A 67051-nucleotide genomic window follows, 5' to 3' on the forward strand; every position below is an offset into this window, starting at 1 on the left:
AGGAGTAACCCTATCACCACGCTGGCTGCGCGTAAATTCCATTATTTGATGAGTATATGCCTTTGTTATTTTCTGTATAGGAACAGCATGACCATTAATAGTAAAGAATATTTGATCAATAGTTTGAGTGCATGGAGAGTATAACCTTTGAAAATTATTTCCTATTATCATATCATGACTAGGCTGATTAGTTGCCCATAAAATAGGAATAACACATTGGACTCCTCCAATGTCTATTTTTAAATCTTCAATTATCTCCGTATGCATCATGACACTATTATTAGCAATTCTAACTTGCATAGGATTTTTAGCCTTTTTCCATAAGAATTCTGGAAATAATGATCTTTTTCCAAAACATGTAGAACAACCACTGTCAATGTGTGCACATAATTTATATTTATTATAATCTTCAACGCATATATCAATTGGTATATAAATACTATTAGGATTAGTACTGGATATTTCATTATAAGCTTCCATTTGCATATTAACTTCATCCTCAATACTGGTTCACTCACAGTTTTGGTCTTATACCCAATTACCTTTGTTTTATCACTACAAGAAAACAGGTCATTTCCGACGGAACCGTTCCGACGGACAAGAAAATCCGTCGGAAAGTACGAAATTTCCGACGGAATTAAATTCCGTCGTAAATTTACGACGGAATTTATCCGTCGGAAACGGGTTATAATCCGTCGCAAATTTCCGACGGAATTAAATTCCGTCGTAAATTTACAATCCGCCTCTCTCCTCTCATCTCTTCCTCTTTTGATCTTCTCCTCCCTTTCTCTCTCCTCACGTTCTCTCTCTCCTCTTCCTCCTCCTTCTCTTCTCACGCTTTCTCTCTCCTCTCCTCCTCCTCCTTACTCTCTTCTCAGCCAAGCTTTACTCTCTTCTCAAGCAAGCTCTCCTCCTTTTATGTTGTTTATGGTGATGTTAGTCAAATTAATGGTTTTTAAGGTCAAATTTGACCATGAAATCCTAGATCTAGGGTTTTCGTGGTCGAATTTGGCCTTGTTAAACCAAGTTCGTGGTTAATTTCGAAGTTTATTTATCTTAAGGTACGTTCTAATTTTTAATTTTGATTTTTTATTTAATTTTTGGATGATTTTCGGTGGTGGTGGATCTAAATTCGGGTGATTTTCGGTGGTGGCTGTGGTCTGGGTCGTATTATGGTGATTTTCGTGGTGGTTATGGTCTGGGTCGTATTATGGTGATTTTCGTGGTGGTTGTAGCTTGGTTAGTGTATTCGGTCAGGGTGGTGTGGGTTTTGGTAGGGTTTTGTTAGGGGTGGGTAGTGTGGGTTCGGTTAGGGGTGGCTGGGTTTTGGGTTGGGGTGGCTGGGTTTTGGGTAATTAGGTGGTGTGGGTTTGGTGGGGTGGCTGGGTTTTGGGTAATTGGGTGGTGTGGGTTTGGTTGGGTGGCTGGTTTTGGGTAATTAGGTGGTGTGGGTTTGGTGGGGTGGCTGGGTTTTGGGTAATTGGGTGGTGTGGGTTTGGTTGGGTGCCTGGGTTTTGGGTTGGGTGGTGTGGGTTTGGTGGGGTTCGGCCAGGGATGGGTGTGGGTATGGTGGGGTTCGGTCAGGGGTGGTTGTGGGTTGGGGTTTTGGTGTGGTGTTTCGGTTAAGGTGGGTAGGCTATGGTGTGGTTGAGAGGGGCGTCTTGGGTGGTTGGAGGTGGTGATACGTCGTTCCGGTGGTGGCACAGCGTATTTTTTTTTAATTTCCTGAAATTATTTTCCGACGGAATTTCCGTCGGCGATTTCCGAACAATTTACCGGAAAATCACTAACGACGGAAAATTCCGTCGGAAAAGTTTTTTCATACGGAATTTTCGTCGGAAAAGGTCATTTTTCCTACAAACACTTTTCCGACGACGACTTCCGACGGAATTAAGGGTGTTTGCGACAGATTTTTTCCGTCTGAAATGGACGAAATTCTAGTAGTGTATCAATAGGATTATTTGGATTTTCATTTAACTCAAAATTAGAACATGATCCCATATCAATGCTATGTCTTGCTTGTTGTTTTAAAGATTTTTTACTTTCATATTTTTCATTTAGTTTCTTTAGTAAAACTAATATTTCTTCTTCATCCTCTTCTGGCTTTTCTTTACCTTGTTTTTTCATTCTTATTTTTGTTGAATTTTGTCTACTTAGGCTTGGTGTTCTAAGACTCAGATTTCTCTGTATTTTAGGTTTTGTATTCATTCCAATATGAAGTAATCCTGATTCATCAATTAACATCTTACTTGATCTATTACTAACTGCAGGGTTCATAAAGAATTCCTCCCAAGTTTTTTCAATTTCAATTTCATTAGGATTTACCTTTATAGGTGTAATTTTCTTCTTAGGACCTCCTCCTTGCTCATATTTATGAGCATCGACTATTTGTTTCGTAAAAGATGAGTCTATAGTGTTTACCAACTTATAAACCACCTTCCATCTTAGTTGTATGGGTCGTGTTCCTTTATGCATTTTCACTCCTTCTGTTAATAACTTAATAGCTAAAAACTTTGACGCAAAGGAATCCTCTAAGCTCACATAATATCTAGGTTCACATATATAGCTTACCGTTCCTTGACTTAAGTTACATGTGATACCACTAATTATTTGATCAAGAAATTCTTTATGTCTAATATCACAAATAAAACTCAAGTATTTAACATCTTTGCCAAAATCTTGCAAAGGAGTTATATATACTTGTACCGCACCAATACAAATATAGCTATAATTTCCTTTTTCTTTATTTTTTTAATACTTTTCCAGTTTATGATATTAATTCGGCTGCCTTTTGTTCACAATCTTCGATTACTATGCTTCCTTCCATTTCCTCACATACATATTTAGTTCTAGTTTTAAAGAAAGAAGTTTTAAATATTTTATCTTTAGTAATCTGGGGAAAATTCCAACTTTCTTTGTTTACTTGATCTAGGTCATTATCTTTAAATGAATACTCAGCTCTTTTTAGTTGACCTATTTTCATTTTGCTTTTATCTTCCTCATTGTCATCTGATTCTGAATTTTCTAATTCTTCCCCTTCCATCATGTTATTCATTTCTTCATAATTTTCATCTTCTAACTCATCACTAAGTTCAGGTTCTTCGTTATATTCAATTTCTTCTTCTATGATTTCTACTATTCCTTTATTATTACTTAAAGCCAATTCTAAAGCCTCGTCTTCTGGTATTTCTATGTAATCCCAACTTCCTAAGGCTTCCATTAATTTATGATTAGCTTTCTTGCATTCATTAGCATAATGTCCTAATTCTCCACAAGACCAACACTTGCACGTTTTCTTTTTCTCAGGACAATATGTTGCCTTTCTGAAAAACCTACTTGGCTTTCTATATTTATGTTTATAATACTTCTTCTTATAGGTTTCTCCTCTTGATCGGTCAAATTTATTTTTCTTATAGCTCTTTCTTTTATTATAGTTTTTTCTCTCACATCCATAGTTATTTGGGAAATCCCAACAAGTGAGAAATTGTCTCTTCATTTGTTGAGTTCCTGCAACCTCTCTACACTTCTTTTAAATCCACTTTCTAAGGAAAGCAATTCTGTTTCCTAGGGCATCCCTAGCTAAAAATCTCTCTCTCCATTCTTGATATTTTCACTAATTTCTTCATTAAGAGAACTGGGTAATTTGTCATAGAACATTCCAAGATTTGTTTCATTTTCACCAATTTTATAATAATATGTTTCAAATTCCATAATATAATCATCAACATATCTCATATTATAGATGGACAAGGTACTTAACTTTCTTTGATATTCCATTCGTTTCTCATTAGGATCGGCTCTAGGACCAATGAACTCTAACTCAATATATTGACATAACTGCCTAAACATTCTAGTATGTGATTTAATAGCTCTTAATGCAGTCTTTACTTCTTCATCTATTCCATCGTACCAGTCTTCTACACAACCGTAAAGACTATGTTCAATATAATTTAAGAAATTTTCTGAAGTCCATTCAATATTTAAATTAAGTACACTACTCATACTCTTTTTCCATTGATCTAAAACATCTTGTCTATCTCTTATACCATCTAATTTAAGTTTATAACCAGTTTGACTTATGGGTTCAAGAGTCACTTCTTCATGTTTAGATATATGAGTAGGCATAACCTTGACACTAAACCGGGTAGTCTTCCCTGGTATGTATCTTGGTCGTGTGCAACTTCCTTCTCCTTGATACCTAGGTCTTTGGATAACGTTGTTTACATTAATATTTTCATTAATAATTTCTTCTCCAACATCATTATTATCCATTACTCTTTTTCCTAGTTTGTTTTCGATTTTTTGTTTAACAACTTCTATGGGTATAAAGTCAAGATCATTTAACTTTATTAATCCCATTTGTTGATATAAATCTTCCTCTAAAGTAGCATAATTATTTTCCTCTATTTCATTATAAGAAGCAATCCCTTTTTTGAAATTAAATTCATGATTTCTTTAAGTTTATTAGGGTCTTCTTCTTTGTCGAATAGGACTTGTAATTCATTTAGCGTTTTCTCCTGAAGATGAGGGCTCATGTTTAGTTTCTTTAGTCTTTTCTTGGTTACTAGTAGGTATCTTAGGGAGTGTTACGGTAAACTTTTTATTTTTATCTAGATTTTGAAAAGGATATTTATATTTATATGGGGTGATTTTCTCTTTATTAGGTGATACTTCTTTTCCAAATTGATGCCTAACTTTGTTTGTTAAAGCAAGTTGAACTTGTTTAACCTGTTCGTTTAGGTCGCTTACTTTTTTTATTAATATCGGTTGTGGTTATTGATATCTTATTTTCTACATTAATACAACGAGCATGTATGTTATCAACTTCCAATCTTAATTCGCCAATTTGATCTACTATGTAATTTAGGACTGGGCCAAAATTACTAGTATTTTCAGGAATATGATAATAATGCTTAAAATCAGGTTTCTTACACTCAGTAGAGGGTCTAGTATTCTCCAGTTTTACTTAATTATGAACAACTTAATTTAGCTTTTAACCGTATGGCTCTGATACCAGAACGTCGCAGCTACTAGATAATAAAGAGAATTTATTGGCTTCAAAAACTATTTACTTAATTAAAATCTACTACTGAACACTGAATTTATATCTTTGGATAGTAATTTTCTATTACTAGAATTATTAAGAATATCACTGAAGATTGAAGTTTTTGAATTATTTTATTACTGAGAAATAGCTTAATATTACTGGATAACTAATTTGTGCAACTAAGGCTTAAATATATATCATTGTGGCCTGTAGTGATATTAGTTTGATTCGTAGTTGGACTCGTTATATATTTTCTTATACATAACAGTTATGCATTAGTACTTCCTCTTTTATATATTAGTATATGGGCTTAGGTGTTTAAGTTATTTTATAATCCTAATAAGATTATGACTTATTTTTTGGCCACAAAATGTTGGGCTCGATAAAAATAGGTTTTATTGACTTAAAATTGGGCTACTATTATTATAACATTATTGTCAAACCATGGATAGTAGATAGAAAGAGGATTTTAATTTAAATTAGACCTTTTTTTTTCTTTTTTTTTTGAAAAGAGGTCTCAAACACCTTAGCTTTCATTTATAGGAAGCTCACTTTCTAAAACAGATACAATGCAACTAGGAAAATCAGAAAACCATACTCTACTACTAGTTCCCCATGGCAAGCAATGTGCTAGTTCATGAGCAACCATATTTGCTTCCCTAAGAACGAAACTCCAAGTAACCAACTCTGAGGAATTACAAACATGATAAATATCATCTAAAATAATGTGAAAGATGTTGCTTCCCTTCTCGTGTGCTGAAATTGTGTTCACAAGCTCCAAACAATCACTCTCCATTACTACTTTTCTATAGCCAAAGTCCACCGCAGTCCTCAAGCCCCAGAAGAGAGCCTTAGCTTCAGTTATCCTCGCATCCTATCTGTCCTCAACCCGCCATGTTGCAGCCAGCAAGGCTACTCCCTCCGCGTCCCGTATAACAGCCCCATCTGATGCTCCCTTCCCCTCAGCAACTCCCCCATCAACATTCACCTTCACGAACCCCTCCCAAGGTGGTTTCCATTTCTTCCCCTACAATAAAATAACTTAATTATGACGGAAAAATTCCGTCGGAAACACCCTCTTTTTCGTCGGAAATCGTGTTTCCGACAGAATTCCATCGGAAAGTGTTGTCGTAAAAGTATTCGTAGGAAAATCGACCTTTTCCGACGGAAATTCCGTCGGATTTTAGCGTCGGAAGAGGTTTTCTGGGTATGGAAAATTCTGTCGAAAATTCCCGACGGAAAATAATTCCGTCGGAAAATCCTTTTTAAAAAACAAAAAAAAAAGCCCGCACCACCCCTCACCACCATCAGCCCCCACCGCTAAACCGCCACCTCCACCGCAACAAATTAAATACAAAAACTCCTCAAATATTCCCCACAACCACCACCGACCGCCCTAAGCGAACCACCACCGACCATCTACACCAAAACTGACCCATCAGATCCACCCAACACCTAAAACCAACCCTCACCCACCCACCCACCTAAAACCGACCAGACACACCCACACCAAATCCACCTTACCCTAACGGCCAAACCCTAACCGAACACTAACCAAAACCCCACCAAACCCATACCCAGATCCACGCACCTAAAACACCCAAACCTTGACCTAGATCTACACCACTGCCACCGACAAGTCCACCGCCACCACCGCAATTCAACCATAATTCACTATAAAATTAAAAAAAAATCTCAAAAAACAAAAATAAGTAAAAAAAAAAAGGTACATACCTTGAATTTCACCCAAAAAAAACCCCAAAATTGGCTCGAATTTGGGTTTTAAAGGTCAAATTCGACCATGAAAACTCTAGATCTAGAGTTTTCATGGTCGAATTTGACATGAAAAACCATTTATTTCTAAAAATTGGCGAGAAATCGACTTGAACACCACCAATCAAACTCACCGGCGTCTTGAACACCACCAAACCAAACTCGTTGGCATCATGAACACCACCTACCAAGAACAAAAGAGAGAAAGAGAAGAGGAGAGGCCGACAATGGAGAAAAAGAGAAGAGAAAGGAGAGAGAAGAAGATCTAGAGGAGAAAGGAAAACGAGAAGGAGAGGAAGCAGAGAGAGAATAAGAGGAGATAGGAAGCAGAGAAGAGGAAGGAGAGAGAAGAAGAGGAGAGCAGCGCATCAGGGAGAAGGAGGAAGGAGAAAGAATGAGGAGAAAAGGATAGGAGGAAAGAGTGTGGAACTGTCTTATTTTAGGTTTTCTCTAAAGGGGTTTTTTAAAGGTTTTTTTTTTTGAAATTAATTTTCGACGGAATTTCCGCCGGAAATTTCTGACGGAATTAAAATCCGTCGGAAATGATACTGTACGACGGAAAATTCCGTCGCAAAAGTCGAAATTTCTACCGGATTTTTATTCCGTCAGAAATTTCTGACGGAGTTCCGACGGAATTTTAGAATTCGTCGGAAATATTCGACGGAATAAAAATCCGTCGGAAATTTTGACTTTTGCGACGGACTTTTATGTCCGCGGAACGATTCCGTCGCTATTTGCCTATTTTCTTGTAGTGTTCCTTCCAGCTCTCCCCTTCTTAACAGTCCCATCCTCCTCTTTTCTTAGCTCATTCATCAATTTCGTGACATACTCCATGGATCTCAATGGGTCGCAAGCTTCGCCCTCAAAGACCTACCTATTTCTAGCTGTCCAAATTGCCCAGCAAGTCAAAACAAACAGCCCATGTTCTTTGCGAGGTAACCTGTCAAAACAAGCCATTGCCCATTCCCCAAAATCACTTCCCCCACCCCTAACATCCTCCCCCAATTCACAAACATCCCAAATCAACGTAGCTATCACGCAATCTCTTAAACAATGAAGCTCCAACTCCTCCCCTACCTCGCAAATACTGCACACCGCGTCTCTATCAGGTATGCGTTTGCTCAACCCCCTCGCAGTTGGAAGAACCCCTCGACAAGCCCTCCAAAAGAAAATTAGACCTTTTGGAACAAGGTATGGAGCGTTAACACCATCCCCCGAATTTAATTAGACCTTTTATTTAATAAGTTCAAATAAATTTTTACATAAAATAATTTATATAATGAAATTGAAATAAAATATTTGTACGAATAATAAAGAAATATATTGTAATTTACTCCAAAATTATGGGGAATCACAAGTTACTTATTCAGTCGGTTAGCGCGTTGTGAGAATAACCCCTAACTGACTAAGGGCTTGTTCACTTTTACTTAATTTCAGTTTAGTTCAGTTCAGTTCAGCTCCAATTAGTTCAGTTCAGCTCCAATCAGTTCAGTTCAGCTCTTAATTTTCCTCTCTCATAAAATATTCATTTTAGCTTAATTCAGTCCAGTTCAGCTCCAATCAGTTCAGTTCAGTTCAGTTTAGCTCATTTCAGTAAATGTGAACAGGCCCTAAGTAACCCTTGAATAACTAACCTCTGAATAAGTAACCCATAAAATTTACCTTTGACCAAATGAGTAACCCTGACCAAACAAGTAACCTTAAATTAATTAACTAACCCCTACAAATCACTCTTGACCGGACAAGTAACCCACTATAAGTAACCTTGACCTCACACGGTGGCTAGCCACATATAAAAATTTGTTAGAGAAAAAAGTGAAAAAAAAAATTATATTAAAAATATCAAAAAAATAAAAACATTTGAGGAGGCTAGGAAAGAAAAATGCGACTTCTGTGTTTTATAAAGAAAAATATTTTCCACCATTAAGAATACTTATATATATAATTTTCCACCATTTGAAAAATTGTTTTCCACCCCTTCACAAACCAAACAAAAGAATTTGCTCTATCTATTCAGACATGGAAATTTAGAGAAATGGTAGAAAGTATTATTTTATAATGGAAATGGAGTTGGTTGAAAACAAAATAATACGGAGTATGAAATTGAATGGCATATTGTTATATACATGACGGTGCACCCATTTTTTGTTTTTCATTTGATGATCAAATGAATAACAATCACAAAATTGAGAACAAAATAATCATGGGTACACTGTACAGAGTCAAGTACGGTGTATAATATAACAATCTCTCAAAATTGAAGAGCTAGAGAAACTAATCTTAGGCACGGGCATGTCACGTGTGACACGCCCATGCCTGGACGAGTATTTATAGTTGGTTTTAATCCAATTTCTTTTCTTATTTTATCCTTTCTTTTAGCTTTATTTATACTCTTTAGCGTTATTATTTCATAATTCATTATATTAGAACAAACTCTAGTCTTCTCTCTAAACTTTATTTTCATTGTAATTTAAGATTATGCACTCAAGATTCTTCATTCGTTTATTTATCTCTCGTAATTCAAGATTCGGTATTTTCTTAATCACTTTAATTCCTTTTATTGTTAATTATGTTTCCTTAATTCTTGTTATTGTTTTTATTATTATTAGTGAATAATTTTCTTATTCTAAGATCTAGCAAAACCCGATTATGATTGATTCGATACATGAATTAATTCTTTAAATTCTCTAATAATAATTGCAGTTGACATGCTTAATCGATTATGCTTATGCCAATACTAAAATAGAGATAATTGGTGTTGTTATTAATCCATTGTTTTTATCACAACGAGAGTTGGATTTTAACATGTTGAATAAATCAATTAAGGGTTTGAAATTCATCACAAGAGTAGTTTAATGAATGATTAAGAAGCTACGTAATGTGTTTAATGTCTCTAATTTGCATGATTCCACGATAGTAGGTATTGATTATAATTAGGGTAGTCAGTGATAACTCAAGAGAGACCTTTGGTAATATCGATCTAGGGATTACTTTTTTCTCTTGTCCATTGAATTATATGTTTGGGGTAGAACGACTACATATTCGTGGTGATACTTGATCTTGGATGCTTTATAAATTCATTACTCTTATTATTTAGATTAATTGTGCTATTTTAATTAATTAGTTTAGAATTCTACATAGTTAATAGTTTAATTAGGTTTATTTTTGAGATTCTTCAAAAAAAAAAAAAAAAAAAAAAAAAAAAAAAAAAAAAACAAGCCTGTCAAAATTAGTACTACATTGGTAGGTTTTCCAACCAAAGTGAGAAACTTAAATAAAAACAAAGGGAGTACTTTTTTTCAATTTTAGTTACAACGTTTTGACTTTCACGCTTACCAATGCATAATTTTAACCCTTTAATTATCTCTAATTATAGATACGAAAAAAATATTAAAAAAAATAATATGGTGAAAATATAAATCGAAATATATTTAACAAGATATCACATGACTATATTTTGTCCATTATATATAAATTTAAGTATAACGTTATTAAACGGACATAAATTTTAACTTCGCTTTCGTACATAACATTGAACACAATTTTTTCTAATGTTTGAGTTGAAGTCAAAATTTCAAACATATACGCAGTATATAGTAGAATGTTCATCTTCAATTTCATGATCACAATCAATGAACGAAAATTCCTTCATTCTACGGTTTCTAGTTTTCTACCAAGAAATATTACAAATAAACACCTCACTTGAAAGTTAGATTAATTGGTGACTTTGAAAGACATGAAATTGTGGGACATATAGCACATGCAACTATACATGCAAAGTATTAATTTGGTAAGGTTCCCACTATAGACCGGCCCTATTGTAAGCCCAACTTCGGTCAATATTATACAATACTTCGTATAAAGTCTTTATAAGTCATTTATCATGTTAAATAATGAGCATTTTTCCCGTAAAATACATTTAATTCATTGAATCTTAATGGATATTTTTAGTCCTTAGAAAATTAATGCTAGTGAAAGCACCTCAACGTTCAAGGCAAGAAACGAAAAGAACCTTAAGTTTGAAGCTATCAAATCATGGAAGTTATTATTTTCAATTTTAGAATGACTTCAAAGATATAGAGAAACTATAATCCGTAGTCTCTGTATAATTCAACCCAATTGGTATTTTGTGAATTACTCACTAAACTTGGTTTAGGAGGAAATTATTTTTCATTTTGTATTATGATGAATTTATGATTATAATGATATAAAATAAATGGTTCAGATTGAATCAGTTTGATTTAGACGATTTCTAATTAAAAAGTCGTGTTTTGGGTCAAACACATATCACTATTATGTCAATTAACTCTTAATTAGATTAGTGTTGGCCTAAAATATGTATTACATCCTTACTTCTATTCCCTTTTATAAATTAAATTAATGTTTTTCAATGTACAGTAATACCCTGTCAAAAAAAAAAAAAGTATAAAAAAAAATGATTCAGTAATACAAGTTGTCATACCTACATAATTTTCTTTAAGCATTCATCGTGTGTAGTTGATCTAGTTACTGCAACTATACCACTCATCGTGCGCAATTTCTATCTTACTCCTATACATGGTACTCCAGGTTTATAAAATTTCTGTTATAATTTATGTTATTTTGATGTGAACATTTTATTGTTTCAATTTATATATATGTTGTTTGAAAATAAGTACATGTTATTTTATACTTCCATGTTTTATTTATATTCAACATCGATTATTTTATTGTATATAAAGTACATGTTATTTTATACTTGTATGCTTTTTATATACATGTTGAAATAAATAAGTACAAATATATTATTTTAACAAAATAACCAAGATTTAAGCAAAATAACATAAAATTCAGACAAAATAACTCATTCATATTGGTATGGAGTACCATTCCAGAAATATATAATACTAATTGTTCATCATGACTTCAATCATCCGCAAGACCCCAAGTGTCAAGCGGGGTTATTCCTTATTGTCAAATGGGAACATAAATTCTTGATATACAATGACACAAGGAAGTAGGAACTTAGGAAGACTTTCATGTCAAAAAAAATAAAAAAAATTAAAAATTAAAAATTAAACTTAGGAAGACTTCATTAATTAACTTATGAATTCGGGAGTAAAGGCATGAACAATAGTTTCTACGGAAAGTTGACTCGTATGAGCAACATTGTCAAATAAGGTTAACGATTCGATTTCTGTTCAGGTTAAAATGGGCTTATTAAGCTGGCGAATCAGTTTGGATTGATTCGATTTGGTTACAATCTATAGTTTCAAATCTGATCAAGGCATATTCAATAAGTTAGGTTGTAATAAATGTTGGTCATGTCTGGTTTCGATTGAAACAACAATAGGTTTGGGTTAATATATGGTTGAGTTGTAATTGGGTTAGGTTATATTTGATTTGGTTGAAATGGGTCGAGTTGGAAACATATTTATTTAGGTTAATTTGGAATCATAATCGTTTGGGATTTTATATGATTTTGTTAATCTTGTAGTGACGAGGGTGCAAAAGTGAGCTTATACCATTTTGAACAACTTGAGAATAAGCTCAAAGTATTCACTAAGTAATCAATCAATCAAAGTCTTAATCCCATAAGTGAGGTTGGCTACATGAACCAAATTTATTTATTCCGTGTAATCATTAAGTATTCACTAAGCAAACTTAAACAAAAGTTTAAGGCTTGTTTACAAAACAAAACAAGCTTTACCCAAATAATTTTGTATTCGGCTCTGCATTTGCGAACATCTCGTTTATTGTTCAACAACGAGTTCATTTATTGATCAAGAAAAGTATGAATTAAACAATACAATCCTAACCCCAAGCCCAAATTCATTTTCCATTTACCAAGTTTATCATGCCCATTAATTGAATAGGCCCATTCAATTTAAAGTTAAATCATTTCAAACTCATTCATGTTCAAAGTCCATTATATTTAGCCTCCTTTATTTGGGTACACATTGCATTGCTAAATCCGGCATTCAATCTTCGGCTCTTACATTTCGGTTGTGATCTTGATAGTTACATTCTCTCGTATGATTCCACGCTATTTTAAGTCAAAGTCCTTGCAATTACAAGAGTCATTCATCCTACATTTAAACCATGTGTTTCATAATCAAATTATTAAAATGGAAAAGTATGTGTTCTAAAGTCTAATATAAAGCATTTGAGGGTTTTTTTTTTTTTTTTTTTTTTTTTTTTTGTTGTGAATTCTAAAAATTGAAAATGTTGCAATTATTGAAGAAGAGAGTAAATGGGTGTCAATTAAATAAAAATTATGTTCTAGTCATCCTTAAAATGACTACCGTTATATTTTTTTTAAATCGCTAAATTTTAATTTATTTTTTATGTCAAAATTAATTATAATTATTTTTCTAAATTTTATAATTTATTTTTCCTTATTTTCATAATTAATTTATGAATAATTTTTAATTTCAATAATAACAAAAAAAAATAATCAAATTCAGCCAATAAAAAATTAGTATAATAATAGTCATTTTAAGGATGACAACCATAAATTCATAGATAAATATATTTTTTTTTAAGTATGTAAGAGGCAAATTCTTAAATAATTTAATTGTGATGAGAAAATGGTGACTACATTTTGGATTTTACTAATTAGGCTATAGTTAGGTTGAGTTCAAGTTGAACTTGGATAATCTTAACTCGTGTTGATTTGGATTACGTGCCCTAAAGGCCTAAAGTGCTCAAACTATTTTAATTTGTCTTGTACGTACTAAGCTAAGTAGCTAACCCAATGGATATTAGTTCATTATTTAGTTTTATTTTATTTCATTTACAAAATGAATATTTATTGTCATTTATGATACTTTTATTCTTTATACTTCGTATATTTCTCAAATTTTCGTTAATAAAACCTATCCAAATAAAACAAGATAAGTGTACAATTTTTTTATTTTTTTTTATTTTTATTTTTATGTGAACAAATTAAGACCCAAAACATATTTATTTGGTTGTTGAAATACCTTTGTTTGTGAATGGTGAAATCTCAAAGTGCTTTAAACAATTAAACTTATGTGTATCACTCAAGTTTAAACACTAACGACAACTAATTATTAAATAATTCTAGTCCCAATGAAGTAAATCACAAACTTGAGAATATTGAAACGAGGATAAAGCTCATAACACTACACAATAGTACAATACACATGAGTACATGACCATATGACTTGACCCACATAGTCGTGTGGTCCAAAGGTCCAACCTCACTAGAGAGTAGAGCACCATCACATGCACCATCATGTTCAAATACATTAAAGACGATGAGCGAATATAGAGTTAAATATGGGTTGGGTAGACACGAAAATTGGCAAGACTTTATATTAACATACGTCAATCGTAAGCCTAACCCGACTTAAGAGATATGATAATGTTGTGTTCCGTTCTTGGTTGTCATTTTTAAAACCTGGCAAAGTATAGATCGTGTATAAGTCTTGTATATGAAATATCGACACAAACTTGATACGACATGATTTCTCCTTGACTAATTATGCACATGTTCGCAAGTATTAATCTAGCTGGATGGATCATCGTGTAAAAACGAACTAGCAAGCAAGAGTAAAAAAAAAATGTACGGCGACATTAGTTAAACGTCAATTTAACTTTAAGAAACAACCGTGTGAAATTATTTCTTATAATGATTGCCAATACAACTTAAAGTTAAACATTTTCATAATGAAGAAGTGTATTAAATTGCCAACTTTTTCCCTTCATAATTACATAAATCTTTGTTTTTTACGTACAATATGCAAACAAACCAAGGAAAAGAGAGAAACCGTGTGTAAAATAAATAACTTTTTGTTTGTTTTTCAAAAAGTGTCCAACTAAGCAATGCCGCGTGGACTTTATAGTGTATTATGTTTGATTAGAAGTTGCTACTTCTCACTCACTCACTCATTCACTCACTTGTACTGTTTTTATGAATGGAAGCCAGAACTGCAAACTATCCTTGTGCATTTTCTAAAGGAGACAAATATGCATGATTCTTTTTACTGTTTTTCTCTAGTGAATATGTCTCTTATTTTGTTGGCAAACAATCTTTATTTAACAACCCAAAATAAGGTTAATAAAGTTATACTTATGTCTTTGGTTGTACATTAATTGATGATACATATGTCTAACTAATTTGAAAGTATCTTGAGCTCTGAAAGTTCTACTTACTTATTAAGTTGATGTATACCCCTTTCTTATGTAGCAATCGATTAAGAACAACAGAAATTTTCAGGAATGCAACCTTGTTTGATGAACTCTTAAACTGTATTTCACTAAATAGCGTTATATTTTAATGTAATTTACTAAATAGCATACTACTTCGCACATTTGTGTGTTGAGAAAGATTTGGTGTCAAGTCATTGCCAATGGATAAAGTTAGACTCAAGTTATTAATTACTCATTTAAAAATACGGTATTAATTTGACAAATAGTTTTACATGCAAATTAAGACTTTCTCTTTAAATATTTGATATAATCAAACTTAGCATACCCACAAAAGGAAATGCATCTGAATCAAAAAAAAAAAAGAAAAAAAAAATCATGCAAGAATGTTTTTAAAAGATCACGTACGTGTCCCAATGTGGCAAGATTAAGATAAAATCTTTTTGACAATCAACATTTTGGTCAGCCAAAATTACAAAATTAGCTTAAAATCAATTTTTGGTGCTTAAATTATGCTGGATTAATTTTCTAAACTTGTGGTACTTTTATGTATTAATTAGGTGGCCCCATAATACTACTAATAAATGCTTGCATGATCACACTAATTAATATTGAGGGTTGGCCTCATAAATTTTGGTAGGATTTCTAATCGTGATGCACGAGTTCCATCTACGTAATATTTTAACAACTCCGTATGTAAAAATGCCGCAATATTTAGATAATGTCTATGACTCTATATATGCCCTAAGAAGTGTTTCAAATTGAGTTAAGCATAAATACGGTCCCTCAACTATTGTATTTGTAGCATTTTGGTCCCTCAACTATTGTATTTGTAGCATTTTGGTCCCTCATCTTTGTAATGAAGTAAATTGGTCTCTCTACCATCCTTACATGATTTTTTCCGGTGAAAAAATGATGAGTCACCATAGTTTAGGGACTATAGTGCCCATGTGGCAAAAGAAAGAAAAAAAAATTAATCAAAGTTTAAGGATCTTGGTATGAGTTGGCATTATTTAATTAATGAAGTGGTAAAGTTTAGTGACCTTCTTCCTCGGTTATCTTTGGTCCATGACCTTGTCTTTGACACTATTATCCCACAATGACACGTTTGACCACTTCCACTTGATCCATTGCTACATCTAGACATTGCCTGTCATCAATAAACATATTAATATTGCTTAAATCTTCTAATTTTGATCAACTCCTAAATCACTTAATTATTAATTTTATTGCAGAGCAGATACCTTGGCAGGAGCTTTGTTCTTCACTGCAGCAATTATTTTTTTTTCTTTTAGAAGAATTTTTGCTTAATAGTCTGATGGTTTTAATGGTTACCAACATCAATATATATAGTCACTTTTGTGTGTAATGGCTAGTTTTTTGAAACTATTTTGGAATTTGGTTATTGTTTGTTGTTACAATCCTTTAGAATCAAATGCAGAGCCTCTAATCTTCAAACTACCAATTTTTTCAACTGAAAATATTCATGTAAGCATGCAGCTCCTTAATCTTTTGGCAAAAGGAAGTGCAGTCCCTAAACTAATGCTGACTCAACGAGAAAAGTCCTTAAACTTTGACTTAGTTGGCAGTAAACATCCCTCAACTTTGCTGACTCAGATTTTCCTCCACCGGAATTGGTGAGCCAAGGGTGGCAGAGGGACTAATTTGCCTCAAGAAAAATGTCTTTTCATAACAATTATTTGGTAGCGATTATACGTTCGCTACAATATGCAAGTATGTTTGTGAAATAATTAAGGAAGTCGTATCATTTTACAATCGCCATGGTTTTCCCATATAAAATCGATACGGAAAACATAATAATACATATCCACACTATTTTTACACATTAATATAATTTTGAGAAATCGTATCATTTACAATCGCCACTAAATCCTAAAAATCGATACGAAAAGCCTTTTCAACACTAGATATATAAATATTGTTCGACAAAGAATACATAAAATATGTCATAGCTTATTGGTGAAACATTTAATATAAGAGTTTGAGGTTCCATGTTCGAATCTTGTAAAGATCATACGTATGTTTTTTGTTTTTTTTTTTTTTTGAAGAAAATGAATTAAACATTTATAGCGATTGTAATCGCTACAACAATCACCACGATTGGATGTAGTTTTTTGTATCGATTATTGAGGCCAACCCCAGCGATATTGAAAACCACTACTAAAGGCTAAGGCCACCGGGGATATTGTATCGAATGACCATTTGTTGGAAAAGCTTTTTATTGCAATTACAATCGATACTAAAGGTTAAAATAATCGCTACAAAAAGGTTATTTTCTTGTAGTGCATTTCAAAGATGAGGGACCAAATGTGCAACTAATGGCATAGTTTAGGGACTGTATTTTAGCTTATCTCGTTTCAAATTAACAAATTAGATGAATTAAGAATGTGTATGAAAGGGTTCTATGAGCTCATAAATAAATTGTTTTGAAATGTGGAGCTCCAAAGTGGAAATATTGTTTGTATGGTAATCCGTAATCCTTATTAGATCTAGAGTAAATACAAAGTCACAGATATAAAGGATAAAGATGATTATATCATCATTAACATTATTAGTTATTGTTTAGAATATGTAAAACAATTGATTTACTCGTTAATTTTGATAGTCAAAGTATATCCCTTAATCCCTTATAATTAGCTAACGTATCTAGTCACATATTGTATCTAGTCATAGTTTTGGTATGTTCAATGTTCTAATCTTGTACTATATATACTCGTGTATATCATCAATATAATTAAGCTTTCCACTACTCATTCTTCATAACTCTATCATGGTATCAGAGCCAGTGTGACATAAAGGTCACGGGTTCGAATCTCATCTACCCCCCACTTTCAAGTAAAATATCTGAAACGGGCTCTCATGTGAGGGGGCGTGATAGAGTATAAAACATACTCTTGGACATCAACCATCAGCTTAAGCTTTTGGTTGAGTTAGTCCATTAACATGGTATCATGAGCTTTTGATCCATCTTTTCTTGTTTTCACTACTACCATGGTTACACTATCAAAACCCTTTGTTAACGCCGACAAATGATGGTGACCATATCAAACTTTCTTCTCGGAAAGCTTCAAACCAAAATCACACTTTTCGCTCAACTCTTTTGGCACCCTGTATTCATATACCAAGAGATGCCATTGATATATTTTTTTCTCCAAACTTCTTACACGGAGAAACAAACCTTTTTCGATATGCCGTAGTTTACCTATCATGTGTTACCATATACGAAATTCTCTCCAAAACCATTATGGAGAAACATGACATTTATTTTCTAAACCACCATCACCACCATTATAATTTTTCAATCTCGCCTTCAATGGTGGTGAAGGAACCTCTATTTTTTTTCCTCCCATTTGTTGCAAGCATACACTAGCAAATTTCTTTATTTTTTATTTTTTAATATTTACAATCAATGGTTCGTGTGTTTAAAAATCATGAAAAATGGCCATTAAACAACTTCTTATTCTCTCTCTATATATACTATCTTTTTACTTCTTCACGCAACTCTTCCATCCAAAAAAAAGCTCCTTTTTCTTTTCTTTTTCTTCTTTTTAAAAATAAAAAAAAAATAAAAAAAAAATAAAAAAATAAAAAACTTCTAATGCTCCACTTCCTCTAAACCTTATTGGAGAATCGCAATGCAATGCAACCTTTCTCACCACCACTTAAATTCCTACATTGAACAAGATTTGAGATGTTATATCCAAGATCAGACTCTCGTTCCGAACGTCTGTCCTACGGGGGAGTATAAAGGATAAAGATGATTATATCATCATTAACATTATTAGTTATTGTTTAAAATATGTAAATCCCTTGATTTACTCCTTAATTTTGATAGTCAAAGTATATCCCTTAATCCCTTATAATTATCTAACGTATCTAGTCACATATTGTATCTAGTCATAGTTTTGGTATATGTTCAATGTTCTAGTCTTGTACTATATATACTCGTGTATATCATCAATATAATTAAGCTTTCCACCACTCATTCTTCATAACTCTATCAACAAACGCTTAGTTTAATGGTGTGGCTCTAAGTCAAACCTGTTTATAACATCCTAAAATCATATAACAATGTTATCAACCATACATGACCACTTTCCTACCATCAATTTTCATATGTTGGATAATTGTTCTCCACACAACCACACACACATGGAAAATCTCTAAAACATGAGCCTACCACATAATTGGTTTCGAAAACAAGATAAAAAACGTTGATGTTTTAAAATTCTTGCTCAATTTATCTTTGCATTTAATATGGTGCATGAAACTGTGGTTGTGGTTTGAAAAATGACAACTATAATTTTTAATAATGGAAACTTTTTTTTTTGGAAATAAAAATAATGGAAACTTAAGATTTAATGATTTTTGACTTATTTTAAAGTGCTAATATCAATTCAATCACTTTAATTATTTCATGATAAAAATTTTAATTTATTTTTCTTATATTTAACTTTATTAATAATTAAAACTCAATTGCAAAAATTAATTTTCAAAAATTTAAAATAAATTCCTCTTTTTTAATAAAATTAAAAATGAATTCCTAAAATAAGAAAAATAAATTTTGATTAATTTTAGCATTTAAAAAAAATTCAAAATTCATCAAATCAGTGTCGCCCAAATGTCCTATTTTTAAAATTGTGGCGGTCATTTTCAAATGATTACTGTAGAATTTTCACAAAATTGTAGGAAAATACAAATGTTATAACTAATTTATTGTTATATTCCTTTTATCACTTAATGATAATTTCACCTTATATAAGTTTCACAACATCCCTACGATGGGTGAAAGGAGGAAGAAAAGGAGGTTATCAAACACGAGTTTGAGGGGGGGGGGGCCTAGGAGGTGTTGTCAAATACGGGCTTGAGCTACAATCATTATCAAAAGAGAGGGCTTACTTAACAAGGCCAACGGAAGGTTTTGTGATAATTCTTCCCGGGTAGTTTTTAATTGTTTGATTGTCTTTTTTTATTTTAATAGCTATTTTTCTAACAACACTCAAAGCGACCTTTAAATCATCTTACAAGAACTTTGTATGTTAAGCAACCTAAGAAAGTGTATCATGTAATTTAATCCTTTATGTCATGAATTCATGCGTATCAGCAAAACATATACATCGTACTTCATATTTCAATTGTTGTATTGTGTCTTGCCATTTTCCTTATTTGGTCGAGGAAGGTGTAGAGCCTGTTCTTTTCAGCTTAATTTCATTTCATTTCAGCTTCAATCAGTTCAGTTCAATTTAGCTCCTAACTCTCATAAATAATTTATTTAAGCTTCATTCAGTTCAATTTAGTTCAGTTCAACTCGATTTAATAAATCATAACAGGCCCGTAGTCTTATGAAAAATTATGCATTTTATCAATAAAAAAAATTCAATTCGAATCCCTTTTAAAATGCAAAGCATTATAAAAGAGAAGCATGTTAATAATGAGAACTTATTGTAAGACAATCAACAAATACTATGTACAAAGGACTTGACTTTTAGTAGCAAATCATCATAAATTCATAATGTTTATTCACAAGTGACCTTGTGTCTTTTCAAGCATATCATTATCACGTAATAGCCATGATCGTATGTATGAGCATGAATCATGAGTGATTCTGTGATTGAGTGGCATGCATAACATTCATGCATGGAATATTAGGCATCGCATGATCAATACTTGTATTACTTATTAAGTTGAAAGTTGAAACCCCAACACGATTATTTCAATTTAATCTTTAATTTCAATTAAGCTTTCAAAGATGCATGGGGACCTTATTTATTTTTCTCAAATCAAACACTATAAAACGTTACTTCTCCGTATTTTCTCAAAGTAGCTGTGTTTTTCTTTTTAAAACTCTCAACTAGATGATTAAAATACATGCATTGCATTTTTCTTAATCTATCTATAGTAGTAATATACTACATATAAAGTGAAAGGGGGTTTGGGGTGATAAATTTTCTTTCCCAAAATACCCTTCTCATCTTTGATTTTCTTTATCAAAAAAAAAAAAAAAAAAAAAAAAACCTAAAAACCTTCCTTCATTTTTTAAAAAAATAACTACCATCAATAAAAAAATATTTTAAAAAAAAACTAGCTTCCTTTTTTACTTCCTCTAGGGGTGTCCATTATTCGGATAAAAATCGAAATTCAATGTAATCCAAACCGAATTATAAATTCGGGTTGGATTGGAATGAAATTTTTCAAAAATTCGGATTTTCGAATCGGATCGGATTGACCTTGTTTGGATTCAAAAAATCGAATTAACAGAAATATTAAACCATACGTTTACAAATATTGATTGTTTATAATAATTAATATGTAAAATTTTGTTGATAATTACATTGATATAAATTATGTAAAACTATATTTTTGATACTTGTATTGATAATGTACAAATTTATAATTGCTTTTTTTTTTAATTATTTTTATACATTTTAGACCCAAAAAATTTTCAATGTATTTTAATTCGGATTTTCGGATCGGATCCAAGTAACTGAATTCGCAATGTTGCACCAACTGTAAGATACATTGCTTTGTAGCTTGTATAAGCCTTATTTTTATTTCTAACATAATTTATTTTATAACATTAAATTATTATTTAATTTATTTTGAAGAAATATCATACTGTGTGTGTGTGTATATATATATATATATATATATATATATATATATATATATATATATACATATTAGATAGGAAAACAATACAATATTAATTTAATACAAGGTTTTAATCAAATGCATATAAGTCCTGTTATAAAAAAGACCTAATGTATATTTATTTAACAAATACGTTTAACTATTTAACTTCCCTTTATTTAAATATAATTTACTTATTTTTTGAAAATATGGTAGTTGAACTAAATATATATAGAAGATAGGGACTTAATTAGGAAGTATATATGTGTAATATTAATATCAAATCAATGTATGATATATATGAATCTTGCTATGAAGATATCATGGCCGCTTGTCACCATTTGAAGAGCTCATTTTCATGAATCAAGCAAGGGGTATATCAAAGTCGTCTAAAATATTGGTGGAAAGCCTCCATTAAAAGGCATCGCCTGACCTTGCATAAGAATTACATGATTGATAATCATAATTCTATAATAATAATAATAATAATAATAATAATAATAATAATAATAATAATAAATTTTGGGGGGATAATTTTTGTGCGATTAGGTTAGGGTTGGGTAGAGTTCCACGTCAGCTTTCCGGCAGATATTCCGGCGGTTTCAAATTCTCGGTGGTAGTGCATTCAGGTCCGGTGGATTCAGGCGGCTTTTGGGCTATTTTTTGGGCGATTTACTGGGGGGATCGAGCAGTTTTAAGGGTGTTTTTAGGGCAATTCAGTGGCTGTTTTTAGGCGGATATTTAGTGGTTTTCCGGCGTCGGATTTTCCCGCAGTTTCGGGGCTTTTTTCTGAGAGGTTGCGCGACCAGTTTCAACGGTTTTCCGACAGCAGCTTCAAGCGTGGTCTGCTCTGTTTTTAATCGTGATTTTGTGCGTTTTTTGTTCGATTTTGGTGCAATGATCAGGCGGCTTTAGGGTCTGTTTTGAGGGCTGTTTTCGGGCCGGTTTCAGGCTGGTTTTCAGGTGATATTCTGGTCGATTTCAAGTAGTTTCTGCTCTGTTTTCAATCATGTTTTTGGGTGCGTTTTTGGAGCATTTTAGTGCATATTTCAGGCGGCTTTTGGGTCAGTTTTGAGGGTTGTTTGTGGGCTGTTTTGAGGCTGGTTTTCTAGCAAAATTCTGTTTGTTTTTGAGGCATAATTCAGGTTCGTACTACTCGAGTTTAAGGCTGTGTTTTGTGGCAGTTTAGGGTGCAGTTTCGACTGCTTTTTGGTGCAGTTTATGGTCTGTTTCTGGTGCATTTTCCGGCGGTTTCATAGGGTTGTTTTGCTGCAGTACCTCTAGCGGTTTCCGGGCAGTTTCTGTTGGCTGTTTTCAGGTGGTTTCGGAGTAGTTTCCGGGCTGTTTCAGTTGCGTTCTTGTGTGTTCTTCTTGGCTGCAGTTGCTAGGCGGTTTCTAGTGCTTCTTGGGTGCAGTTTTTGGTTAGTTTTTAGTGCAGTTTGCGTTGTGTTGTATTGCGGTTCTCTTGTGGCAAGTTGTGGTGGATGTTATGCCTCCTAGTGTTCACTTTCATTGCCCGTTCGTGGGTCTTAATGGGTTTCAAGATGGTAGGGGTAATGGGCTCACTAAAACTTCTTTGATCACTCATCTCCGTGACCGTCATTGTTGTGCGGATGCGCGGGATATGACCCGATGCTCTCTTGCTTCTAATCTGGCTATTTTCTTAGAGGCGGAGTCAACTTTTCGGCGTATGGGCATTTGGCTTTGTGGGGAGTGTTTCAAGACTCATACTTTTCGTACGAAGTGTCGACATGGTCGTGGTTCGGATGATATTGTGGACCCACTTGATTTGGGGGATGGTGTTGTTCGGTTTGTTCTTTATGGTTTTCCTAAACCTCAGGGTCTTTCTTCGGAGGTATCTGATCTTGTTTCTAGTGCGCCTCGTCAGCCTCTTTTGGCGTTCGATGTTGCTCTCTTGGATAGTTTGCTATCTAAGCGGTTCCGTTCGGTGAAATCTATTCCTCCAAAGTGTCGCTTGGGTTTTTCTCGGGTTCTCAAAGGAGCGCTTGATAGGGTGATTTGCAAGCCTGATGACGTCTCTTGTTGGGTTCAACTACTTGTGTTGCCTCTTTGTGTTCTTAAAACTTTTACCCCGAGGAGTAGTCGTGAGTGTTCTTCGGGTGTCCGGCGGCGGCGGCAGGAAGAGAGTATCACCGCTGCTATTCGTTCTTGGTGTGAGCCTGGTGGTTCTGTGCATCTTGTGCGAGATACGTTGGCAGATGTGTCTCCTCCTTTGTTGGATGCTGATGATGAGCATGATTTGTCTGAGCGAAATATTAAGCAATGTAAGAGAAAGATTTGTGACGGACATTACACTGCTGCGGTTCGGGTTCTTTCGTCTTCTGGTCTTGCCCCTTACAATGATGCTACTCTTGCTGATTTACAGGCTAAGCACCCTTCCTTTCCGGCTCCTATCTTACCGGATATCCCCGTTGATCAGCCCCTTATTGCTACATCTGCTGTTGTTTTGGATCAAATTAGGGGTTTTCCGCGTGGTACGTCATGCGGTAGAGACGGCTTGCGTGCTCAGCACCTTCTGGATTGCTTGAGTGGTGCTGCGGTTGCTATTTCAGATGAGTTGGTGGGCTCTATTACGCAGGTGGTTAATCTCTTTCTCGCAGGAAATTGTCCTGCTGAGTTGGGGGAGTATATTGCTAGTGCTCCTCTCACGCCACTTGTTAAGCCTGGTGGTGGTATTCGTCCTATTGCTGTGGGTACTATTTGGCGGCGTCTGGTTTCAAAGGTTGGGGCTGCTTTAGTTGGTCCGCGTATGGGGAACTATTTAGGAGGTCTTCAGTTTGGTGTTGGGGTGCCGGCGGGTGGCGAGGCTATTCTTCATGCTGTTAATCGTTTGGTTGAGGCTCGAGGTGGTGATGTTGGCCTCTCTATGTTGCTGGTGGATTTCCGGAATGCCTTTAATTTGGTTGATCGTACGGCTTTACTGCGTGAGGTTCGTCTCCATTGTCCAGCTCTTTCGCGTTGGGTTGAATTCTGTTACTCTACTCCAGCCAGGCTCTATTATGGGGAGCATACCTTAAGGTCATGTCAGGGTGTGCAGCAGGGTGATCCACTTGGCCCTTTGCTTTTTGCTTTGGTGCTCCATCCGTTGGTTTGTCAAATTAGGGATTCTTTTGACTTATGTTTGCAGGCTTGGTATTTGGATGATGGCACTATTATTGGTGACACCTTGGTGGTAGGGAAGGTTATGGAGTTGATTTTGGTGGAGGGACCTCGTCTTGGTCTCCATGTTAACGTTGAGAAAACGGAGGTTTTCTGGCCCAAGGAAGACCCTCGTAGCCGTCTGGCCGGTGTCTTTCCTCTAGATATTGCTCGTCCTGCTCATGGTGTTAAGTTGTTTGGGGGTCCTGTCAGTGCGGATGCCTCTTTCTGTGGTGAGCTTGTTTCGCAGAGGGTGTCAAAGACCATTGTGCTCATGGATGCTGTTGCTAAGCTTGAGGATCCCCAATGTGAGTTATTACTTCTTCGTGCGTGTACTGGAGTTTCAAAACTCTACTTTTCTATGCGCACTTGTCCTCCTCGTCTTTTTGAAGCGGCCCAGATTTCTTTTGATGTGGCCCTTCGAGGTTCTGTGGAGCGCATTGTAACTGCTTCGGGGCCAGGTTTTGGTGATTGGCAATGGCGCCTTGCCACCTTACCTTTTTCTTATGGAGGACTGGGTGTCTATTCAGCGGGTGATGTTCGACACTATGCTTTCCTTGCGTCGCGTTTGCAGTCTTCTGGTCTACAGGCTTCGCTTCTTCGCAATTCTGGTATTGTTGGTCCAGGTCCGGCCTTCGACGACGCTCTTAGTCTTTTTAATAGGACTGTGGAGACTGACCTTTTGCGTTACCCTGGTGAGATCGCTGCCCCAAAACTCGTGAAGAAATTGGCAGATATATATTTCACGAAGGTCACTGCATCTGCAGAATCCACTTTCTCCTTGTCTCCGCGTCAGGTTGCCTTATGGAAGTCCCAGCAGGGGGATTACTCTTCTGCCTGGTTGCGAGCGGTCCCGATATCAAGTCTGGGTCAAACTATGAATAGTAAGACTTACCGTTGTGTTCTTTGCTACCGGTTGGGTGTTCCCTTGTTCTCCGTATCGGCACCTTGTTCTGCTTGCTCAAGAGTTTTTGATGGGGATATTTATGGGGATCATGCAGTGTCTTGTGCTGGGATGGTGGGTATTAAACATCGGCATAACGTTGTTCGTGATACCCTTGTTGATATTTGTTTCCGCTCTGGGATTTCTGCAAGGAAGGAGGTCAACGTTGGGTTAACTGGAGGGAACGACGGGGCTCTTCGGCCAGCAGATGTGTTGCTTTACTCCTGGGATAGAGGCCTAGATGTATGTGTTGACTTGACGGGGTCTTCTCCATTGACTCAATCTGGGTTGTCTGACTTCGTTCCTGGTCGTGTTATGTCGGCTGCGGCTCAGCGGAAGCGAGACAAGTATGGGGCGCGTTGCAGGGCTATTGGCTATGGTTTTCTTCCTTTCTCCTTTTCTTCATTGGGGGAATTAGAGAAGGATGCCGTTGCGTTGCTGAAGCGGGTTCAGGCGTTCGCTAGGACTCAGGATATTGGAGCTCGTGCGGCTGCTCACATCTTTAACAGGATTGGGTTCGCTATAGCTAGAGGGGTGGGGGCCCAGATTGTATCTCGGCTCCCCACTAATTTCTTGTAAATCTTTTGACTTTGTAGGTTTTTGTTATAATAATAATAATAATAATAATAATAATAATAATAATAATAATAATAATAATAATAATAATAATAATAATAATAATAATAATAATAATAATAATAATAAGACAAGGAGGCTGTTGCGTTGCTGAAGCGGGTTCAGAATTTCTTGACAACTCAAGACATCGAGGCTCGTGCTGCTGCTCATATTTTTACTAGGATAGGTTTTTCTATAGGTAGAGGAGTGGAGGCCCAGATTGTAACTCGGCTTTCCACTAATTTTTTGAAGATTGTATGAGTTTTGGTTTTGAGATATAATAATAATAATAATAATAATAATAATAATAATAATAATAATAATAATATATAAAAAAAAATTAGAATTGGGTAAAATATAAAGGGTTGGGAACATGAAGTATAGATCATTATGCTACATATATACGTAGCATTTCACTGGAGTTTTTTTATTTTTTATTTTTAACCAATATTTCCAAAATTAAATTAATTTTTCATAGAAAAAAAAAATTGAAAAAAAATTGAAGCTACATTGCTTGTTTGAGCAAGGCTGCTTGAAAGCAGCTTGCTTTCTTTCTTTCCCAATGGTAGAGCTACAAATATGTAATCCTTAAATATTGCAAGCAACTCCCTAAAACTAACCATTGGAGATGCTCTTATATTACCTCCATAATTTCATCAATTTTTTAACTCACTATGAGCCATATAGATTTCTTATCATGCGCACACAATGTGCATGTGTCTCATAGCTTGTATCCTAAAAAAAAACCTAGAATAGGGTGATTGTGACCTAGAGTAGGAATGTCATGGCTGGGTCATATATAGGCCCAGAGTTGTCAATAAGTTGGGTTGGATTCGGGTCTAATTTTAAAGCCGAGTCATGTTATATTATTATGTTCATACAAGTAGAAAACTAAATAGGATAGTATTTTGATTGATTTTAGATCGGGTTGGATCAGATTAGATGTGGTATTATCGTATTGACACCTTTATGTGTAGCCCTGATAAATGGCCATGGTATTCAATTCCTTGCTGTATTTGGCAAACATCATCATTATTGCACATTACAATTGTTCAATTCTAAAACACCAGAAAGACTTGCGTGGACCTGATCCACAATAATATTATTGTGGACCCGAGGTCTGTACACACGCAACTGACATTATATTGAACATAGTGACCTTTATTTTTAACATAGTAACCTTATTTTTAACCTAGTAACCTTTATTAAAACTACTACAACGTTTAATAATATTGTGAATTTGAAATACGACGCTATTACACAGTGACCTTATTATTCATATTGATCGGTATATAAATATTTCATTAAAAAACTAACCATTTAGGCCTATATATTACCAAAATGACTTTTATTTTAACATAATGACCCTTTTTTTTACTAATAAAACAACCATACTTTCTCTATGTTAGTGGTCCACAATAAATTAGTGTAAACCATGTCCATTTAAAAATTTGTACTAAAACAATTCAAAACTTGACTTGTGCTGAAAATTTTGGGCATAAATTTAACACGTTTGATATTGTTGCACAACTATTAAGCTCATGAAAATTTATTAAATTCAGTACGAGCACCAAAAAAGGATATGTAATACTTTGAAGATTGTGCATTCAAAGTTTGCAACGTAAAATTATTGGTCCAAAGTTAATACTACCTCCGTTAATTGTTAATAGGAACTTTGGAATATTTTAAATCTCTCAAATAATACCCCAAAATTGCGGATAACAATTAACGGAGGTAGTATATAGTACGAGTGTTTGGCATATCTTTGTAAGCATCTATGTCAAATTCATGTATGTGTGTTATAATTCATATGTGTTGAATACTCCATTAATAGTGTATCGGGTACAGACTACATAGTATTCCCTCCGTCCCCTAAAGAACGACTCATTTGGTCGAATTTTAGTCCCAAAAAGAATGATCCATTAGCATTAAAATATCCCACCAATTTACAACAATATTTGTGCAAAATTAGCTTCCCCATATAAAATTTTGTTTTTTCATATAATTTTATTACTATCTCTCTCTACTTTTTTGTAAACACCATGTAAATTTATCTTCCCAATACACTTTTACTTCTTTTTATTTAACTTTATTAAAACCCGCGAAATCAACCCAAAAGGATCGTTCTTTCGGAGACAGAGGGAGTACTATTTATGTTTCAATATAATACATTAATACCCCATCTGTCCTTTAATTAGAGCCTAATTTCTCATTTTTCACGGGAATTAAGGTTTTTGTAGATTTTTTAAACCATGTGATTGGAAGTATCAAAGTATATTAAGTGCATTAAATAACAGGTGAGAGAAAAAGAAAAAAGAGGTTAATAAATGCCAAAAAGAGTAGTATCTACTCCCTCCGTCCCTAAATTACATTCCTCTTTGGCAATTTAAACAGAAATTAAGGAGGAAAGAATAAGACAAATAACAATAATTAGATAATGCAATGGGAAGTACAAAACATTAAATAATGTTTTTGAGTAAAACAAAGATAGATTAGTTTTTACTCATGACTTGTTATCAATCCTTTGCAAAAAAAAGGACCAATCACATGCTCCTAATTGAAAACTTTTAACCAATTATATTCATTGTAATTTGACACAAGGATTCTGAAAAATTAAAGGCTGAAAAAGTACATTAATCAACTAAACATTAAAAGTGGAATGTAAATACATTAATTATACATTAAAAGTACAACTGAAAAGAGAGTGTATTTGGGATATTTAGAAAAAAAAAAAAAAAAAACTTACTAAAAATAGAAAGGTGAAATGTAATTTTAGAATACCCAAAATAAAAAGGAGGAATGTAATTTAGGGACGGAGAGAGTAAAAAGAAGAAGAAGAATGAAGAGAGAGAACATATGTTGGTGGATTAATAAATGCCAAAAATATTTGGCACAAAAAATCAGTAAAAATTGAGGATGATTTGGGGATTAAATTAGGAGATTGAGTTTAAAATTTTTTTAACAATGAGACTTAAATTTTGATTTGCCAAAAAAGGAATAGTGGACTCTAATAAAAAGACGGAGGGAGTAATGGTTAAACTTTTTAATTATTTTTTCGTTAAATAAATAAATAAATAAATAAATATATATATATATATATATATATATATATATATATATATATATATATATATATATATATATATATATATATATATATATAAGCATAAATGTGATATGTTGAATAATTCTTATATAGGGTAGTACGACTGTACGAGTACTCCGTATTATTTAACTTTTGAAATAATTGAATATCGATCCGTTTCAAATTAGACTATTTACTAGGTTGAAATCCCATGCATTGCACATTTGTTAAATATTTTTTACAGTAATATTATAAAATCTAAAGTATATAAAAGATATTAAAAAATATTACATTTGGGTATATATAAAATATGATTGTCAAACTGAAAGAAAATATCATAAGAAATAAATATTTTATTTTAAAAAAAATTTACAAGGTAATGGTAAATTGATAAGTGTCATGTAAGAATTTTCTTTTAGTATAGATTGATAGATATATTGACCTAGACAATGTCCCGAGCCAGAGGGGGACCTTCCACCGGGGTCATTCGGGGCTTGCCTCCCGTAAATTATTGTAATTAATTAGTTGGAACTAAAATAACTTGTATTTACTTATAAAATATTGGGATATAGTGATTAGTTTTGAGTAAAAGGTAAAATATTTAAATTCCGGCCGCTCTAATATTTTTGACCAAGATCCGCTCTAATATTTTTTTTGTACATAACTTGTTTAACAAAGGAGCTCTTGGTTGATAATTTTTTTGCTTTTCCTAAAATACCCTACTACATCTTAAAAGTTATATATTTTTTTAATCCCACAATTTAAAATTAAGTGCAATAAAAAAAATACTTTTAACTATCATAAATACCCACAAAAATAAACTATTATTAAAAAAAATTATATATATATATATATTTTCGTTTCATAATTACCCACACAATAAAATAAAAGCTATTAATTAATTTATTTATCATTAAAAAAAAACAACTCCCACAAATTCAGTCACATTTAAATTTGTTAATTGTACATATATTTTTATTCTTTTAAAAAAATTGATAGCCACAATGTACATACGTTCTACGTACTCTGTTAAAAAAAATTATAACAAATGTACATCTAGCAATTTTTTTTAAAAAATAATAATACCCGAAGTGTACCACGTTCTTCTCTATTAAAATTAATTTTAAAAAAAAGTTGTACATCTATCAATCTATATATGATGTAAATACCTTAATTCAAAATTAAAATATTGAAAAGAATAATAGGTGTTTTATTCTACATTTCTACTTATTTTCTTCCTATTTTACTTACTAACTTATGGTTAGTAATTTATAATTTTATGTAAATATGATTTTTGAAAAATTATATAGTTATTATATTATTAGTAAAATAATAAAATTATTATATAATACATGCGTAGTGTGTGCCTCTTAGCTTGTATTGTTAATTTAAATTATCATCTTGATTTCAGTGAAAAAAATGTTACCGTAATTTCAAATCAGAATTATATAATAAACAAAAATATGAACAATATGGACCGTTGTCACAATACAATTAAGAAAAGAAAGAAGAAGAAAAATGGTACAAGATGTACTACTACAAGCTAGCTAGCAAACAATCATAGGGTGTTTGGTTTAAGAAATTTCAATGGTTAATCTTCCAAATAAACTGGAGTAAGATTAGTCAAATGTCTGTTTTGAATTTTGCTCTTTCTAATATCCACAATTATCAATTTATGCCACCGTATCAACGTTTAATTCGTCATACTCAAAGTCATGAATTTTTCTTTTCTTTGTCAATTTTCATCATTTTAGTATTAAAATAATCATGTATTCTAAGGATTAGTCATTAGTGGTATACTACTAATTATAAGCATAGTTAGTTTGACAAGTAATTAGGACACGTTTGTGACACAATAAATCTATCTGTCTCACATCTTAAGGATGTAGATGTTCATTACATAGTGTGGAAGAGACAATAGAAAAAAGAGGGTAATTCCTAATATATAATTGATACATACCTAATTGTGTATATCAATAACATTCTTGTAAATAAGGGTGAACTTTGTGTTCAATTAAGATGTTCAACATTTGATACTAATATTTACAACATTTGATTTCAATTCATAAGTAACTAATAGAAAGTACTTTCTCTGTTTTTTTTTTTTTTTAGTTCAGACTTTTTATACTTCTTCCGTTACATTTATCTGCAACAATTTTTAAAAATGGATGTTACACATTATGTGCAACAAACTAAAACTTTCCTCTTTTGGTATATTTTTTTGTACATAATTACCAATTTATCCTTACTTGACTTCAATAAACACATCAAATCACATGATATTAATCTATTAACCTAAATTGGTTCATCCATTATTTAATCCTAACTCACATTCTCTCTCCTCTCTCATAACCACATCCCACCAGACCACCACCACCACATTCTATCTCTCCTCCCTCTCAGCCACCATCACCATGAAAGAAAGAAAAAATCTGCATGCATTTGACAACAACAAATTATTAACATGTAATCAGGCCCATTTTTGAGATTTCGGTGGCCTGGGGCAAAAACATAATTGGGGCCCTAATTCACGGGTGTTGTTATTTGTCGCTCCCTTTTTACCAGGCGTCGCTCGCAATTTTGACTTGAATTTCCTAAATTGCCCCTTGGTTATAAATAGCCCCGAGACTCACGAACTACACATTTCACACTTGAATTTTCTCTCTCTAATATTTTCTCTCTCTAAAATCTTTAATCTCTCAAAAAAATCAGATTTTTTTTTGAAAATCAGAATTTGAAAATTCACAAGGAAAAAAAAAAAAAAAAACCACAATCCCAAGTGACTTGCAATGGGTGACCGGAGGCGGATAAGGGTGACGTGTGGTGGTCGTGGCGGTGGTGGATTCTCCGGCGAACAGGTAATCGAAACCGAAAAAAAAAATTCTGGAAAAAATCTGGAAAAACCCAGATTTTCTGGAAAATCCGGGGACATCCGCCTGAAAAATCCGGATGTCCCTAGAACATCCGGATTTTTCAGGCGGATCTAATGAGATCCGCCTGAAAAATCCGAATGTTCCTGGGACATCCGGATTTTTCAGGCGGATGTTCCAGGGACATCCGGATTTTTCAGGCGGATGTCCCCGGATTTTCCAGAAAATCTGGGTTTTTTCGCCTTTTTTTTTATTTGTTTTTCAGTTTATTTTTTTTTGTTTTTCAGTTTTTATTTTTTTTGTTTTTCAGTTTATTTTTTTTTTTTTTCTAGTTTTGTTTTGCACATTTTTTTTTTCTGTTTTTTTGGTTGTTGTTGTTGTTGTTGTTGAAGTTGGTGTTGTTGTTGGAGTTGTTGTTGTTGTTGTTGTTGTTGTTGTTGTTGTTGTTGTTGTTGTTGTTGTTGAAGTAGTAGTTGTTGTTGAAGTTGTTGTTGTTGTTCTTGAAGTTGTTGTTCTTGAAGTTGTTGTTGTTGTTGTTGAAGTTTGTGAGGTTGTTTTTATTTTTTTTTAATTTGTTTATGGTTGTTAATTTTTTTGATTTGTTTGTGTTGTTTTTGTGTATTGTTTTTGTTTTATCCTTTTGTTTTTATGTTTGTGAGGTTTTATTTTTGTTTGTGTAATTTGTTTATGTTTGTTAATTTTTTTTTGATTTGTTTGTGTTGTTTTTGTGTATTGTTTTTTTTTTATCCTTTTGTTTTTATGTTTGTGAGGTTTTATTTTTGTTTGTGTAATTTGTTTATGTTTGTTAAATTTTTTTTAATTCGTTTGTGATTTTTATTGTTTTTTGGTTTGTTTTTGTGGTTTTGCTTGGGAAAATTTATTTTTGTTTATGATTTTTTTTTTTATTATGTACGTATTTAACATAGATTGAGGGTTCGGGAACTCGTCACGCAATATCTAGACGTTTGAACGCCTCAGTTAGGCGGGAGTCAGGCCGTTTAGGAAATACGGTCGAACCGTTTGATCACCAGCAGCAGTATGGGTATACTGGTAACTGGTCCGGGGAGCAGCAGCCAGAACGCAGCATCCCCATGTACTCGTCGGGTGGAGTGCCTTCACCTTCATCTGACGATGAGGACGACGAGGCAAGTCAGGCTTCCCGCGATGAAGAGTATGACCCTCGGGATTATCATACGGTGCGTAGGGGTCAGACTGGGAGATTTGTCAGCAGTAGTCAAACCAGTCAGCGTTCCACCAGCTCAACAGAGGCATGGGTAGTGCATGAGGCGATGCCAGGAGGTCCTGAGGATGGGACGGTTATCCCTAGCTTTGGGGGGCACGTGGCTGCGTATATATGGGGCGGGCAGGAGCGTAATGTTTTGCGCTGTTTGGGCAGGACGCAGTTGTGTTCTGAGTTGGTCGCCTGGCGAGGTCGTCTTGCACAGGAGCATCTGGAGTTGATTGACGGTAGCGGTCTGTCTCACTTACCTGGGATCATGTTCAGGCGTTTGGACTGGCCGCTAATTTCAGCTTTTGTCGAGAGATGGCAGCCAGATACGAACACGTTCCATATGCCATTTGGGGAGATCACGATCATGCTGCATGATGTGTACCACATTCTAGGGCTTCGTGTAGATGGTCGCATGGTGTCCGCTACTCCCAGCACGGACACCCTACGGGACGCATGCTCGCTCACCATGGACTTGACTGCAGAGGAGCTAAATGAGAAGTGCGGTACCAAGACCATCTGGCAGGGTAGTGGGGTGCTGACTGAGAGGATTGCGGAATCGACCCTGGAGTCCCAGAGGCCGTTCAGTGTCCATTACAATGCCTACCTGTGGTTAGTGCTGGGCGGATGTCTGTTTCTGGACAAGAGTGGTAACCGTACTCATCCGTCCTTCCTCAGCGAGCTTGTTGTGGATGATCTGCCGATCGATGAGTACTCTTGGGGTTCAGCTGTTCTGGCGTATATGTATCGGCAATTGGGTACGGCATCTAGAAAAGATGCCGATTCTATTGCTGGTTGTCTCACACTTCTGCAGGCGTGGATCTACGAGTATTTTCCGGGTTTCCGGCCTCAGCAGGGTACCTTGACTAGGGAGCTCAGTGTTCCGCGTGCCTCGGCTTGGGATGTGGGATCGGGATGCCCCAACAAGAGCATGGAGCGCCTCCTCGCATTTCGTGGTAGATTGGATCAGCTGACCGACAATGAGGTTAACTGGCTCCCGTACGGAGTTGATCCGGCACGACGCGTGCCAGCCACTTTATTTATTGGCTGCATCCAGTATCGGAGTATCATTGAGCCATACATGCCTGATCGAGTCGTTCGACAGCTGGGATTTGTGCAGGACATTCCGAGGACCATTATCAGGCCTGAGAAGGCTAAGAGGCCTGCGAACTTGAAGATGTATCGGGTAGAGTTCCCGACTGAGATGACATCAGTGATGTGGACTCGGTTTGTTCCTGGTTCGTCGTTTAGTGTTGTTCCCGGTGCCCTTACCCGACTCGGCGGTGGAGCTCCAACGGTCGGTCCTGGTTACATGCAGTGGATCTACCGATTTTCTCATCCTCGTATTTCTCCGGGTGGGTCATCAGCTGGGGACAGACTTCCAGAGAGGACTAACACGGACTATGTAAGCACTTGTGTTTTATTTATACTTTAAATTCCATGTACGCTAATTGTGAATTACGTAACTAATGTGTTGTTCTCTTATTTGCAGTGGATGGGTCGTTCCATGGAGATTCACCGTAGGTCACTGGCGGAGTATCCCATCATGTCGCCTGACACGAGGAGGATGACTGAGCAGCTGATTTTTGACTGGCAGACGAGGATGGGGCTGTGAACCACTTCTGTTTTTGTTTACCATTAGCTAGTTCATTTGAAACTTTGTTTTGTAAATAAAATTAATGTAACTGCGAGTTTTGTTTCAACTTTGTGTCATTACTTTGATTGATTTCTTTATATTATATCCCTAGAACTGTTCAACCTAAATTACATAAATCTGTTCAATCTAATTACATAAATTCGTCTTTCAACGTAATTACATAAATCTGTTCAACCAAAATTACATAAATCTATTCAACCTAATTTAATTACATAAATTCGTCTTTCAACCTAATTACATAAATCTGTTCAACCTAATTACATAAATCTGTTCAACCTAACTACATAAATTCATCTTTCAACCTAATTACATGAATCTGTTCACTGGGCAATTAATGCATCCCACATGTTCCTTCTAGCGATATATAGCTGATCCCATCCACCGACACTTGGCTCGTGGTTCTCTGTCCACCATCCCGCAATCGGGGGAAGAGGTGAATTTTCGCCTAGATCAATGCTGATGAAATGTGAACCCCCAACTGTAGCGATGACAAATTCCCGGGTTGGTGCTCTGACCCCGGCTCGTGCCCTCAACGGTAAGATCGTGAGGCAAGGGTAATAGCAGGTCGGGTCGTTACCTACACCAAGAATAACAACCACTGCGTTAAACCAAGTAGCAATTGGAAATAAATCTTGAATAGCAACCATCCAGTGCCGGGAATCAACAGCCCCACCATCCCATCGAATGCGTTCCACATTCAGCCACACCCTTCCTATCCCGTATATCCTTTCGTACAAGAAGGGGTGAGCGGCGACCTCATTCGCTAGTATTTCCCGAGCGTCATACCAGTTCGCTTGATCTCCGAGGAAGAAGTCGGCCACACAACGAAATCCACAGTTACCATCGCCAATGACATCCTTCCATCCCGTGATGTAAGGCAACATCGGTCCTGGGAGCAAGTGCAAATACCGGCATTGGCGGATGTCACCTTGATCTTCTGCCGCTGCACAGTTTATTGGTTCGATATGAGTACACTAGGAGTTGAAATACGTGTAAATAACAAAACCAATAGCAAGCCGCACCTGTTTGTTGCGCACCACGTTCAGTGTATCGACGGTCCACATGTTCGAAGTAACTGGGATGTCGTCTAGTATCGTTATTCCTTCGGCGACCTCGAACGTTGTGATTCACTTGCGGTTCTTCGAGGTTTGAATGATCCGGATGCAGCTCCTCCTCAATAATGCGAGATACATTTCGAAGTACAGCAGGATCACTAGCAACGACCTCATCAACCAACGAACGGAAATGTGCAGCATCCTCGTTAGAATCGTTCACGAACTCCGGTACATTAACACCGTCGCCGATGACCAAGGTCTTCCAGAACGGATGAATTTTCCTTCTATACAAGCCTGTTTGCGCAACCAACGAGTCATGTATCTGGCAAGCGCATGGCAAACCGTGGGTCACACGCATTGCACATCCACAACGTTCATGCACCTGGTAACTCAGCTCCGTCATCCTTCTTGTCTCGTCATCTAGTACTTTCAGACAATGCTGAGACACCTTGCCGTTAATACGAGACAGTGGCAACCAATTGCTTTGGTTTTGGTGTCCCTCCTAATTGCATTCTCAAGATCTCTCGGCTGGCTCTTTCGGCCCCTATCACACCTCAAATACCGGTACGACCGACCGTCTCTGGTTTTGTTGTAAGACGATTTAACCAAAAGAAAACCCAAATTTACGGCAACAGCATTCGCCCAATTAACTGCCTCATCAAACGTTGGAAACAACGTGTCTGTGGCAAAATGCGCACTATAATTCACATCGTCGGCACCATCTTCGTATTCCGAACCCTATAAACAAAAATGAAGACACACATAAAACACAAACACGTTACTTCTAATTCTAGTATAGACAATAATAGTAACAATATTAAACATAATATTAACAATAAACACAACAATACTAAAAACAAGTTAACAATAATCATAACCACAATACTAAAAATAATTTAAACAATAAAAACATTAACAATAACACTAATATAATAACCATAACAATAATAACAAAATTAATCATAATAATTACACAATTAAACATAACGATAATAAAAACAATAATAGTAAACACAATAATATCAACAATAATAGCGATACTAATAACCATTAATGCACAAAAAATTAAAAACATTAATAATAACCATAATGATAATAATAATCATAATAATAATAGCAACACTAATAATAAAATAATACTAATAATAATAATCAAAAACATCAACCATAACACTAATATATTTAAAAAAACAGAAAAAAAAAAACGGTTTTAAGTAACATCCGGATAAAATTTCCGGATGATCCATGGAAGATCCGGAAATTTCATCCGGATCCTCCATGGATCATCCGGAAATTCCATCCGGATGTCACTTCCGGACAAAATTTCCGGAAGTTCAATGGATCCGGAAGGAATTTCCGGATGATCCATGGATGATCCGGATGAAATTTCCGGATCTTCCATGGATCATCCGGAAATTTTGTCCGGATGTTACATAAAACCAAAAAAAAAAATTTTTAGCGAAACTTACTGAATCTTCCGACGATGCCTCCGGTGTGCGATCGTTGCCGTCATTCCACATCTTAAGCCGGTAAATTCACCTCCAGAAAAATTTTGTGAAGAAAATTTAAAAAAAAACGACTACTCGGGATTTGGGGACTCGGGAATTTTGAAAAAGAAACTTTGAGTGAAACCGCTCGATAATGTTTTTAATATGATCGTGATTCGTTATGACTACTCGGTGAACCTTTAAATAGCACAAAATCACCTAAGGGCAAAATGGTCATTTCAGTCATAATTGGGAGCGATGCCTGGTAAAAAGGGAGCGACGAATAGCAATTCAGTAATTCACATATAATATTTTAAAATTAAAATAAAGTAAAAATTGTGTGTGTGTGTGTATATATATAGATAATCTGGAAATACATGACAAAATCAAGCATCGATTGGTGTAATTATTACCTAAAGTGGTACTAATTTGAAAATACATGACAAAATCATACATCGATTGGTGTAATTAATGTTCATGTATGTTAGTTTAATACTTTGTATTTCTAGCTACTTTTAGTTATCTTAGCTTTTGACTTATATTTAAGGACAACTTAAATCCCTAACAAACTATATACGGTGTGTTTTGAACCTAAAAAAGGTGTCTAAACTTGTCATATTTCTTAAAATTGATGATAATGTTTTTGATTTTTAGACATTTTTTCCAAAGTTTATTCCAAAACAATAACTATTCAGTAAATTGCCAAAATTGAAAGGAATAATTTTGTTAATTATTAATCAATATACAGTATACACCATTATTATCACTTCAGCCTTTTACGTAATCAGCAGTGTAGGACACAACAAGAAGTTGGGTAGAAGATGAAATAGTTTTTAGCTAACCGTGTAATTGTACAATTGAAGAATTATGGATTGATTAATTATATTATATTCGTGTATCACCAACCATTGACATTATAATAAGTTGGAGATAATGATTCTAAGAAAATTAATAATAATGAGTAGTATTCTTCAATCTCATGAAAATAGTGTATACATAGTTCTGTTTTGATGGTCAAACAATCAAACTTTAAAAACTTTAACCAAATTTTATCGTTAACATATACTAAACTTAGGTCCTGTTCTCATACGATTATTCTCAGTTGAGTTCATTTCAGTTCAGCTCTAATAAGTTCAGTTCAGTTCAGTTCAACTCCTAATTTCCTTCTCTTATAAAATATTAAATTCAGTTCAGTTCAGCTCTAATAAGGGTCTGTTCTCTTCCGTTGAAATTCAGTTCAGTTCAGTTCAGCTCTTAATTTACGTCTAATGATATTGCTAATGATATAAAGCCAAATTTCATTATTTTAAGCTCTTATTACAACGACAACAACAACAACAACAACAACAACAACAACAACAACAACAACAACAACAATAATAATAATTATAATAATAATAATAATAATATTAATATTAATATTAATATTAATGATAATAATATTAATATTAATATTAATAATATTAATATTAATAATAATAATAATAATAACAACAACAATAATAATAATAATCAATAATCAATAAATAATAATAATAATCAATAAATAATAATAATAATCAATAAATAATAATAATAATAATAATAATAACAATAATAATAATTATAATAATAATAATAATCAATAAATAATAATAATCATCAATAATTAATAATAATAATAATAATATTATTATTATTAATATGTACATTTGTATATACACATATGTATAGTAATAAATAATCAATAAATAATAATAATAATAATAATAATAATAATAACAACAACAATAACAATAACAATAATAATTATAATAATAATAATAATTATAATAATAATAATAATCAATAAATAATAATAATAATAATCATCAATAATTAATAATAATAATAATATTATTATTATTATTATTAATATGTACATTTGTATATACACATATGTATAGTAATAAATAATCAATAAATAATCAAAGATCACTAATCCGTAGTTAAAAATCACTAATTAATAAGTTCAGTTCAGTTCAGTTCAGTTCAGTTCAGTTCAGCTGAGTTCAGTCAATCGGAACAGGCCCTAAGTTCAATTCAGTTCAGTTCAGTCAATGAGAATAGGCCCTTAATCTATTGAGATTTCATTAAATTCGTCTCAATCAATATTTAATTAATATCATTATAAATGATATTATAAATTTATATTATGATATGAAATGAGTTTTAGATGACCTTGTTTAACATGATCCATGGCCTGGTACAATATAGGGTACACCATGGGTCGTAAGACACATAGCCATGGCCACTCGGCCATGGCATTACATATTTCGCCTTCATCATTGTTCGTTTTGGCATTAAGATCAATTAAATTCTCAAATTAACAATTTCAAACTTGACAACTGCTAAAAATTTTGTAATTACCACACATTTGATACTGTCGTTGTACAACTCTTTAACTTATGCGTTATAATACACCAACCATTTAAGATATACTTCGTATATACGTTTACAAGCTTCACCTTGTTATCTTGAGGTTATAGACATGACGAAACCATAGAGGTAGGTCTTTTCAGATGCCCCAAGCAAACTTGATGTTTAAGGGACAATTATTATTATTATTACTATTATTATTATTATTATTAAATAACAAAAACCTACAAAGTCAAAAGATTTACAAGAAATTAGTGGGGAGCCGAGATACAATCTGGGCCCCCACCCCTCTAGCTATAGCGAACCCAATCCTGTTAAAGATGTGAGCAGCCGCACGAGCTCCAATATCCTGAGTCCTAGCGAACGCCTGAACCCGCTTCAGCAACGCAACGGCATCCTTCTCTAATTCCCCCAATGAAGAAAAGGAGAAAGGAAGAAAACCATAGCCAATAGCCCTGCAACGCGCCCCATACTTGTCTCGCTTCCGCTGAGCCGCAGCCGACATAACACGACTAGGAACGAAGTCAGACAACCCAGATTGAGTCAATGGAGAAGACCCCGTCAAGTCAACACATACATCTAGGCCTCTATCCCAGGAGTAAAGCAACACATCTGCTGGCCGAAGAGCCCCGTCGTTCCCTCCAGTTAACCCAACGTTGACCTCCTTCCTTGCAGAAATCCCAGAGCGGAAACAAATATCAACAAGGGTATCACGAACAACGTTATGCCGATGTTTAATACCCACCATCCCAGCACAAGACACTGCATGATCCCCATAAATATCCCCATCAAAAACTCTTGAGCAAGCAGAACAAGGTGCCGATACGGAGAACAAGGGAACACCCAACCGGTAGCAAAGAACACAACGATAAGTCTTACCATTCATAGTCTGACCCAGACCTGATATCGGGACCGCTCGCAACCAGGCAGAAGAGTAATCCCCCTGCTGGGACTTCCATAAGGCAACCTGACGCGGAGACAAGGAGAAAGTGGATTCTGCAGATGCAGTGACCTTCGTGAAATATATATCTGCCAATTTCTTCATGAGTTTGGGGGCAGCGATCTCACCAGGGTAACGCAAAAGGTCAGTCTCCACAGTCCTATTAAAAAGACTAAGAGCGTCGTCGAAGGCCGGACCTGGACCAACAATACCAGAATTGCGAAGAAGCGAAGCCTGTGGACCAGAAGACTGCAAACGCGACGCAAGGAAAGCATAGTGTCGAACATCACCCGCTGAATAGACACCCAGTCCTCCATAAGAAAAAGGTAAGGTGGCAAGGCGCCATTGCCAATCACCAAAACCTGGCCCCGAAGCAGTTACAATGCGCTCCACAGAACCTCGAAGGGCCACATCAAAAGAAATCTGGGCCGCTTCAAAAAGACGAGGAGGACAAGTGCGCATAGAAAAGTAGAGTTTTGAAACTCCAGTACACGCACGAAGAAGTAATAACTCACATTGGGGATCCTCAAGCTTAGCAACAGCATCCATGAGCACAATGGTCTTCGACACCCTCTGCGAAACAAGCTCACCACAGAAAGAGGCATCCGCACTGACAGGACCCCCAAGCAACTTAACACCATGAGCAGGACGAGCAATATCTGGAGGAAAGACACCGGCCAGACGGCTACGAGGGTCCTCCTTGGGCCAGAAAACTTCCGTTTTCTCAACGTTAACATGGAGACCAAGACGAGGTCCCTCCACCAAAATCAACTCCATAACCTTCCCTACCACCAAGGTGTCACCAATAATAGTGCCATCATCCAAATACCAAGCCTGCAAACATAAGTCAAAAGAATCCCTAATTTGACAAACCAACGGATGGAGCACCAAAGCAAAAAGCAAAGGGCCAAGTGGATCACCCTGCTGCACACCCTGACATGACCTTAAGGTATGCTCCCCATAATAGAGCCTGGCTGGAGTAGAGTAACAGAATTCAACCCAACGCGAAAGAGCTGGACAACTGAGACGAACCTCACGCAGTAAAGCCGTACGATCAACCAAATTAAAGGCATTCCGGAAATCCACCAGCAACATAGAGAGGCCAACATCACCACCTCGAGCCTCAACCAAACGATTAACAGCATGAAGAATAGCCTCGCCACCCGCCGGCACCCCAACACCAAACTGAAGACCTCCTAAATAGTTCCCCATACGCGGACCAACTAAAGCAGCCCCAACCTTTGAAACCAGACGCCGCCAAATAGTACCCACAGCAATAGGACGAATACCACCACCAGGCTTAACAAGTGGCGTGAGAGGAGCACTAGCAATATACTCCCCCAACTCAGCAGGACAATTTCCTGCGAGAAAGAGATTAACCACCTGCGTAATAGAGCCCACCAACTCATCTGAAATAGCAACCGCAGCACCACTCAAGCAATCCAGAAGGTGCTGAGCACGCAAGCCGTCTCTACCGCATGACGTACCACGCGGAAAACCCCTAATTTGATCCAAAACAACAGAAGATGTAGCAATAAGGGGCTGATCAACGGGGATATCCGGTAAGATAGGAGCCGGAAAGGAAGGGTGCTTAGCTTGTAAATCAGCAAGAGTAGCATCATTGTAAGGGGCAAGACCAGAAGACGAAAGAACCCGAACCGCAGCAGTGTAATGTCCGTCACAAATCTTTCTCTTACATTGCTTAATATTTCGCTCAGACAAATCATGCTCATCATCAGCATCCAACAAAGGAGGAGACACATCTGCCAACGTATCTCGCACAAGATGCACAGAACCACCAGGCTCACACCAAGAACGAATAGCAGCGGTGATACTCTCTTCCTGCCGCCGCCGCCGAACACCCGAAGAACACTCACGACTACTCTTCGGGGTAAAAGTTTTAAGAACACAAAGAGGCAACACAAGTAGTTGAACCCAACAAGAGACGTCATCAGGCTTGCAAATCACCCTATCAAGCGCTCCTTTGAGAACCCGAGAAAAACCCAAGCGACACTTTGGAGGAATAGATTTCACCGAACGGAACCGCTTAGATAGCAAACTATCCAAGAGAGCAACATCGAACGCCAAAAGAGGCTGACGAGGCGCACTAGAGACAAGATCAGATACCTCCGAAGAAAGACCCTGAGGTTTAGGAAAACCATAAAGAACAAACCGAACAACACCATCCCCCAAATCAGGTGGGTCCACAATATCATCCGAACCACGACCATGTCGACACCTCGTACGAAAAGTATGAGTCTTGAAACACTCCCCACAAAGCCAAATGCCCATACGCCGAAAAGTTGACTCCGCCTCTAAGAAAATAGCCAGATTAGAAGCAAGAGAGCATCGGGTCATATCCCGCGCATCCGCACAACAATGACGGTCACGGAGATGAGTGATCAAAGAAGTTTTAGTGAGCCCATTACCCCTGCCATCTTGACACCCATTAAGACCCACGAACGGGCAATGAAAGAGAACACTAGGAGGCATAACATCCACCACAACCTGCCACAAGAGAACCGCAATACAATGCAACGCAAATTGCACCAAGAATGACCCAAAAACTGCACCCAAAAAGCACTGGAAACCGCCTTGCAACTACAGCAAAAAAGAACACACAAGAACTAAACTGAAACAGCCCGGAAAACCACCTGAAAACAGCCTGGAAAACCACCTGAAAACAACCACCAGAAACTGCTATGAAATCGCAACTGGTATGGCAGCAAAACAACCCAATGAAACCGCCTAAAAACTGCACCTAATCAACCCTAAATCTAACCAAAAACGAAGCCAAAAAGCCCTGATAACTGCACCTTAATGCTGCCTGAAAAAAACGGCCCTAATCGCAGCTTGAATCGCCGGAAAAGGGAAGCCTTCGCCGGACCTATTAACGGCTGGAAAAAGAACGCAGAACCAGTCTGAAAACCTACGCGGAACGAGCCTGAATGACGCCCAGAAACTGCCCTCGAATTGCCCTGAAATTGCCTAAACGTCGACGGAAAAACGACAGGTAATTGATGGGACCCTGCGTCGAAGATTGCCGGAATAAGGACGAAGAAGCCACCTGAAAACTGCACTTAAAAAACCTCACCAATGAAGCCCGAAACAGTCTGAATTTCGTCGGAAAACTGCACCAAATGAAGCGTGGAAACCGCCGGAAAATAGCTTGACCTGACTGCCGCCGGAAATCCTGCCTGACCTGACCCTAAAGGACTAAAAAGGCGCCGGAAAATCTGCCGGAAACCCACCCTACGCCCAGCCCTAAACGCCCTAACGAGAGGTTTTTTTTTTTATTATTATTATTATTATTATTATTAATTTTTTGTAAAAAGGACAATTATTAAATTAAATCATGTATGAAGTATCACTTTTTCTAAAATAAAGTTAGCTAAGCTTTAAGCTGAGAGAGATGTAACTTTTATTAGTGTCCTAAAATCGTTACATAATGATTAATATTAGATTAACACTCTCTCTATTCTTACATAATATTCTTGAATAATTTGAAATATTATTTTTTTTCATCTTAGATAATAGTCTGGCTAACTCCCTTTCCCCCAAAAGAGAAAAATGCCATGCTCCCACTTATCCTAAATTAAATTCTATTATCAGGAAAAAAAATGGAAATATCTGTTATCCAATTTACAGAACTTATTAATTATTATACATATTAATATTTGTTTGAACTTAATTGTGGTTATCTCTCAATTAATATAATGTCAACTTATAAGATTTCCAAGAATTGTAACAAGCTACTTCTGGATCAGAGAACCTAAGTGTTAAAAAAAAAAAAAAGGTATTAAATGAGAATGGTGAATCCTAATTGGAAATTCATAAATTTTCTCTTTTGGAGAAGGAAAAATTGGTTAAAATAATTTGAACTTTTACCGCTCAATTCCAACTTTGGATATTTTTTAAATAAACCCCAACTTTGGATATTTTTTGTAAAAATCCGAACTTTGGGGGTCACTCGCTTAAAATGGTCCTAGTTGGTAACCCAACTTGTTATAATTGGTTAAGGTCAATTTTTTGTAAAAAAAAAAAAACCAGCCCCATCCACGACCACCCTCTCCACCACCAAACATAAGCCTCTAAGAACCCCCTATTTCTACCGGCGTCCAGCCAACCCTCCCTCGTGCCAAATAACTAAGGCCAAAAGGACAGCCAAAATGACAATTAAATTGATCAAAGAAACTCGACGACAACGTCTCGAGGACGATTATCAGGAAGACTAGGGCACTGCGAGTCTACAAGAAAAACCTAGTGACGACGAGAACACCATTGAGTTGAGATAGAGAGACTCTCGGCGATCCAGACAATGGCAACTCATACAACGGCCACAAATCCAACCAAGTTTCTCCTAAAATTGCTCTGGATCCTTCGCTACCAAGACGTAAGGCTATGTTAAAGCTTCCATTGATGTTTAGGGTTTCGAGGTGATTTAAGGGTAGGAGTTTGGTGGTTCAGTTGGTAAGGGAAGGGCCATCACCAGTGCCGGAGCGGGGGGGGGGGAGACCTGGAATGATCTTTAGGGAGGGGGGTTACCGAAATGGCGGTGATGGCCGGTGGGGTTGTGCGGGTGTTGGGTGTGGGATTCTTTTTATAAAAAATTCAACCTATAACGTGCTGACACATGTCACTTAAATTTGTAAAAAAATTTGTTTAACAGATTACTGGTCACTTGGGATTGATAAAGCGAATGACCCTCAAAGTTCATATTATTTAAAAATAATAAAAAAAATTTAGCATTTTGAGAAAACGGGAAAAAATGAGGATGATTTAAGTATGCAAGTATTCTCATTTTATAGAAAAAGAACGAGTTTAGAAGCAAATTTCTCCCCGACAATGGTGCAATCGATAAGCAAAAGATAACTTCTCCCCTTCTAGCCCACAACACAAGGGAAATTAAAGCATTTTAACCTATTAGTAAACACCCAAATATTTAAACAAAACAAAACTTGCTTATCTCACTAATGTGAGATAAATCATGTACTTTTCAATAAAATAAAGTTTTCTTCCTCTTTCTCTTTGCATTTTATCCAACATTTTGAAGAGGTAAAAGCTTGAATATTTTATAGAGAGCCACAAACCATAGATGAATAGTTGGGTATGCCTTATTGATCCATATTTATGAGCTTATATTTCGATACTTTGTAAATTAGGTTAATATGCATCAGATCTTTAAAGGGATCTAATTTAAGTTTATTACTTTAAAAAAATAGTGTGTATATGAAACTTGATCCCATATTTCGATATCATCCTTAAAATTCAACTAACTGAACTAGTTACCATAAGCAAAATCAACATTTTTCTATACACAAATGACCTTACAACAAGTGCAACACATCCTACATCCTATAAGAATGACATCTCTTATATAACAACTATTACTCTTCTACTAAAACAACAAATTGATATCACCCAACCTTTTGTCAACCATATTATATAGGTAGCATGATGAAGATAAAGAAAAAAAGAAAAAAAGAGAAAAGACTCTTCAACTGCTTCCACCACTAAAAATGAAAAATGGCCAAAATTTTCTAACAAGAGGAAATTATAGGCATCGAAGGTTTAGAATAATACTATTTATCACTTAAGTTTTAATAGAAATAAGTCACAATCTTTGATTTAGATTGCAAAAAATGCTGGGGTGTCCAACTTCTCGTTCCTCACGAGCCCAATAACATCAACGGATTCTCACCCAACAAGGGGCCCACACATTTGGGCCTATTTAATTTAATTGTTTAATTTTAATTTTATATTTGAATTAAATTACTTTTAAAATAAATAATTTCAATGGTCAATACCAACGAGTGGCCACGTCAACTAGCAAGTTGTTGTAGTTATAGTTGTAGTTAAGAGAATAATGTTTGAGTTGAGTTGTTAATAACTTTACAAGTCCAAACTCGGCAAATAGTCGGTATCCGATGAGATGTCTTATTTGGCAAAGTTTGACCAAGTGGAATTTTGTACATGAAGAAAATTGATACAATTGTTCTAGTAACAGTATTGAGAGTAGTCATCTACAATTTCTCATCCAATAATAATTAGGTTAGCATATTGTAGATTAGCTCATGATGAAACATGAGGTAGGTTAGCAAGATCTTGTCCCGACCACGGACGGATAGAGAACCTGTATAATAAGCTTTTCACAATATTCCTACTTTCAAATTTACAAACCAAATTCACTTATGAATTATTCAATAACTTGACAATGTTAGTGAAATCTCAAGAAAACAAGTAATTAAGGTGATTCCTTAATTCCGTAGAATTTCCTCCCGCTTTTCATTTTGTGTCAATCTACAAAATTCTTCTCATTTTAGCATATTTCATTTTCGTTATATATGTGCATTAAGAACTGTGTAATAAAACGAATAAAATATGTTAATAGTCAAAGTTTTACGTCGGCAGTTGAAAAAAAAAAAGTTAAAATCTTCAAAAACCGGTTAGTGCGTCACTTCAAATAGGAGAAAAACCTAATCATTCGTGTTTAACACTTCCTTTGTATTTTTAATCGCAATTGTTTTGACCCAACCTTGGATGGTCAGTTGGTCATTAGTGCACAAAAATTTAAGTTATTCATGTCATTTTTACTCATTTTGGACTATATTATAAAATTTTATATAAGAGTTGATGAAATCTAACAATTAGATAAGTGCAAAAAAAAAAAATAAGTTCAAAATATACTCAAATTGGTTAAAAAGTACAATTCAAATTTAATTTTCAACGAAAATAAGTTCAAATTAGTAAAAATAAAATAAATGGTCATTCGTCAAGTATTATTCTCTTATAGCTAAATCCTTCTTGGTCAAGTATTATTCTCTTATAGCTAAATCCTTCAATTCAAAGGAAGTAGAATAGCTTATAGTGAGGGACGGGACAATAGTTCCTTTAATGCAAAAAAGCTTCTATTATTAATTATAAATTATTACGAGTATTTTTTTTATTAAAAAAAAAACCAAGAAAGAAATTGCTAAGAACTCCAATTAAAATCATTATCATCTAATAAGTATGTATTTGGTGTAATTTTATTTTTTTCTCGTAAAAAAAAAAAAAAGTATGTATTTGGTGTGAATGAAAATGCATGTTAGTGTATGTGTTTGAAATGTGAAAAGAGGACTCAATATAAAGTCCATTGAAAAGCACATTGCAACTTATAGATTGGTCATACTTTAATCAAAATAGAAATTTATCAAAAGTATTATTTTTTAAAAAAAATTAACAAATAAAAGGTTTAACGAATTTATCAATCCTTACATGATTACTTGGCGGGATTCTCACTTCGTCCGACCATTTTAATTCTTTTCCATGCAAAAAGAATTCCAAATAAGTCATCACTATTTGACCTGTTAATAACATTACTCTAATCAAGCTTAAGCTAATGATCTTAAAACTAATTTAATTATGTGGTCAAGTCTTATTAACCATACCATTAGTCTTCTTTTATCAATAATATTTGTTGAAATATGTTGCTAAAAGATGATAGATCAAATCAAATCAAATTAAAGTTGAAAAGGATTTAATAAAAAAAAGCCTTAATACTTCATTTGGGTAGTTTAAGAAAATATGAAATGGTTTTGGGAGCAAGGAGGAGAATTTATCCACTTATAACTTCAAATGTGATTTCATATTGTAATAACCAATTAGTGATATTGGGTGTACTGTATCTTTTTTTAACTTAAAAGCCTTAATGACTTCACATTGCATATTTGCATGTGAACAACAATGGAGTTCAACACTTTGTAACGATGATTAATTATCAACATGTAGCTGAATGATTAATTATAGTCTATATATTGAGAAAATCTAGAGAAATAATGTAATAGTGTAGAAAGAGAGGATTTTATGAACAAAGAAAAAATAGAATATCTTTTACACGGTAAGATATGGGATGGGATGGGATGGGATGGGAGGGGGGGGGAGAGATGGAGGGACTATCCATCCTTCTACTCCTTGATGCTCAATAGAATATCTGATCTTGCTAGGTCCATTCAACTACGGAGTAGACTCAATAGAAGACTCAAATCATTTACAATTATGAAATTTTGAAACACTAGAGCATACCCATGCTTTGCACGGGATACATTATACGCAAAAGAAAATTACCTAAAGTGAATGTTGGTGGTTATTGATGTTCCTTGGAAAAAATACAAAAAAATAAAATTAATAAATATTGGGATGGTTAGAGTAGTTATTGGTGTTAAAATTTTTTTTTTTTAAAAAAAAAGTGTGATCAATGAAATTTGAGGATTGGGAATTTGGGGGATGTGGTGAATTGATTCTACAATTATATTATAGATGAGAATTACTAAGAAGCATTATATATCTACTCCCTATGTCCCTTATTATTTGCTCCACTTATCTTTTTTTAAGGCGTCCCTAAAAGATTGCCTCATATTATTTTTGACATGTTTTTTCACTTGCACTCTATCCATCGATCTCTCTTTTCATTGATATTTATGTCAACCCATGTACACTATTTTGTCTAAGTCTTTAAAGTGATTTTTGGTTTGTGGCAAACATTTGGGGATAGAAGTAGTAACAAATATAATCTCTAGGTATTTAATTTGGGCAAGAGGCCCCGGCTAGATCATCTAAGTAATATGCTTGTTGTTAGAGTAATTTGAGGTGCAACATGTATAACTGTATAAGGCAGGGGCGGAGCCACCAGGGGGGCTGGTGGAGGCCCGGCCCCCGTGGCCTAAACGCCAATTTCCATAATTGTCAGAGCTGGCCCCCCTTACAATATTAGTATTCAAATTAAATGTGAACAAAGTATTGTTGTTGTTAGTCGTAGTTCAGTGGTTGTGGACTTTGTGAGATTTTCATTTTACTGCAGTGGCCCTAAGTTCGATTCCTCCTACTTACTTCTTTTTGCACATTTTTTTATACCTTTCTTTGATTCATTAGTTTCCCCTATATTTCTTTTGATCCTACTTATTTCTTTTTGCACCTTTTTTTATACACACATTTCTTTGATTCATTAGTTTTCCCTATATTTCTTTTGATCCTAACATCTTTCATATAATTAGTTTTTCCAACTCAAAAAATATATAAAGGGATTAGTAAAAATACGATCAAAGGTAACTTAATTATAAAGTTATAATAGTGCACAACCATAAATAATGCAATGAAATAATAATTAATAATACAATACTATTAAATAATACAAAGTATAAATTTCGGCCCCCTTAAGTTTAAAAACCTGGCTTCGCCCCTGGTATAAGGGTTCCCTGACCAATTATACTAGCAATGTATCTTAATGCACAGTTTAAACTTTAAAGCTTCTTGGTATTAAACCCTAAGTTGCTGAATTAAAGGACTTAATTAGACTTTGAACTGCATAAGAAATGTAAGGCCTATAGTGAGTCAAGGTCAATCCTAATATATCCTAGAAATATTAAATATAAACTAGAAATAACCTTCAAAGAATTCCTAAATTAGTAAAATTAAATAAAGTAACAAAGTAAATATACTACCTTCGTTTCTTATTATGTACAACAAAGGAATATTTTTATGTTTCACAAATAATACCCCTTTGTTATATATAATAAGAAACGGAGGTAGTATGCCAAATGAAAAAAACTAAGAACATTTGTAACTAACAAATTTAATTAAAAAAAAAAAAAAGAGTGATTAAAACTCTTCTTCTAGTTTGTTATATTAGAAGTGCTCATTTTGCTAGAATCTTGTAATAAACATCCTTTATCAAATTTGTGTATTATATTATGCCTAATACCAACTTTAATTCTATATTTTGAACCATTTCAGATAAAAGGGTGAATCATAGTAAGAGCTGGGAAGTACTCTCTCCGTTATAGGGGTGAAAGTTCGGTGTTCGGTTTGGTTTTTGGCCCAAACCGAAACCGAACCACCTTAATTCGGTTTCTTGATTTTAGAAACCACACCGCACCACTTTACTTTAGAAACCGAACCAAACCGAACCATATTTATTTCGGTTTCAGAATAAAAAACCGAACCAAACCGATTTTTTTGGGCCTCTTTTATTTGGGCCAATAATCTGCAAATTGGGCCTCATTAATCAACAAACTAAGTCACTATTCTCACTAACACAGCAAGCAGTGCAAATTAACAAAATAACAGCAAACAAATTTAGTCCAATTCATACAAAGTACAAAGTCTACAAACCAATCCAAATCATACAAACTTAAGTTTTCAGTTTAAATAACAAACTAACAAAGTATCAAATCAAACCAATCAATCCATACAAACTCAAATTAAACAAGTTTTAACAGAACTACTTAAGTTAAACATAACATGATCAACATTCAACAACATCACAGCCAGCAGAACAATAGCAGCAGCCAGCAGAACAGATCGATCCAGCAGGCAGCAAAGCAGTAGCAACAGAACAGCAGAACAGTAGCAACAGAACAGCAGAACAGTAGCAGCAGCCAGCAGAACAGCAACACAGTAGGCCAGTAGCAGCAGATCAACACAGCAGTGGCAGCAGATCAACACAGCAGTAGCAGCACAGAGCAATCACTCAAGTATTTCGACCACTTCATCAATTTTAGCATCACCAATTGCCATATTCTTCATTTCTATCATAATTCAATAATATTCACAAGATAAGAAACCAAAATAAATATATATACATAATGAAAAATAATTAACTTTGATTAAATGTTCTTATATTTTACCTTCTTCAAGATGCTCAACTTCCTCTAAACACTCTTCAATACTTGGGAATGGTGCAGCACGTAACCAATTTTGAGCACATACTAAACCTTCCACAACTCGAGGAGTTAATGAACTCCTAAACTGATCTAGAACTCTGCCTCCAGTGCTGAAAGCACTCTCGGAAGCTACTGTCGACACAGGGACAGCAAGAACATCTCGTGCAATTTTAGCAACAGTAGGAAACCTTGAACTATTGAACTTCCACCAGCTCAAAATGTCAAAATCATCCACATCTTCAGCCGTATCCTCCTCCAAATATTTGTCTAATTCTATTTTTGCATCTCCATCTCTCTCACATTTGTGTTTCTTATACTTATTCTTCAAGACCTCTATCTTCTTATGTTTGGGAGACATTGGAATTTTATCATCACTACTTGAAGCCGTTTCCACCTTATTCCCATCACCATATGAAGAAACACAATAATCCTCATATAAAGCATTCATAGCTTCTTTCACATTTTTAACCAACTTTGATGCAACAATAGAATTATAGATTTCATTTATCATCCACTCAACATAATCAAGTTTATAACGAGGATCAAGGACAACGGCAATAAAAATCAAGAGGTTTATTTTTTCTGGATCACCCCAATACTTTTCATATTTATCTTTCATTCTACAAGCCATAAGACACATATCCGGATCATCACTTGACACCAAATCATTCAAAAGTATACTAACACTCACCAATTCATGAAAAAACAGATTCGAAGTGACATATAAAGAGCCAGAGATATGCATGGTCAAATCATAAAAAGCTTGCAGAAATTCAGAAAATCTTCTCACATTGTTCTAGTCATCAGCATCAGGGCTGCCCTTACCATCCCTCTCACTCAAATCAAGTAAATAGTGAGGGTCTTCCTCAGAATACCTCTCAAAAGCATCCTCAAGTTCAATAGCAGCAGATAACATCAAATAGGTGGAGTTCCACCTAGTGGGCACATCGAGGCACAATCCCTTTTTAGTGTTGATTTTTTCATCTACAACACATTTTTTAAACCTTTGCAACCTAGCAGGAGATTGTTTTATAAACGTAACAGCATGCCTTACACGTTGAATAGACTCATTAACAGTTTTCAACCCATCAGAAACAACCAAGTTGACAATGTGTGCAACACAACGCATGTGAATGAAACGACCCTTAAGAACCCCAGTTTTCCATCCATTCATTTTCCTTCTCAAATACCCAATTGCAGTATCATTTGAGCTAGCATTATCAACAGTTATACACATGACTTTTTCAAGCCCCCAATCAAGCAAACATTTTTCAATTTCTTTGCCAATATCATCACCCCTATGACTAGAAATAGGACAAAAATTCAGAATTCTTTTGTGTAATTTCCAGTCATTATCAATGAAGTGGACAGTCAAACACATGTAATTGATTTGTTGTATAGAGGTCCAAGTATCAGTGGTTAAAGAAACTCTTGAATTACATTTCTTTAATTGATTTTTCAGCTTTCTTTTCTCAGTTAAATAAGTTTCAAAACAATCTTTTGCTACTGTAATTCGAGAAGGAACATTAAATCTAGGTTCCATTACACCACAAAAGTGTCTAAAACCTACACCTTCAACAAACTTATATGGAAGTTCATCAACAATTACCATATACGACAAAGCTTTTCTAATACAACCAGCATCAAATTTGTGGTATGTCAACCCACTAGTACCACCAGCAGTACTTGTTACTTTAGCACTTTTGAATGAAAGCAAACTTTGTTTTGAATCTTTAGGGGTGTTATAGGGATACTTACGACAACGGTTAATATGAGCCCATAACACACTAGTGCCGTTTTTCTTTGCCCCGCACTTGTAGCTCATCCCACAATACTTGCAAGTTGCCTGCCTTCCAGAAGGTAAGTCTTCTTTCACAAAATGCTCCCAAACTTCAGACCGCTCTTTCATCCTCTTCCTTTTTACACCTTCTTCTTTTTTGTTACAGTCTGATTGGTCAGTCTCAGGTTCAGATTGTTCAGGGTGGTCATTGACACCCACATTGGTTGCCATTGGCCTAGGACATAAAAAACAGCAACATAAGAGCAGAAAGTTAATAAAGGAAGAGGATGAACATGCAATAGCAGTCTAGCAGAGTAATAGCAAAGCAGAGTAATAGCAAAGCAGTAGCACAACAGCAGAGTAATAGCAAAGCATTATCAAGGAGAATTGGCAAGTGTTATATGCTTTGTACTCGGTAATTGTTATCGCCTGATTAGATCTATTTCAAACGCAACGCTGTATTAATTTCCTATATTAATACCTTGGGTTGTTCATCACCACTCATCAGTAAGCTTTAAGTTATGACCAAATCAAAATTCCAAGACTGTATAATGATCATAACCAAATTCCAAGACTGTATAACCAAATTCCAACAGCAATTCAAGTTTTTATTGATTTTTCGAGCTTTTTGAATGTTCAACAGCAACTGAACTAAGATAGAAACAAAGATTATTCGAGCTTTTATCGATTATTCGAGCTTTTTGATTTTTCGAATGCAACTGAACTAGTATAAAGTGAACCGAATAATTACAACACCAAAGTTCATCATTCTAGCAATTTCAACAGCAACAGAACAATTATAGCACCAATTTCATCAATCTACCGATTTTTCCAACCAACAAGAAGGAATTTTTCCAACCTAAATTTATCTAATTCGTCTAAAGTCTAACCATCTTAATCAACAAAATTCATCATCTTGCTCAGAAATTTGCCATTACCCTAAATCGCAAATTAAAATCGCAATTCACAATTGAACACGCAGTAGCAACGATTAGACAGGAGAGAGCAAGTAAAATCGCAACGATTAAAATCGCAAATTGAATTCGCAAATTGCATATTTCATACCTTAATTAGTAGGAGAAGACAGAAGAGAGAGAAGCAGGTGGACCGTAGGTGCCCTGGATCGCAAATTCTAGTCGCCTGGTGCCCTGGTGTACTGGACGGTGGTCGGAGACTCAGAGTCTCAGAGGAGACAGTCAGACAGGAGAGGGGAAGAAAGAGTGGAGAAAGGCTGAGAGGATTAGAGGAATTAGGGTTTTTTTTATTTTTCATTATATACCTAGGGTATTTAGTTTTGGGCCAGGCAGGGGTTTTTAGGATTGGGCTTATAATTCGGTTTGGTTCGGTTTTGTTCGGTTTTTCAATTTCCCGAACCGAAACCGAACCGAAAACCGAATTTTTTTTATTTTTGACACCGAAACCGAACCACCCTCCCAAAAAACCGAACCACATTCCTTATTCGGTTCGGTTTTTCGATTCGGTTCGGTTTTACACCGATTCACTTTCACCCCTACTTATAATGTTCATAATGAGAGATATTAATCGTTAAAAATGTGCATTGGCATACGTGATAATAGAAAGATGTCAACTAAAAAAACCGAGTTTTTTTTTTTTTTTTTTTTTTTTTTTTTTTTTTTTTTTTTTTTGCATGATAAAAGTTCAAAACCCCTCCACTCTTTGAGCTCCACGTACAGTACATTTAACTAGAGTTTTTATGCAACAGTTCCCGGTCCTTAAGTTGATTGTTGTTTTTCAAAGAAATCAAGAGATCTGAAATCTTAATTTGTCGAAAAAAAGAGAGATCTGAAATTCTAAACTTATTGTTTCCAAAAAAAAAAAAAAAAAAAAAATCGAATAAATAAAATTCTAAACTTATAATTTGGATAAGAGGAATAATATTGTTTAAGAATTTTGAACTCGAAGTACTAATATTGACTCGAAATAGTTTCATGCTACTAAACCAAAGGTTATTGTTCTAGATTTCTAGAATAAAGAAAAACGGTGTAGGATAGACTTATAAATTCCAAAAGTCTACCAAATTTCTAATTTCCATACCCTTTATTTGAAAAAAAAAGATATGTGAAAACCCAAAACTACCATTAGCCAGACACTTCTCTACTTGGAAAAAGACCACCACCCAAAGGCCACGTAAACCCAAAAAATTGGGCAAATTAAATACTAGATGACGCATCCAAGACTTAGCTTACGTAATCCTGACCAAAAAACTTTCTTCCCGGGCTATTCCTTAATTTTTCTTCATACACATAATGACTATATATATGTACATCACTTCATGTACTTTGCTAACCAAAATATTCTCATTTCACAATTCACACCAGCAAACCAACACAACTTCATCCTCTCTTCATTTTCTTTTTCTCTAAAAATAATAATAATGGAAGGTAGCACTAGCGATATTGTAATGTCATCACCTGTAGGAGGGGGAGCATCGCCGTGCTCCCCCCAGTCTCCAAACTCTCCTCCTTCTTGTGGCCACGGACACCAGACAAGTTCTGGTAGTCCGCCGGTTATAATGAGCCCGTGTGCGGCTTGTAAGATCCTTCGACGTCGTTGTGCTGATAAATGTGTGTTGGCTCCTTACTTTCCTCCTACTGATCCCCTCAAGTTTACTATTGCTCATAAGGTCTTTGGTGCTAGCAATATCATCAAGTTGCTCCAGGTATACATTCTATATCCTTAATCTTTATAACGTGATGTTATATACTTCGTAGATGGCTTCAGCAAATTTCGTTTTCATTTGTATAATTTTTAATCCCTCCATTTTTATAATAATTAATAAATTATACCGTGTATTGTTATTATTATTATTACACAAATTCTTATGTGGCTGACCATATCATTGGCCACATCATGTGGTTAGTGGTTTGGTCATCCATTATAGGAGCTACTTCGTTAGTGTTATAGGGGTTACTCGGTCAGTTTTGAAGGGGTAATTACTTCATTAGTGATATAAGACGTTACTCAGTTAGTATTACACGGGTTACTCGGTTACTATTATAAGGATTACTTTTTAAATTTACAAGCGGTCACATAATGACATAATGTAACTAGCCGTACACAGCTAGAACACATACATTGTTATTGTTATTGTTATTATAATTATTATTATTGTTGTTGTAAAAAGTTATATTGTAATAACTAGTAAAATGTTTTTATTGATAAAATAACAATTAAATACTTATAAAAAATAATAGAGTCAAACTCGTTTCTTGAAATTAATACAAAGTCAATTATAATATGTAGTCTACTCGACAATGGTGGAGAATACGTTAGCACAGTCATTAGGGCATGTAAGTCAAGTCACTGCCATTGACAGAAGGTTCTACAAAGGAAATTGTAAAGAAGAACCAAAACTTTTACATGTTCAATCTTCAAAAACACATGTTGGTTGTTAATGTTTGTAACTAAACACCCCATTTGTCTTACTAAAATTGTATCATATCCTTCCTTTGCTTTTTTTTTAAGAGTTGGTACACTCTAAAGCATCCCGGCATATGCATATTTTTTTTTTTTTTTTTTTTTTTTTTTTTTTTTTTTTTTTTTTTAATGTTGGTTCACTCTAACAAATATCTACTGTAAAAGAAATGAGTTAAACTCAATGAAATACTGTATAATTAATTTTGCTAGTACTTCGTATTACAATATGTAACATTATTTGCCATGCCATCAAAAGTAAATTCACATATTTGTCAATAATGAGGCCAACAAGTTATATGAACGAAAATGCGTTCCATGCCTGTCAACCTTTGATAAATAAAAATGATAGCAATATCGATTATTTTAGGATAAGATAATAGAAAGTTAATACTACCTCCGTTACATATTATTTGTAACGATTAGACATTTTTCCTCTCTACTTTATGTCAAATCGTTGCAAATAATATGTAACGGAGGTGGTAAATCCTTTACAATTTTACCAAGAAGTAGAAAAAAAAAGCTTAATTAGACAAAAACAAAGTACTAATTTTTGGATAAAGGAAATAAATAATTAATTTATTGATCAAGTATTAGCTATAAACCTGAACCCCTAAGCTAGGGAGCTATATATTAACTATTTTAGATAAAATTTGTAGCATACTTTCAAATTTTGATAGTTACCACACATTATTAATTCAAAAAGTAAAGTACCATTTGGTATAATACAAGGTCCTAGGTTGGTAATCCTTGACTAATAAAATCATATGATCAAATTTATAAAGTCATATTTATACATGAAATTATGATAATGAAATTCACTTTTCTTTTTTAAAGCAAAATCACAAAGTCAAAATTACATACTTTTACCAATCAAAACATGCATAAAAAAGCATGATTAATGATAAAGCGGGTTAAAATTCTATTGGTTAACATATATTTATCAAATTTTCTTTGATCAATAATATGTCAATCTCAAAGAAATAATTGATTACAAATAAAAAAAACTCAATTTTCACACTAAACGAGGAGGATTTGGGACCAATGACAAGGGAACACATAACCCACTAAGCGCTATCAAGTGTTAATTTCATCATGCAAAATGGTCAACTCGTCCTATCACTTTAATCAGGATAAACTATATACTAAAAAAAAATGAAAATAAATAAATGTAACACTATTATAAATTATGTGGGTCAATTAACCATACATATTGTCCAAGCATTTACAACCACGATCCATAAAAGTACATTGTCCTTATATGCGCGGGCACCAATAGTTTTTTGAGGACATTTTTTTTTTTTTTTTTTTTTTTTGAGGACATGCGCGGGCACCAATAGTTGCACACTTGCATTTTCACATTAATTTGTAGCACCCAAAACTTGATGCATTTCATATTTATAGTTTTAGACCTTGTTATTTTGTATGAACACAAAATTATTTCATACTACTAAAGTCACCATTACACGGTTGTAATTTTAAAAAATAGCTCTATTTGTAGTTATCTAATTGCATAATATACTTATACTTTATACTTAATATTCTAATGTAAATTAAACCTGTCATTTAATTTCATATTTATATGTATTATTATTATTTATTTATGTTCTCTGTACATTATTTTAGCATTACACAGATATAAAAATCAATTTTTATAATCTATCTTAAAAGTTGTAATTTTGAAAATCGGGGTTAAAGTGGGACGGTAATATATATATGCATGGATTTGAATTATTGTTGATAAACGAGTACTTTTTATCTTAAGAAATGAGGTTTGGAACTTCTTTAATTAGACGATAAAGGAGAAAACGATTGGATGTGCATTTTATCATTAGTGTCTTACTATCACAAATATTTTAACTTTTGCAATAATTTCATTCATGTATAATTTCAAGGTAATTCTAACTAGATTATGCAATAAGTTACAAATATTCACCAAGTTGAGGGACAAAAAACTGGGCTTAAATTGACCTTTTTCTCTAGGTGGGGAAAGGATTTTGACTGTACCATATATTATTGTCTCTATAATAGTTAGATGAAACACTATTCAGAAAGATAGGGTACTTTCTATGATATGTTATAAATGCATCCATATACTTAGGATCATATATTATACATCATATGACATTTGACTAATATGTTATTTATGTGTGAATTGTTCATCAGGATCTTCCAGAATCTCAACGAGCCGATGCAGTAAGCAGTATGGTCTACGAGGCGAATGCTCGGCTTCGTGATCCGGTCTACGGATGTGCCGGAGCAATATGCCAGCTTCAGAAACAAGTTAGTGAGTTACAAGCAGAACTAGCAAAGGCTAAGGCAGAAGTTGTGAACATGCAATGTCAACAAGCTAATTTACTAGCCTTTATTTGCATGGAAATGACACACTCTCAAGATGTTGTCATGCCTAACACTACGTCCTCATCGTCGCCACCACAAGACCCGTACGAGACGAGCCCTAATAATAACAGTTTCTTGAATTTCTACGATGATAACAACACGTTAAGCTCAGTTTGGGAGCCTCTTTGGACTTAGAAGAAAATTTGATATGATATTTGATGTTAGACATTTTTTTTTCAACAAAATAAGCCTAAAATTCTTACTTAGGAAAGAAATTAAATGGGACAAAAAAAGTTGTTTCATTAAGTCATAGTTTTATTAGAAGAAGAGAGACTTTGAAATTGGAAAGGAGGAAAAATGACGGTAATGATGTCCTTTCAACGAAAGCACTTGTTAGCTACTATAACTAGTATACTAATTCTTGTATCAAACTTATCTCTTATTTGGTAACCTAATTTCATCCTCTAATATATTAATATAATTTTTATTTAATTTTACTTGGAGGTCTATTTTTGCAATTGGTATCAAGTAATTAATTGATTTATATGTCCTTTTTCTTTTGAAATATATATATTTATTTGTGTAGAGAACCATAAAAGACAATAATTCTGAGTTATGCTGTTACACAGCTTAGTTAACACATTTAAGAAGGGCTTGATTGACCAGATGATGAGGGACAGGTTGTGACCGGTTGTATATTTGTATGTAATATTGATTACGAAATGATCATGCACATATCATGACCACTCAATATTTTATCAATTAAACTAGCCGAGGTCCACGAAGGTGGAAGGATGATACATATGGTAAAGACAAAATGGAAGCTATTAATGTCAACGTTTTATGTCTCCTAACTTGGTGTTGCGTTTAGACTTCAGCAATTGTGAAAAAAGTACAAACTATTCGTTCTTTTAGAATAAACATAGACGAGAAAATTCTCCTGCTGTCAAACAGTGGACTGAGAAATTTCTGTCGATGAAATAGTATTATCGACGTTATCATTGATCTAATCCAGCTTACTATGACTCCTATCTATAACATGTTCTTTTTTCTTTCTTTAACGCGGCATCTTTTAAGTTTTTTAACATCTTATACATAATAACTGACTAAGTATTGAAACGTCAAATATATAGAATATATACTTCGTATAAGAAGTTTCCTATTGAGGGGAACATGTTACGAATGTGAACAGAGGGTGTATACTATTCACCATATAAATTAAGATAGTAAGCTAAGTTTTATACAAATTAGGTTTAATCAAGGTTAATTAGGACTAATCAAGTCTAATTAGATGCACATGTGACATGAAAATCAAGATTAACCCGATCTATAACTTCAGTGGAGAGAACACACCTTAAAAAACACTTTAAAGTCCAAAATATGTTCTAATAAAAATCAATAAGCTTTGAATCCGTCATACCTCAAGTCCTCGATGACCAACCAATATAGGGTTTCGCTACCTGTCAATGAGTCGGAGACTCAGAGTCTAGGGGCAACAGTTACGTGGACTCGGAGTTTAGGGGCAATAGTTATGTGGGCTACATTTTCTGTTTTGGGACTATAATGAGGTTTATTCTACGGAGTATATCTTTTTAGGAGTACTATATAAATTTCTCGTGTTATGAATCTACATCACTCTGTAATACTGTATGTATTATCTTCAACATCTGTATAAACTTAGTCTCGCCAATTGTGAATGTGGACTCACACATTGTTAGTAAGCAAACCACGTAAAATTATGCATGATTGTTTTGTTCTATAGCAAAACTTTTCAACATACGTTACAACACAATGTCGAAGCCAGTCTATTACTTGCTATATCTTCTGATCTAGATAGATATGACAATGTCCAACCTTCGAATAACATGTTTCTTATTCTAATTTAATTTTTCATTTGACGGGCATGTTTTAACATGTTATGTATACAAGTCATTGAAACGTCATAAAATTGGTTTGAAATCATGTATATATTGATGTTAATATTTGTGTCGGTATACGTTTACTAATATAGCCTATTGGTATAATAAATTTACAATGCATGTCTTTTGTCCATTAATGTATATACGAATGAAGAAGTAATACTATTGACCGCAGAATTTAGTGACCCATTTGGACCGCTCACTTTATATTTTTCTAAATTCTACAATAATAGGTTTGAATACAGAAAAACAATCGCCTACAAAACAAAGTTTTGAGCAGCCTAGTTGTTAATCCATTAAAGAAATTCTTTACTAAATGTTAAAATAAGTAAACAATTTGGCAACTAATCTTATTAGTTAATAGTCTTTTTTGTGTCTTTATGAAAGGTATGATGCCAACAAACACAATCTTTTTTTGACTTGTTGCTCAATTTGTATAATGATTTTATCTTAAAATTAAAATTATTTCCACATTCATATAATAAAGTTAATTATCATCATCTATAATAAGGTGATATATATATTCTTAAATGTTATATGCAAGTTTGGGGTATTATTTGTGAGATATAAAATATTGCAAAGTTGCACATAACATATAACATTTAAGGAAATTTTGTGAAAAACTACCTATTATAGTCCAGAATTTGCGAGAAAATATCTATTATAAAAAATGTTGTAATTGACTACCTAACTTTTGAAAAATGTTGTAATTTACTACCTTACGCCGGATTATGAAGTTTGACCAAAATTTTCTGACGCTGACTTGGTCATGTGACACTTAGTGACCATCACGTGGAAAATTGTGAGAAAGAAAAGGGTCATTAAGTGTCACGTGATGGTCACGTGACCAAGTCAATGTCGAAGAATTTTGGTCAAACTCCTTCATAATCTGGCGTAAGGTAGTAAATTACAACATTTTTAAAAAATTAGGTAGTCAATTACAACATTTTTTTAAATAGGTAGTTTCTCGCAAATTCAGAACTATAATAGGCAGTTTTTCACAAAATTTCCGACATTTGACGTAGATAGTATAAACGGATTTTTCACCATATACCACTGAGTTAAAGCTTAATTCACCATATACCATAGAAAACTTTCTAATACACCATATAACCTTCAGTTTTACGAAAATGTCACAACTTGCCCTTTCCGTTAACTCAGTTAGTCATTAACGTTAATTGTGCCACATGGCAGCTTATAATTGGTTCTTATTAATATTCTTTATTTAATTAACTAACTTTAGAGAAATTATTTTAAATTTTTTTAAAAAAAAAACACCACTACCTTAGCCACCACCGCCACCAGCCTAGCCCTGACCCTACCCCCAGCTAGCCGGCGATCGTCCCCCCTCCCCGCCGGTGAAATTCCCGACCCCAGCCACCTTTCCCTCCAGAATTCCCAACCACCACCTGCGAGTTCCCCTATCCCTCTCGAATTCCCAAGCACCACCTACGAATTCCCCTTTCCTTCCCGAAATCTCCAGCCACCACCTTTGCGCGGCAGCCTAAATCCACTCCCACACGTCGCCGCCGCCCAACTTGCCGAAAACCACCACTCCAAAACCCTAAAACACCAAAATCGAAACCCTAGATTTTGGTTTTAGGATTTTGACATACGGGATGGAAATGGCACCAATAGGGGCGAAATTGATTCGTCGGCGCGGGGGAGGGTGGTTTGGGCGCTGACCGGTGGTTCCGTGGTTAGCGAAGGGTTCTTCGAGGGAGATGGGTTGTTTTGCGACCGGTGGTTCGATTGTTCTTCTAGGATTTCGCCGGTGGTTCAAGAGAAAAGGAGTAGGGCGGCCCGATGGGGGTATTCTCGTCGAATTTCAGGTCAGTGCGGGGGTTGTGGTCGGAATTCGGCGCCAGCGCAAGGGTTATGGTCGAGTTTTTCGCCGACCGGTGGTGGCTGGCTGGGTGGAGGGACGTGGGTGGCTGGAGGGACGGTGGTGGCTGGCTGGAGGGACGTGGGTGGCTGGGTTTTTTTCTTTTTCTTTTTTTTTTTATTTTTTTTAATTAAAATTATATAATTATTTTAAAATTAAGTAATTTAAAAGGGAACCAATGATATGTTGCCACGTGGCCTTATTAGCCTTAATGACTAACGGTGTTAACGTCCGTTAGTCATTAATGGCATGTTGTGACATTTTAGTTAAAGTGAAGGTTATACGGTGTATTAGAAAGTTTTCTATGGTATATTGTGAATTAAGCTTTAACTCAGTGGTATTTGGTGAAAAATCCGTAGTATAAATAATGCCCTGTAGGCATGTAATGGTGATTGCTTATTTGCTTACTGCAATTACAATTTATTACACACTACTCTAGTGCTTTCTTCTCTAGCATTGATGAGATGATTGATCAAAGAATTGGATGAATTGTTGTATATAATTTTTTAATATAAAAATAAAATTTAAAAAAACCTGGCATGCCTTTATTTTTTATTTTTATGGCATGTTGTGCCTTAAGGTATGATTCTAAGTTCATGAATTAAAAGGAAAAAAACCAGACATGTATACTTGATATTGGATCACTTAAATAGGACAAAAAAATATATGAAGTACTTATTTAGTTCACCTTAAATTATATTTACTTATTTCAGAAAAAAAAAAAACAAAAAAAAGGTTCAGATCAGACTAGACTAAATAAGTTCAGATCATTTCTTCAAAAAAAAAAAAAAAGTTCAGATCACAAAAAATAAGTTCAAATCAGATCGATCATCGTTTTATGTGCAAGTTTTTATCGATAAATATCTTTAATTTCTTAATGAAAAAATTATGAAAATCACATATTAATAAAATACACATTATTACGAATCTAACACGACCCCACTTGATATATTTTTTCGTATAAATTATCGTATATTTAAGGTCAAATTTTGGTCAAATCTGACATTCAGATCAGATCAGATAAGTTCAGATAAACAAAAATAAGGTAAACCAAACAAGCCCTTAGTATGATATATCGGGCTGCATGGACTTACTTTGTATGACGTACATGTATATGTTGATTTAATATGGTAATTTATTTTAGGATTTTTTGTAAATTACTACCCCAAAATATACCATGTATTGAAATAACGACCCCTTTTTTTGTTTTAAATTAAAAATGACCACCCATATTTTACAAAAATGTAGGTTTTACCACCCGGCCAATATTCCGACCAGTTTTTCGAGCTTCGGCCCCATATAACGGCTGTTTTTTATTTTTTATAAAAGTTGTTTCTCGATTTATTTCCTCCCTTGTTTCACAAACTACTACCAAACTTAAAATTCTTCATTTTTTTCACAAATTCTACCAATTTTTACTCTAAGTTTTGCAAATTGACAAGCGAATCCTTTAAAGAATGTACTTAAATTTTTTTACACCAATTTGTACAGCAAGGTAATTGAAGATCGCACTTAATTTTTATTTTTTTAGTTATTTTGCAATGTTTAAATGAAGTAGAATTCAAGTTATACGATATTTTTTGTTTGGAATGTGTTTTATTAGGAATTTAATGATGTAATCGTTGTTTGATTCATTCAATTAACTTGAATTGAAAATTAGGGTTCTTCATAATGAAGTTGTTGGGCAAATGCTCGGAAAATTGACCGGAATATAGGTAGGGGTGGTAAAACCTACAGTTTTGTTAAATATGGATAGTTATTTTTAATTTCAACAAAAATGGGTGGTTATTTCAACACATGTTAAATTTTAGGGTGGTAATTTACAAAAAAAAATCCTTTATTTTAATAGATTGTCAAAATCGTTGTAAAAATATTATAAAAGTCATCCAAATATTGCAATTATATTACTCATAGAATAGAGAAATTAATAAATACACCGAATTTATATTCCTGAATCAATGACTATATACATTTAAAGGCTAAGTAATGTAATCCTGAATCAGTGGCTATATACATTTAAAGTTTACGTAATATACAAGAGAGAATTTTAACAAGCCAAAACAATCATCAATGTCAATCAAGCTCTAAAAGTGATTTCACGTGTGATATTCAAAGAAGGAAAACTTTACTTTGAAACAATAGTCGAATTCATCATCTTAGTTTAGTGAACTAATAATGATACATAACACAAAATCTTTGTCCCTCGTGTCGGTAAAATTAATGAGAAATTATGGAAGTCTACTTTCTTAAAGCATCTACCACATATCACTTTTGTTGTGCATGCAAGGAGACAACAAATCCTTTTTCAATTTTATCATATTATACATGTTCATATTACCTTATATATCGGTTGGACTTTCATAGAAAAAACACCCTAAATGTTAGATTGTGTTTAAAGCTTAATAAATATCTTTTGCATTTTATAATTATATTGCAACCGTGTAAATTTGTAAGGTATTATAACATCAAAATCAAAAAGTCAAATGAATTTTGTGAAAATAAAATATTATAATAGCGGGTGATAAACAAATTTTTATACACACCCTTAATTAGGTTCCAGTTTATACCCTTATTGGCCAATTCTCTTCAGTTTAATTTCAGTTCAGTTCAGCTCCAATCAGTTCAATTCAATTCCTAATTTCCTTCTCTCATAAATAATTCAGTTCAGTTCCTAATTTCCTTCTCTCATAAACAATTCAGTTCAAGTTCAGTTTAGTTCCAATCAATTCAGTTCAGCTCAGTTCAGTAAATCAAAACATGCCCTTAGTTTCACATGACCCCAAATTAAGCTGTTTGATTAAATAAGCACATTAGTGAGGTTGTTATTGATTTTTAGGCTTCCTTCCGATCTCTACTTGTTAGTTTAGTCTCAAAATTATTACTACTTTCATTTCATATTATTTGCAAGATTGCGACTTTGAAGGATTTATGAATGTAAAATGATGAGAGGAAGATAGAGATGCATGTGATAAAAGAGAGAGATATGACAACTTAAAAAAGAAAAGAAAACATTTTTACAAATAATATGAAACATCTATCTATTTTTTATTGACATTTTTTGTAGATAATATGAAACAAGGAGTATATACAAAGTATTTCTTTCTTACAAAGTATTTATTTTGGTTAATGTTTAGCCTCATTTTTTGTTCAATTTTTTCTTTTATATGTTTATTTTGTCGAAAAGTTTAGGGTAACTCAACATTTTGGTCGAATATGTATGTATGTGATTGATGATATCGTGTAACATTTTTTTTAGTGTATTTCAGACCAAAAATGTCTATATTAGCACACTTCTTTCTTGTATATTTACATATAAACTATAATATTTGTCGATTTAAAATACAATATATATTAAACAATCGAATCTTACCAACTTGTGTGAAATCTTAAACGAATCTAATGGTATGGTACATATAAAGAGTATGTAATATGATAGTTGTATTGTACCTAAGTAGATAATCGACAGGCAAAACAGGCCAAAATGGATTTGATTCTTGACAACAGAAGAAATAAAATGCTACACAAATAGAGTAGTCAATTCAATTGGGATCCAAAATCTGACCATACACTTCCAAAATTACATGTCCAACGTAACAATCGAACCATTGGTATCTTAGCTTCTTGCTGTCGGCTTTCGACTTCTACTGCATCATAGATCGGATTGTTCATACAAGCATTGTTACTTGACTTTCTAGATAATTATTTTTGTTGTGCTATACCCTTTTTAAAAACATAACATTGTATTTAACTATTGATTAACTCATAATAATAGTGGATGCTTTTAGTTGTGTTTGATTTTTGACATAATCCTAGTTAAACCCTAATTATCCATATTCTTGCACATGACACTTTTGTAGTCATCAAATTATGCTATGCATGATTTGAATCATTGGAATCCGATTTTATAAAATAACACAAAAAACCACTCCAT

The 67051-nt window shown here is 34.4% G+C and overlaps 3 protein-coding genes across 3 annotated transcripts; 2 read left to right on the plus strand and 1 right to left on the minus strand.

Annotated features, from left to right (window-relative positions):
• Nucleotides 1–32183: 32183 nt before the first annotated feature.
• Nucleotides 32184–35140, plus strand: LOC110683851 (protein MAIN-LIKE 1-like). The gene is made up of 3 exons (XM_021860260.1): nt 32184–32285; nt 33224–34930; nt 35018–35140. The coding sequence occupies exons 1-3, from the start codon at nt 32217–32219 to the stop codon at nt 35138–35140; spliced, it is 1899 nt and encodes a 632-aa protein (XP_021715952.1). The 5' UTR covers nt 32184–32216.
• A 362-nt stretch (nt 35141–35502) lies between these two features.
• Nucleotides 35503–36640, minus strand: LOC110683852. The gene is made up of 2 exons (XM_021860261.1): nt 36205–36640; nt 35503–36125 (listed from the first exon to the last, which is right to left on the minus strand). The coding sequence occupies exons 1-2, from the start codon at nt 36638–36640 to the stop codon at nt 35503–35505; spliced, it is 1059 nt and encodes a 352-aa protein (XP_021715953.1).
• Nucleotides 36641–54555: 17915 nt separating this feature from the next.
• Nucleotides 54556–59664, plus strand: LOC110683712 (LOB domain-containing protein 1-like). Its single transcript, XM_021860106.1, has 2 exons — nt 54556–56221; nt 59143–59664. The coding sequence occupies exons 1-2, from the start codon at nt 55724–55726 to the stop codon at nt 59509–59511; spliced, it is 867 nt and encodes a 288-aa protein (XP_021715798.1). The 5' UTR covers nt 54556–55723; the 3' UTR covers nt 59512–59664.
• The last annotated feature ends 7387 nt before the right edge of the window (nt 59665–67051 follow it).

Source organism: Chenopodium quinoa, unplaced genomic scaffold (genome assembly GCF_001683475.1).
Source record: "Chenopodium quinoa cultivar QQ74 unplaced genomic scaffold, ASM168347v1, whole genome shotgun sequence".
Classification (NCBI taxonomy): domain Eukaryota; kingdom Viridiplantae; phylum Streptophyta; class Magnoliopsida; order Caryophyllales; family Amaranthaceae; genus Chenopodium; species Chenopodium quinoa.

Coding starts and splice junctions, on each gene's coding strand:
- LOC110683851 (XM_021860260.1), top strand. CDS start 32,217: ATGGGTGACCGGAGGCGGATAAGGGTGACGTGTGGTGGTCGTGGCGGT. Junction 32,286..33,223: donor GTGGATTCTCCGGCGAACAG/GTAATCGAAACC, acceptor TATTTAACATAG/ATTGAGGGTTCGGGAACTCG. Junction 34,931..35,017: donor AGAGGACTAACACGGACTAT/GTAAGCACTTGT, acceptor TCTTATTTGCAG/TGGATGGGTCGTTCCATGGA.
- LOC110683852 (XM_021860261.1), bottom strand. CDS start 36,640: ATGACGGAGCTGAGTTACCAGGTGCATGAACGTTGTGGATGTGCAATG. Junction 36,126..36,204: donor ACGTGGTGCGCAACAAACAG/GTGCGGCTTGCT, acceptor TAAACTGTGCAG/CGGCAGAAGATCAAGGTGAC.
- LOC110683712 (XM_021860106.1), top strand. CDS start 55,724: ATGACGCATCCAAGACTTAGCTTACGTAATCCTGACCAAAAAACTTTC. Junction 56,222..59,142: donor ATATCATCAAGTTGCTCCAG/GTATACATTCTA, acceptor ATTGTTCATCAG/GATCTTCCAGAATCTCAACG.